This window comes from Arachis stenosperma, chromosome 3 (assembly GCF_014773155.1).
Source record: "Arachis stenosperma cultivar V10309 chromosome 3, arast.V10309.gnm1.PFL2, whole genome shotgun sequence".
Taxonomy (NCBI): domain Eukaryota; kingdom Viridiplantae; phylum Streptophyta; class Magnoliopsida; order Fabales; family Fabaceae; genus Arachis; species Arachis stenosperma.
The window spans coordinates 100,327,159-100,399,247 of NC_080379.1; the positions used below are offsets into that span (position 1 = coordinate 100,327,159).

General features: G+C 39.0%; 1 non-coding gene across 1 annotated transcript; it reads left to right on the plus strand.

Annotated features, from left to right (window-relative positions):
• Positions 1–38,031: 38,031 nt before the first annotated feature.
• On the plus strand, positions 38,032–38,137 carry LOC130971645 (small nucleolar RNA R71). Its single transcript, XR_009082856.1, has one exon. It is a non-coding gene; the product is annotated as a small nucleolar RNA R71 (small nucleolar RNA).
• The last annotated feature ends 33,952 nt before the right edge of the window (positions 38,138–72,089 follow it).

Genomic DNA, 72,089 nt, shown 5'->3' on the forward strand with positions numbered 1-72,089 from the left:
CATGGTCTGGGCGTTCAGCGCAAGCCTTATTCCTCTCTGGGCTCTGATTGTCCTCAGAGGGATTTTGAGTAGCCATTTGTTCATTTCTTGGCTTCCTGCTGCTTTGAAGTGAGGTATTTAATGTCTTCCCACTTCTTAATTGAACTGCGTGGCATTCTTCTGCTATTTGTTTTGACAGTTGCTTTTCTGTTTGCCTTAACTGTACTTCCATATTTCTATTAGCCATTCTTGTTTCCTGTAGTATTTCCTTGAATTCGGCTAGCTGCTGAGTTAGAAGGTCTAATTGCTGATTCAATTCATTAGCCTGATCTACAGGACTGCGTTCAGCAGTTACTGTTTTAGCTTCTTCTTTCATGGAAGATTCACTGCTTAGGTATAGATGCTGATTTCTGGCAACTGTATCAATAAGCTCTTGAGCTTCTTCAATTGTTTTTCTCATATGTATAGATCCACCGGCTGAGTGGTCTAGAGAAATCTGAGCTTTTTCTGTAAGCCCATAGTAGAAGATGTCTAATTGCACCCACTCTGAAAACATTTCAGAGGGGCATTTTCTTAGCATCTCTCTGTATCTCTCCCAGGCATCATAAAGGGATTCATTATCTCCTTGTTTGAAGCCTTGGATGCTTAGCCTTAGCTGTGTCATCCGTTTTGAAGGGAAATAGTGATTCAGGAATTTTTCTGACAGCTGTTTCCATGTCTTTATGCTGTTCTTAGGTTGGTTATTTAACCACCTCTTAGCTTGATTTTTTACAGCAAATGGGAACAGTAATAATCTGTAGACATCCTGATCTACTTCCTTATCATGTACTGTGTCAGCAATTTGTAAAAATTGTGCCAAAAACTCTGTAGGTTCTTCCTGTGGAAGACCAGAATACTGGCAGTTTTGCTGCACCATGATAATGAGCTGAGGGTTCAACTCAAAGCTACTAACTCCAATGGAGGGTATACAGATACTACTCCCATATGAAGCAGTAGTGGGGTTAGCATATGACCCCAGAGTCCTCCTGGACTGTTCATTTCCACTTAATTCCATGATGGGACAAGGGAGATAATATGTATGTTGATATTATTTATTTTATAGAAGTGGAATAAATAAAAACGGAATATATAAAAAAATTTGAAAATATTTTGTGAAAACTTTTTTTTTGAAAAATTTTGAAATTGAAATCTGAATTTTATATAAAAATTTCGAAAATGTAGTTTTAAAATTAGTTAGAAAAGATATTTTTTTGAATTTTGAATTTTATGATGAAAGAGAAAAACACATAAAAGACACAAGACATAAAATTTTTTAGATCTAATGCTCCTTATTTTCGAAAATTTTGGAGGGAAAACACCAAGGAACACCAAACTTAAAAATTTTAAGACAAGACAAGAACACCTTGAAGATTCACAAGAACACCAAGAACAAAAGGAAGAACACCAAACTTAAAATTTTTAGAAAACTTTAATAAAATTTTCAAAAATTATGAAAAGATTAACAAGAAAACACCAAACTTAAAGTTTGGTACAAGATTAAATCAAGAAAAATTATTTTTAAAAAAGGATTTTAAAAAGAAGGTGCCCAATTGCTAAGAACATAAACCCACGCTATAACCAACTGAGCTAAAAATGTAACGTATTTTAAAGATGTATTATTTTTATGGATAAAAGTATAATTTTTGAAAGTTAATATTTTGAAAAAGCACAAGAAAAACAAGAAAAGACACAAAACAAGAAAAACTCAAGATCAAACAAGAAAAATAAACAAGAACAACTTGAAGATCAATGAAGAACAAAGAGCACAAGTTCGAAAATTTAAAGAAAAATATAAAAGATGCAATTGACACCAAACTTAGAACAAGACACTAGACTCACGAAAAATTAATAATTAATAAAGAAAAATAATATTTTTTTGAAAAGAAATTTTTGAAAAGAAACTATCCTATCAAAATTTAATGACTCTATAACAATAAAAAAAAAAATAAATTATTCCTAATCTAAGAAATAAAATAAACCTTTAGTTGTTCAAATTCAAATAATCCCCGGCAACGGCGCCAAAAACTTGGTGCACGAATTTACAATCCGTACAACTAACCAGCAAGTGCACTGGATCGTCCAAGTAATACCTTACGTGAGTAAGGGTCGATCCCACGGAGATTATTGGTTTGAAGCAAGCTATGTTTATTTTATTAATCTTAGTCAGGATACCAATAAGGTTATTTGGTTTTAATTGTAAGAAGTCAAAGTATTTGGAATAAGGAATTGTTACTTTATTAATGGAGAATATGTTGGGGTTTTGGAGATGCCTTGTCCTCTGAACTTTAACTCTTCCTTGAAATCCTTTTTCCACACGCAAGGTTCCTTCCATGGCAAGCTCTATGTAGGGTGTCACCGTTGTCAATGGCTACTTCCCATCCTCTCAGTGAAAATGGTCCAAATGCTCTGTCACAGCACGGCTAATCATCTGTCGGTTCTCAATCAGGTTGGAATAGAATCCATTGATTCTTTTGCGTCTATCACTAACGCCCAGCCTTCAGGAGTTTGAAGCTCGTCACAGTCATTCAATCCCAGAATCCTACTCGGAATACCACAGACAAGGTTTAGACTTTCCGGATTCTCATGAATGCCGCCATCAATCCGGCTTATACCACGAAGATTCTGATTAAGGAATCTAAGAGATACTCCTTCAATCTGATGTAGAACGGAGGTGGTTGTCAGGCACACGTTCATGGATTGAGGAAGGTGATGAGTGTCACGGATCATCACCTTCTCCATAATTAAGTGCGAATGAACATCTTAGATAAGAACAAGCGTGTTTGAATGGAAAACAAAAGTAATTGCATTAATTCATCGAGACGCTGCAGAGCTCCTCACCCCCAACAATGGAGTTTAGAGACTCATGCCGTCAAAAAGTATGTAATTCAGATCTGAAAATATCATGAGGTCCAAAATAATTCTCTAAAAGTTGTTTAAATAGTAAATTAGTAACCTAGGTTTACAGAATATGAGTAAACTAAGATAATTAGTGCAGAAATCCACTTCTGGGGCCCACTTGGTGTGTGCTGGGGCTGAGACTAAAGCTATCCATGAGCTGAGGCTTTTCTTGAAGTTGAACTCCAAGTTATAACGTGTTTTGGGCGTTCAACTCCGGATCATGACGTGTTTCTGGCGTTTAACTCCAGACAGCAGCATGTACTTGGCGTTCAACGCCAAGTTACGTCATCTATCTTCGCGCAAAGTATGGACTATTATATATTGCTGGGAAGCCCTGGATGTCTACTTTCCAACGCCGTTAAGAGCGTGCCAATTGGACTCTTGTAGCTCCAGAAAATCCATTTCGAGTGCAGGGAGGTCAGGATCCAACAGCATCAGCAGTCCTTTTTCAGCCTAACTCAGATTTTTGCTCAGCTCCCTCAATTTCAGCCAGAAAATACCTGAAACCACAGAAAAACACACAAACTCATAGTAAAGTCCAGAAATATAATTTTTGCCTAAAAAATAATAATATTTAACTAAAAACTAATTAAAACATGCTAAAATCTACATGAAATTACCCCCAAAAAGCGTATAAAATATCCGCTCATCACAACACCAAACTTAAACTGTTGCTTGTCCTGAAGCAACTAGATAAATAAAATAGGATAACAAGAAATTAAAAAGCAATAATATTTCAGAGTTTTAAGTGAAGTTCAGATTCTAATTGGATGAGCGGGGCTAGTAGATTTTTGCTTCTGATTTATAACTAAAAACTAATTAAAACATGCTAAAATCTACATGAAATTACCCCCAAAAAGCGTATAAAATATCCGCTCATCACTCATTTAACTGGAGCAATTGTTTTTCTCCAGCTAACTTGGCATCAAGGTTTAGGAATCTGGTTGCCCAATAGGCCTTATGTTCCAGTTCCACTGGCAAGTGACAGGCTTTTCCATACACCAGCTGGTATGGAGAAGTTCCTATAGGTGTCTTGAATGCTGTTCTGTATGCCCACAGAGCATCATCCAAGCTTTTTGCCCAATCCCTTCTACGGTTAATCACAGTCCGTTCCAGAATTCTTTTAAGTTCTCTATTAGAGACTTCAGCTTGCCCATTTGTCTGTGGATGATATGGAGTAGCTACCCTGTGGCTAACTCCATATCGAACCAAAGCAGAGTAAAGCTGTTTATTGCAGAAATGAGTGCCCCCATCACTGATTAGTACTCTAGGGATACCAAATCTGCTGAAGATGTGTTTATAGAGGAATTTCAGCACTGTCTTAGTATCATTAGTGGGTGTCGCAATAGCTTCCACCCATTTGGATACATAATCCACTGCCACCAGAATATAAGTATTTGAGTATGATGGTGGGAAAGGTCCCATGAAGTCAATACCCCATACATCAAACAACTCAATCTCCAAGATCCCTTGTTGAGGCATGGCATAACTGTGAGGCAGATTGCCAGATCTTTGGCAACTATCACAATTAAGTACAAACACTCAAGAGTTTTTATAGAGAGTAGGCCAGTAGAAGCCACATTGGAGGACTCTTGTAGCTGTTCGCTCACTTCCAAAATGTCCTCCATACTGTGATCCATGGCAGTGCCAGAGGATCTTCTGTGCTTCTTCTTTAGGCACACATCTATGGATTACTCTGTCTGCACATCTCTTGAAGAGATATGGTTCATCCCAAAGATAGTACTTTGCATCCGTGATCAATTTCTTTATTTGCTGCCTACTGTACTCTTTGGGTATGAATCTCACTGCCTTGTAGTTTACAATATCTGCAAACCATGGCACTTCCTGGATGGCAAAGAAGTGCTCATCCGGAAAGTTTTCAGAGATTTCAGTAAGAGGGAGGGACGCCCCTTCTACTGGTTCTATTCGGGACAAATGATCTGCTACTTGGTTCTATGTCCCTTTTCTGTTTCTTATTTCTATATCAAACTCTTGCAGAAGCAACACCCATATGATGAGTCTGGGTTTTGAATCCTGCTTTGTGAGTAGATATTTAAGAGCAGCATGGTCAGTGTACACAATCACTTTTGATCCTACTAAATAAGATATGAACTTGTCAATGGCGTAAATCACTACAAGTAACTTTTTTTCTGTGGTTGTGTAGTTCTTTTGTGCGTCATTTAAAACACGGCTGGCATAGTAAATAACATGCAGAAGCTTGTCATGCCTTTGTCCCAACACTGCACCAATAGCATGGTCACTGGCATCACACATCAGTTTAAATGGTAATATCTAGTCTGGTGCAGAGATAACTGGTGCTGTGACCAGTCTAGCTTTCAGAGTCTCAAACGCCTGCAGACACTCCTTATGAAAGATAAATGGCATGTCAGCAGCTAGCAGATTACTCAGAGGTTTGGCGATTTTTGAAAAATCTTTTATAAACCTCCTATAGAATCCTGCATGCCCCAGAAAGCTTCTGATTGCCTTAACATTAGCAGGTGGTGGTAATTTTTTAATTACCTCTACCTTCACTTGATCCACCTCTATTCCCTTGTTCGAAATTTTGTGCCCAAGGACAATTCCTTCAGTCACCATAAAGTGACATTTTTTCCAGTTTAAAACCAGGTTAGTCTCTTGGCACATCTTTAGAACAAGTGCTAGATGGTTAAGACAGGAGCTGAATGAGTCTCCAAATACTGAAAAGTCATCCATGAAGACTTCCAGAAATTTTTTCACCATATAAGAGAAAATAGAGAGCATGCACCTTTGAAAGGTTGTAGGTGCATTGCACAGACCAAATGGCATCTTTCTGTATGCAAATACTCCAGATGGGCATGTGAATGCTGTTTTCTCTTGATCTTGGGGATCTACTGCAATTTGATTATAACCTGAATATCCATCTAGGAAGCAGTAGTATTCATGACCTGCTAGTCTTTCTAGCATCTGGTCTATGAATGGTAAAGGAAAATGATCCTTTCTGGTAGCTGTATTGAGCCTTCTGTAATCAATACACATACACCACCCTGTAACTGTTCTTGTAGGAACCAGTTCATTTTTTTCATTATGAACCACTGTCATGCCACCCTTCTTAGGGAAGACTTGAACAGGGCTTACCCAGGGGCTATCAGAAATGGGATAAATAATCCCAGCCTCTAGTAATTTAGTGACCTCCTTCTACACCACCTCCTTCATGGCTGGATTCAGCCGCCTTTGTGGTTGAACCACTGGCTTAGCGTCACTCTCCAATAGGATCTTGTGTATGCATCTGGCTGGGCTAATGCCCTTAATATCACTGATGGACCATCCAAGAGCTGTCTTGTGTGGCCTTAGTACTTGAATTAGTGCTTCCTCTTCCTGTGGCTCTAAGGTAGAGCTTATGATTACAGGAAAGGTATCACCTTCTCCCAGAAATGCATATTTCAGGGATGGTGGTAATGGTTTGAGCTCGGGTTTGGGAGGTTTCTCCTCTTCCTGAGGGATTTTCAGAGGTTCTATTATTCTCTCTGGTTCCTCCAGATCAGGCTGAACATCTTTAAAGATATCCTCTAGCTCTGATTTGAGACTCTCAACCATATTGACCTCTTTTACGAGAGAGTCAATAATATCAATGCTCATGCAGTCATTTTGGGTGTCTGGATGCTGCATAGCCTTGACAACATTCAACTTAAACTTGTCCTCATTGACTCTCAGGGTCACTTTCCCTTTTTGGACGTCAATGAGGGTTCATCCAGTTGCTAGGAAAGGTCTTCCTAGAATGAGATTTGCACTCTTGTGCTCCTTCATTTCCACCACCACAAAGTCAGTGGGAAAGGCAAATGGCCCAACCTTGACAATCATGTCTTCAATCACGCCTGATGGGTGTTTAATGGAACCATCAGCAAGTTGGAGACATATCCGGGTTGGTTTGACTTCATCAGTCAATCCAAGATTTTTGATAGTAGATGCAGGTATTAGGTTGATACTTGCCCCAAGATCACATAGAGCTTGCTTGGTACAAGTACCTTCTAATGTGCATGGTATAATAAAGCTTCTGGGATCATTAAGCTTCTCAGGTAAGCTTTTCAGAATGACTGCATTGCATTCTTCAGTGAGGTAAACTTTTTCAGTTTCCCTCCAATCCTTCTTATGACTTAAGATCTCTTTCATGAACTTAGCATAAGAGGGTATTTGCTCAAGTGCTTCTGTAAACAGAATCTTTATTTCAAGAGTCTTGAGATAGTCTGCAAAGCGAGCAAATTGCTTATCCTGTTCCACTTGACGGATTTTTTGAGTATAAGGCATTTTGGCTTTGTATTCATCAACCTTAGTTGCTGCAGGTTTATTACCTACAGCCGTGGGTTGAGAAGCCTTTTTAGAGGAGTTGCTATCAGCACTTGTATGTGTCTGATCCCCCACTGGTGTTTGAATACTAGGGGTGGAAGCTGGAGTGGCATTAGACGCCAACTCCTTATCTGTTTCTAGCGTCTGAACACCAGAACTGGGCTTCCTTTGGGCGTTCAACGCCAGTTCCTTACTTGTATCTGGCGTTGGACGCCAGGACTGAGCATGGGTTGGGCGTTCAACGCCAGCTTTCCACCCATTATCTGGCATTTGAGCGCCAGAATTATTCCTCTCTGGGCTCTGACTATCCTCAGAGAGATTTTAGGTAGTAGTCTGTTCATTTTTTGGCTTCCTGCTACCTTGAAGTGGGGTATTTAATATTTTTCCACTTCTTAATTGAACTACTTGGCATTCTTCTGTTATTTGTTTTGATAACTGCTGTTCTGTTTGCTTCAACTATACTTCCATATTCATATTAGCCATTCTTGTTTCTTGTAATATTTCCTTGAATTTGGCTAGCTATTTTGTTAGAAAATCTAATTGCTGATTGAATTCAGTAGCTTGATCTGCAGGACTGAGTTCAGCAGTTACTGTTTTAGCCTCTTTGTTGATGGAAGGTTCACTGCTTAGGTACAGATGCTGATTTCTGGCAACTGTATCAATAAGCTCTTGAGCTTCTTCTATTGTCTTTCTCATGTGTATAGATCCACCAGCTGAGTGGTCTAGAGAAGTCTGAGCTCTTTCTGTAAGCCCATAATAGAAGATGTCTAACTGCACACACTCTGAAAACATTTCAGAGGGGCATTTTCTCAGTATCTCTCTGTATCTCTCCCAAGCATCATAAAGGGATTCATTATCTCCTTGTTTGAAACCCTGGTTGCTCAGCCTTAGCTGTGTCATCCGTTTTGGAGGAAAATAGTGATTCAGGAATTTTTCTGACAGCTGTTTCCATGTCTTTATGCTGTCCTTAGGTTGGTTATTTATCCACCTCTTAGCTTGGTCTTTTACAGCAAATGGAAACAGTAACAATCTGTAGACATCCTGATCTACTTTCTTATCATGTACTGTGTCAGTAATTTGTAAAATTGTGACAGAAACTCTGTAGGTTCTTCCAGTGGAAGATCAAAATACTGGCAACTTTGCTGCACCATGATAATGAGCTGAGGGTTCAACTCAAAACTACTAACTCCAATGGAGGGTATACATATACTACTCCCATATGAAGCAGTAGTAGGGTTAGCATATGACTCCAGAGTCCTTCTGGACTGTTCATTTCCACTTAAGTCCATAACGGAGAAAGGGAGATGATGTGAATTTATTTTATTATATATAAAAATTTTGAAATAATAAAATAAAATAAAATAAAATAAAGACGACAATAAAATTAAAAATAAATAAAAATTAAAATAAAATAAAAAAAGAATTTAAAAATATTTTATGAAGATTTTCGAAAAAATGAGGAGAGAGAAAGTGGCTAGGATACTTTCGAAAAAGATATAAATTTTTTTTAATCTTAAAAGGATAAGATTTAAAAAATTTTGAAATTGAAATCTGAATTTTTATATAAAAAAATTAGAAAATATGGCTTAAAAATAGTTAGAAAAGATATTCTTTTGAATTTTGAATTTTATGATGAAAGAGAAAAACACACAAAAGACACTAGACTTAAAAATTTTTAGATCTAATGCTCCTTGTTTTCAAAATTTTGGAGGGAAAATACCAAGGAACACCAAACTTAAAAATTTTAAGATCAAAACATAAGAAAGACTCAAGAACACCTTGAAGAATCACAAGAACAACAAGAACAAAAGAAAGAACACCAAACTTAAAATTTTTAGAAAACCAAAATAAATTTTCGAAAATTAAAGAAAATTAACAAGAAAACACCAAACTTAAAGTTTGGTACAAGATTCAATCAAAGAAAAATTATTTTTGAAAAAGATTTTAAAAAGAAGATACCCAATTACCAAGAACATAAACCAACGCTCTAGCCAATTGAGCTATAAATGTAACGTGTTTTAAAGAGGTATTTTTAATAAATGAAAATAAAATTTTTTTTGAAAACTAATATTTTGAACTTGCACATGGAAAACACGAAAAATACACAAAATAGGAAAAACCAAAGATCAAACAAGAATATTTGACAAGAACAATTTGAAGATCAAGGAAGAATAAAGAAAATGCAATTCGAAAATTGAAAGACAAAGAAGAGCATGTAATTGACACCAAACTTAAAACATGACACTAAATTCACAGAAAAACTAAAAATTAATAAAGAAAACTAATATTTTTGAAAAATTGTTTTTAGAAGGGATAATAAAATATGCAATTCTAGTAAAAAAGATAAATTTTTCCTAATCTAAGCAACAAGATTCACCATCAGTTGTTCAAACTCAAACAATCCCTGGCAACGGCGCCAAAAACATGGTGCACGAAAATTGCAATCACACTTTTGCAATCCGCACAACTAACCAGCAAGTGCACTGGGTCGTCCAAGTAATACCTTACGTGAGTAAGGGTCGAATCCTACGGAGATTGTTGGTTTGAAGCAAGCTATGGTTATCTTATTATTCTTAGTCAGGATACCAACAACAATGTTTTTTTAAGTTCAATTGTAAAAAGTGAAAGGGCATAAAATAAATAATTGTTACTCAATAATGGAGAATATGTTGGAATTTTGGAGATGCTTTGTCTTCTGAATTTCTGTAACATAATGCTTCCTCACTTTCATAAATGCAAGGCTCCTTCCATGGCGAACTGTATGTAGGGTGTCACCGTTGTCAATGGCTATTTCCCATCCTCTCAGTGAAAATGGTCCAAATGCTCTGTCACAGCACGACTAATCATCTGTTAGTTCTCGATCATGTCGGAATAAGATTCATTGATCCTTTTGCATATGTCACTACGCCTAACACTCGCGAGTTTGAAGTTCATCAAAGTCATCCAATCCCAGAATCCTACTCGGAATACCACAGACAAGGTTTAGACTTTCCGGATCCTCATGAATGCCGCCAACAATTCTAGCTTATACCACGAAGATTCTGATTAAGGAATCTAAGAGATACTCATTCAATCTAATGTAGAACAGAAGTGGTTGTCAGGCACACGTTCATGGATTGAGGAAGGTGATGAGTGTCATGGATCATCACCTTCTTCATAGTGAAGCGCGAATGAACATCTTAGATAGGAACAAGCATGTTTGAATGGAAAACAGAAATAATTGCATTAATTCATCGAGACGCTGTAGAGCTCCTCACCCCCAACAATGGAGTTTAGAGACTCATGCCGTCAAAGAGTATAAAACACAGATCTAAAAATGTCATGAGATGCAAGATAAGTCTCTAAAAGTTGTTTAAATACTAAACTAGTAACCTAGGTTTACAGAAAATGAGTAAACTAAGATAATTGGTGCAGAAATCCACTTCTGGAGCCCACTTGGTGTGTACTGGGGCTGAGACTTAAGCTTCTCACGTGCCTGGGCTGTTTCTGGAGTTGAACGCCAGGTTGTAACCTATTTCTAGCATTGAACTCCAACTTGCAACCTGTTTCTGGCGCTGAACTCCAAACTACAACATGGAACTGGCGTTGAACGCCAGTTTACGTTTTTTATCTTCCCGAAAAGTATGAACTATTATATATTCCTGGAAAGTCCTGGATGTCTACTTTCCAACCCAATTGAGAGCGCACCAATTGGACTTCTGTAGCTCCAAAGAATCTATTCCGAGTGCAGGGAGGTCAGAATCCAACAGCATCAGCAGTCCTTTTTCAGCCTGAATCAGATTTTTGCTCAGTTCCCTCAATTTCAGCCAGAAAATACCTGAAATCACAAAAAAAAAACAAACTCATAGTAAATTCCAGAAATTTGATTTTTTCCTAAAAACTAATAAAAATCTACTAAAAACTAACTAAAACATACTAAAATCTACATGAAATTACCCCCAAAAAGCGTATAAAATATCCGCTTATCACCAAACTTAAAAGGTTTGCTCGTCCTTGAGCAAAAGAAGAAAGAAAGGAGGAGAAGAAGAAGAAATGGAGGAGATGGAGGTGTAGGAGTGGTTCGGCCAAGGGGGGTTGGGAGTGTTTGTGATGTGTGAAAATGAAGGAGTAATGGGGGTATTTATAGGGTAAGGCGGAGAGGGAATCTGTGTGATAGGGGTTGGGTTTGGGAGGGAAATGGTTTGAATTTGTGTGGGTGGGGGTATGTGAGTTGTATGATGGGAAATAGATGATGGATGTAAGTGGTGAAGAGATTATGGGGAAGAGGGTAGGATTTGATAGGTGAATGGTATTTGGGAAAGAGTGTTATAGAAAGGTGTGAAGAGGAATGAGAGTGAGTTGGGGTAGGTAGGGATCTTGTGGGCTCTACAGATCCTGAGGTGTTAAAGATTTCTCATCCCTGCACCTTTCTGGCATTTAAATGCCCTCTGTGTGGCATTTCTAGTGTTAAACGCCAGGCTGATACCCCTTTCTGGCGTTAAACGCAAGTCTGGCTGCTAGTTCTGGTGTTTAACACCCAGAATGCTGCCAGACTGGGTGTTAAACGCCCATTCTGCTACCTTTACTGGCGTTTAACGCCAGCCAGACACCAGACACCCTTTTCTGGCGTTAAACGCTAGTCTGTATGCCATTTCTGGTGTTTAACGCCTAGAATGGTGCCAGACTGGGCGTTAAACGCCCACTTTGCTAGCCTTACTGGCGTTTGAACGCCAGTAAGCTCGTCCTCCAAGGTGTGCTATTTTTGATGCTATTTTTGATTCCTGCTTTAATTCTGCAGTTGTTTTTGTGACTTCACATGATCATCAACCTAAAGAAGACATAGACTAACACTAGAAAATAGAACGAAAAAGTAATTAATATAGATAAATAAAATTGGGTTACCTCCCAATAAGCACTTCTTTAATGTCAATAGCTTGACAGGAAGCTCCTACAGAGCTTCAGAGATGCTTAGAGTATGGTTGTGGCCTTCCAACACCAAACATAGAAGTAAAATGTGGGGGCTCTGTCTGACTCTGTATTAAGAGAAGCTTTTAATGCTTCTTCTTCATGTTTATAGAAAAAGATCATTGAGTCTTGAACACAAGGTAGTCCTCATTCAATTGAAGGACTAACTCTCCTCTGTCCACATCAATCACAGCCATTGCTGTGGCTAGGAAGGGTCTTCCAAGGATGATGGATTCATCCTCATCCTTCCCAATGTCTAGGATTATGAAGTCAGCAGGGACGTAAAGGCCTTCAACCTTCACTAAGACATCCTTTACAAGTCCATAAGCCTGTTTCATTGATTTGTCTGCAATCTCTAGTGAGATTCTTGCAGCTTGTTGATAAACCCCGTTTTGACGGTTTATCTTGTATTGATTTTAAGAGATTTTATCACCTTTTACCCATATTTATTCAATGAAATAGCATGGTTTTGTGATTGTCTCCTTATTTGTGCTTAGATGTGAAAACATGCTTTTAGACCCTTAATTTGATGGTTTTAATCTCCCTTTGATTCCACTAGATGCCTTGATATGTTTGTTAGTGATTTCAGATTGAAAAGGCTAGGAATGGATCAAAGGAGTGAAGAGGAAAGCATGCAAAGTGGAGAAATCATGAAAAGTCAAAGAAGTTAAACTCGCCCATGGATGCGCGCGCGCACCTGGCGCATGCGCGCACCTGCGAATCACCCCATGGACGCGTACGCGTGCTGTGCGCGTACGCGTCGGTGCTGGTTTATGATTTTTTGATGAAAACGTGACCAACGAATTCTCAAGGGTTATGGGGCCCAATCCAAACCAACTTTGGCGCCTAAAGTGCTATTTAAAGCCAAGGATTGAAGAGCAAAGGGACATTAATTCATTACACACTCATTAGGATTAGTTTAGAAGTAGTTTCTAGAGAGAGAAGCTCTCTCTTCTCTCTAGGATTAGGAATAGGATTAGGTTTAGTTCTTAGATCTAGGTTTTAATCTTTGCTTTCTTCCACTTCTATCTCTCAATTCTTTGTTGTTACATTCACCATTCTTACATTCTTTTGTTGCAATTTCCTTTATGTTGTTCTTATATTTTGTTGTAGATCTACTATTGTTCATTCCATTTTCTTTCAATTCAATAAGAGGTAATTCATGTAGATCTTGCTTCCTTTAATTGTTGTTGTTAATTCTTTACATTTGATTGTAGTTAGAATTAATTCTTGTTGTTGATTTACTATGATTTCCTTTTGTGCCTTCCAAGTGTTTGATGAAATGCTTAGTTGGATTTTAGAGTAGAGTTTTATGTTCTTGGCTTGGAAAGGTAACTTAGGAACTCTTGAGTTACTAATGTCCAAGTAATTGATGATTGGGATCCATTGACTCTAGTTCTCACTAATTGAATTAGTGGAGAGTTAGGACTTATGGACTAGGATTGATATAGCTCATTTGACTTTCTTTTACTACTAGTTAGAGGATGATTTAATGAGATTCATCCTTGCCAATTCTCATATTGTGGTTAGTGATTAGGATAGAGATCCTTGACCACCAACCCTTGCCAAGACCTTTTTAGGCCTTAGTTTACTTTCTTGCCATTTATCTTTCATGCTTCTTATCAAAACCCCAAAAATAACTCACAACCAATAACAAAACACTTCATTACAATTCCTAGGGAGAACGACTTGAGGTTCAATACTTCGGTTTATAAATTTAGGGGTTTGTTTTAGTGACAAACAATCTTTTGTATGAAAGGATTATTGTTGGTTTAGAAACTATACTTACAACGAGAATTCATTTGTGAAATTCTAAACCGTCAAAAATCCAATCATCAAAATGGCGCCGTTGCCGGGGAGTTGCAATGGTGTTGTGTTATTGGTTATTGTATATATGTGAATATTGTGAATATATTGCCTTTTTGCTTTGTTTGCTATTTATAGAATTTTGTTTCTCTTATTTTCTATTAGCTTTTGATTTTTGTTTTCTCTTCTCACCATGAATTCTCATTTTGGCTATGAGTGTGATTACAACTATGTTGTAGGTGATGGGAGCTACAATGAAGATGTGTATCAAGGATGGGACAACCAAAGGTGGGAGGAGCCATATGATCAATCCTCATGGCAACAACCTCCACCAATGCACTATGAAGAAGAGCCATTCTATGATGCATATCAATCCAATGGCTATGGTGAATCTCCTTGTGATTTTTAAGAACCACCACCATATGCCTATGAGTCATATCCTCAACATGACCCTCAACCACACTCACAAGCCTATTTTCAACAAACACTTCCATATGACCATGATCCTTACCCACCATACCAACCTCCTTTTGAACCATATGAGCCATACAAGGAACCACAATTCCAAGATTACTACTCCCAAGAACCACCTCAATACACACCACCACCTTACCAAGAAAAACCACCTTCCTATAATGAACCCTTTCTCCAAGACAATGAACCCTCTTATCCATTCCAATCCTCAATGGATGAAATCCTTAGCCTTACACTTCAAGGGCAAGGAGAAATGCAAAGGGAGACACTAGAATTTATGGCTACCTTGACCAAGGTAGTAAGCATTTTAGCCTCCCAATGCTTGAGCACTCAAAGCACTCCCATAGTCACATGTGGAGAATCAATTAAAGAGCATAGCATGAAGGAGAGATTGGAAACTCCAGTGGAAAATGAGGAACGCCACTTTATATTAGAAGAATTGGAGAAGCCTATGATTATTTAAGAAAAGAAAGAAGTGGTTGAAGACTTAGGAGATGCGGAACTTCCATGGGAAGCTAAAATAAAAGAAAATCCCTCCAAGAAGAGTAAATTTGATGTTGAGGAGGAATGTGCACAACCTCCAAGGCATATCCCATATGAAGACTTGGAAGGAGTGAAGCAAGAATTGAGTTCCCTTGGTGATGAAGATCATGCATCCAATCTTCTTGGTGAAGAATCCTTTGAATTTGAAGAACCTTCTCATAATAAATTTGAAAGTGATATGGAGGTAGATTTCTCTCGTCCTCCCATTTATGATTTGAGTGATGGAGAAGAGTGGGATGAAAATGATGAACAAAGGATTGAAAATGAAGAAGTTTGTGAAAAGGTGGAGGCAATCAAGGAAGAAAACAAGGGAGTGGAGTTTACTAGCACATTGGAAATACCCCTCCCCAAGCCACCACCATCCACTCTCTCATTCAAGTGGGTAAATTCCTTATACTCAAACTTTATTATTCCCCTTGAATATAGTTTGCTTGAAACGGATGGTCAACTTAGATATATTTGTGGCTTTAAGAGTAAAAAGGAGATGGTTAGTGGTTGGAAATGCCATTCTAGGTTCACCATGGTTGCATGTTCAAAGCTTAATAGCAAAGGTTGGTGTATAACAAGAGTACATGGGTCTAGAAGGATCTTTGGTCACTTTGTTGAGAATTCACCTTGCTCACCACCCACATGGATTAATGATAATCAACTTGGAGATGGGTGTGAAGACAAAATATGGGATCCGGGAACATATGGGGATCAACATTGGGAGCGCATGGTTTGTGAAGAACTCCATCAAAGCTTGGAGATATTAATCTTGAATGATGGAGCTTATTGGAAGTCCAAGCATTGGTGGAAGTTCCAAGATGAGTACAAGCACAAGCCACCTTGAGAGGATCTCCCCATAAGTCCAACTTAAGGACAATAAATAAAAGTGCTAGGTGGGAGACACCCCACCATGGTAACTTCGTTTCATTTTATCTTTTTGTACATATTGGTAGAATTAGTTTAAATTCTTGTTTTGATTGTTTTAATGAGTTTAATTGGTAGTTTAGTATGTTAAATAAGGTTTTATGGTATTTTGGTAGCTATTTGGAGGTTTGAAATGCTTGGATTAGGGCAAAAACATAGCAAAATTTTTTGAAAAACAGAGCACCATCCACGCATACGCGCACTGCGCGCGTACGCGTGCATCAAGCGTTTTGGACCATCCATGCGAGCGCGCCATGCGTGCGTATGCGTGGATTGAGAAGTTCCACCCTCCATGCATTTTTCCAGAGAGTTGTGCCTGCGCCACGCCAACGTTGTGCCTTTGGCACAAACCTATTTGCGCGCTCGCGCACATGACGCGTACGCGTCACTCTCGAAATAAACCATCCGCGCGTGTGCGGCATGCGCGCGTACGCGCGGGGTTCCTTCCTTCACCACATTTCTTTTCTTGTCCTCTTTCTATTTCTTTCCTTCCCCTTTCTTTTTACCTTCTTCTATCCCTCATCCAACACTTCCAAACACCATTGATAACCATTTATTTTAGTTAACTAATTAGTTAGTTAGTTAGTTGATTAGTTAGTTAGTTTTAGTTAGTTTTTCATTTCATTTTCTCTTTTTCATTGTAAGTGTTGGATTGTTATTCTTGCTTACCATCAATTGCTGCTAAGTATTAAAATGGGATGTTTTCTTAACATCATTATGTTTATAACCTTTGTTGGATTCTATTGTTGAGGTTATATTTTGCTACTTGGTTTTGAGTTTTTCATGCTTACCTTTTGAAAATACCAAGTGATAAGAATTACCTTCGAGCTTGTAACTCTTCTTGAATTACATGATTTGGCCACCATGTGGTTTGAGCCTTATTCTGTGATTAGGAAACTTCTTGATGGATGATGTTGTGCATTTACCTTAATGCATTGTATTTCATGATCATATGCATCCATATGTGTTTGATTTGAATGCTTTCATGCTTCTTTAATACTTGTTTTACCTTACAAGTTTACTTAAAGCATCTCAAGCACACTAGGATAAATGATGTGCATGCTTCTTTTGTGACATAACTTTTAGGCTAACGTGTGTTCTAAACCGCGCAATTTAGAATTCACACACTTATTTGTCATTAATGTCACACTCACCTCATTCTAGTGATCTATCTCATTCCAACAATATATGCTTCCTTGCTTTTATATCTTCTTATCTTATGGTGTTATATTTTTGTTTTTCATAAATGATGCACCACAAGCAATAACGGAAGCAAGACTAAGAACACGCAGCAACTCGGAGAGTCGCCGTACCCCTTGCTTATCTTTGAGTGCACCAAGGACGGTGCAAACTTTTAAGTGTGGGGAGGTCATCCGACCGGTCGGCGATTTTGGGTGACAAATTTCTAATCCTAACACTTTTGCATTTCATTCTAGGATTTTATGGTTTTTACTTACATTTTCTTTTTTTTTTTTTTTGCATATGTATACACAATAAGCTTAGTCAAAATAATGAAAATTTTCAAGATTTCTATCTAGAGGGCACCAATTGATTTGAGTGAAATTTTTTCATAGAACTTGCTTGAATTATATATATTGTGGAACATGAATTTTTGAGCTAAGAACACAAGCAAGTGAGATTTGAGCCTAATGGTGTGGTTACATCTTATAACCACTTATTTTCCTTCTTGTGTGCATTATTCTCTTTCTATGATTGTAATCTTTGAATTGTTTGATTCTTTATGTCCATTATTTTGTGTATTCATGCATTTATATGATTGAGGCCATCATTTCATCTAGCTTACTTACCCAAATAGCCTTACCTTTTATCTTCCATTGTTAGCAAATTTGAGCCTACACTTAACCCACTTGTTCTTTAATTTAGCACATTACAAGCCTTTAAGTGAAAAACAATAATTGTTCCTTATTTGGATCTTTGATTAGCTTAGGCTAGTGTGTGTGAGCATCATTCAAGAGTGGGAAAACTTGGGACATTGGGGGAATAAAAGGGTATTTTTGTATTTTGTTGTAAATATTGGGAATTGGGTACATGCTCGTGTATTGATCAAATGTATAGACCTTATGCATTGATGCTCTTGTATAAAAAAAAATGAGAAAAACAAAAGAAAAAGAAAAGAAAAAATAATATGGAAAAGAAAAAAATATAGAAAAAGAAAGAAAAAGAAGAAAAAGAAAGAAATAAAAAGGGGACAAAATGCCCCAAAGCAAAGTGAAGCTCAATAAAGATCAATGCATAAGTGTTGTGAAATGAAAAGGAAATGCATGAGTATGTGGAAAAGTGAAGAATGGGTAGTTGGTTAGAACTTAATCGTATAGGATGTCATAGGTTAGGTGGGAAGTCTAAGCTTATCAAAGATTCAAATCTCAAGCTCACTTAACCAAATATGCATCCTACCTTGACCCTAACCCCATTACAACCTAAGGAAAAGACCTCATGATAGATGTATGCATGCATGAAATATATGTTGATTGTTAGAAGAAGAACAAATCTTAGAAAGCATGATTAGGGGAGAATCGAGAGAATCAACCCTAAACACTTGAGCGAATAGAGTGCAAACACTACCGGTGAGGGTTTGATGCTCAATTACATGTTTTCACCTATGATCATAATTTTCATGCAAGTTTGTAAAAATATTTAATAACTCAATTCAATTGTGGATTAGACTTGCTAGTCCTTAGCCCTTATGCATATATGCTTCTTGGAAATTGATTTATTTTGACCAAGCAATTGCATTCATTTAGATAATTGCATATAGGTAGATTGCATTTGATTAGTTTCCATTGAATAAATGCCATGCCCTTTGCTTCATTCTTGGTTTAAGCATGAGGACATGCTTGGTTTAAGTGTGGGGAGGTTGATAAACCCCGTTTTGACGGTTTATCTTGTATTGATTTTAAGAGATTTTATCACCTTTTACCCACATTTATTCAATGAAATAGCATGGTTTTGTGATTGTCTCCTTATTTGTGCTTAGATGTGAAAACATGCTTTTAGACCCTTAATTTGATGGTTTTAATCTCCCTTTGATTCCACTAGATGCCTTGATATGTTTGTTAGTGATTTCAGATTGAAAAGGCTAGGAATGGATCAAAGGAGTGAAGAGGAAAGCATGCAAAGTGGAGAAATCATGAAAAGTCAAAGAAGTTAAACTCGCCCATGGACGCGCGCGCGCACCTGGCGCATGCATGCACCTGCGAATCACCCCATGGACGCGTACGCGTGCTGTGCGCGTACGCGTCGGTGCTGGTTTATGATTTTTTGATGAAAACGTGACTAACAAATTCTCAAGGGTTATGGGGCCCAATCCCAACCAACTTTGGCGCCTAAAGTGCTATTTAAAGCCAATGATTGAAGAGCAAAGGGACATTAATTCATTACACACTCATTAGGATTAGTTTAGAAGTAGTTTCTAGAGAGAGAAGCTCTCTCTTCTCTCTAGGATTAGGAATAGGATTAGGTTTAGTTCTTAGATCTAGGTTTTAATCTTTGCTTTCTTCTACTTCTATCTCTCAATTCTATGTTGTTACATTCACCATTCTTCCATTCTTTTGTTGCAATTTCCTTTATGTTGTTCTTATGTTTTGTTGTAGATCTACTATTGTTCATTCCATTTTCTTTCAATTTAATAAGAGGTAATTCATGTAGATCTTGTTTCCTTTAATTGTTGTTGTTAATTCTTTACATTTGATTGTAGTTAGAATTAATTCTTGTTGTTGATTTACTATGATTTCCTTTTGTGCCTTCCAAGTGTTTGATGAAATGCTTGGTTGGATTTTAGAGTAGAGTTTTATGTTCTTGGCTTGGAAAGGTAACTTAGGAACTCTTGAGTTACTAATGTCCAAGTAATTGATGATTGGGATCCATTGACTCTAGTTCTCACTAATTGAATTAGTGGAGAGTTAGGACTTATGGACTAGGATTGATATAGCTCATTTGACTTTCCTTTACTACTAGTTAGAGGATGATTTAATGAGATTAATCCTTGCCAATTCTCATATTGTGGTTAGTGATTAGGATAGAGATCCTTGACCACCAACCCTTGCCAAGACCTTTTTAGGCCTTAGTTTACTTTCTTGCCATTTATCTTTCATGCTTCTTATCAAAACCCCAAAAAAAACTCACAACCAATAACAAAACACTTCATTACAATTCCTAGGGAGAATGACCCGAGGTTCAATACTTCGGTTTATAAATTTAGGGGTTTGTTTTAGTGACAAACAATCTTTTGTATGAAAGGATTATTGTTGGTTTAGAAACTATACTTGCAACGAGAATTCATTTGTGAAATTCTAAACCGTCAAAAATCCTGTTAGGGGGATTGAGGTACCTATCACCGAGTAGGCCATTGAGGATGCCCTTACTTGCCGGCCTAAGACCAGTGACACTGATGCATTCATACAGGCCGAGATAGACCTTCATTGCATAACCTTTGATTTTGAGGCATTGAGAGCAGTGGTAGCCACTCCGGATGCTCCTTGGGTTATGGATGCCTGGTGCGCGAAATTGTGATCACTACAACTTCACACAACTAACCAGCAAGTGCACTGGGTCGTCCAAGTAATACCTTACGTGAGTAAGGGTCGATCCCACGGAGATTGTTGGTATGAAGCAAGCTATGGTCACCTTGTAAATCTTAGTCAGGCAAACTCAAATGTATATGGTGATGAACGAAAATAACATAAAAGATAAAGATAGTGATACTTATGTATATCATTGGTGAGAGCTTCAGATAAGCGAATGAAGATGCCTTCCCTTCCGTCTCTCTGCTTTCCTACTGTCTTCATCCAATCCTTCTTACTCCTTTCCATGGCAAGCTCGTGTAGGGTTTCACCGTTGTCAATGGCTACCTCCCATCCTCTCATTGAAAACGATTGCATATGCTCTGGTCACAGCATAGCGGAATTCATCTGTCGGTTCTCAATCAGACCGGAATAGAATCCAGTGATTCTTTTGGCGTCTGTCACTAACGCCCCGCCCTCAGGAGTTTGAAGCACGTCACAGTCATTCAGTCATTGAATCCTACTCAGAATACCACAGACAAGGTTTAGACCTTCCGGATTCTCTTGAATGCCGCCATCAAGTCCTGCCTATACCACGAAGATTCCGATTAAAGAATCCAAGAGATATTCACTAGAGCCTTGGTTGCTTGTAGAACAAAAGTGGTTGTCAGTCACCTTGTTCATAAGTGAGAATGATGATGAGTGTCACGGATCATCACATTCATCAAGTTGGAGAACAAGTGATATCTTGGAACAAGAACAAGCGGAATTGAATGGAAGAACAATAGTAATTGCATTAATACTCGAGGTACAGCAGAGCTCCACACCTTAATCTATGGTGTGTAGAAACTCCACCGTTGAAAATACATAAGAACAAAGTCTAGGCATGGCCGAATGGCCAGCCTCCCAAAGAGGGTTCAATCATCAAAACATGATCAAAAGATAAAAATACAATAGTAAAAGGTCCTATATATAGAAAACTAGTAGCCTAGGGTGTACAGAGATGAGTAAATGACATAGAAATCCACTTCCGGGCCCACTTGGTGTGTGCTTGGGCTGAGCAATGAAGCATTTTCATGTAGAGACTCTCCTTGGAGTTAAACGCCAGCTTTTATGCCAGTTTGGGCGTTTAACTCCCATTTAGGTGCCAGTTCCGGCGTTTAACGCTGGAATTTCTGTAGGTGAATTTGAGCGCTGGTTTGGGCCATCAAATCTTGGGCAAAGTATAGACTATCATATATTGCTGGAAAGCCCAGGATGTCTACTTTCCAACGCCGTTGAGAGCGCGCCAATTGGGCTTCTGTAGCTCCAGAAAATCCACTTTGAGTGCAGGGAGGTCAGAATCCAACAGCATCTGTAGTCCTTTTGAGTCTCTGGATCAGATTTTTGCTCAGATCCCTCAATTTCAGCCAGAAAATACCTGAAATCACAGAAAAACACACAAACTCATAGTAAAGTCCAGAAAAGTGAATTTTAACTAAAAACTAATAAAAATATAATAAAAACTCAACTAAAACTACCAAAAACATACTAAAAACAATGCCAAAAAGCGTACAAATTATCCGCTCATCACAACACCAAACTTAAATTGTTGCTTGTCCTCAAGCAACTGAAAATCAAATAAGATAAAAGAGAGAATATACTATAGACTCCAAATTATCAATGAAACTAAGCTCCAAATTAGATGAGCGGGACTAGTAGCTTTTTGCCTCCGAACAGTTTTGGCATCTCACTTTATCCTTTGAAATTCAGAATGATTGGCTTCTTTAGGAACTCCGAATCCAGATAGTGTTATTGATTCTCCTAGTTAAGTATGATGATTCTTGAACACAGCTACTTATTGAGTCTTGGCCGTGGCCCAAAGCACTCTGTCTTCCAGTATTACCACCGGATACATACATGCCACAGACACATAATTGGGTGAACCTTTTCAGATTGTGACTCAGCTTTGCTAAAGTCCCCAATTAGAGGTGTCCAGGGTTCTTAAGCACACTCTTTTTGCCTTGGATCACAACTTTATTTCTTTCTTTTTTTTTCTTTTTTTTCGTTTTTCTCCTTCTTTTTCTCTTTTTTTTTTTTTGTATTCACTGCTTTTTCTTGCTTCAAGAATCATTTTTATGATTTTTCAGATCCTCAGTAACATTGATGAGCGGATATTTTGTACGCTTTTTGGGGGTAATTTCATGTAGATTTTAGCATGTTTCAGTTAGTTTTTAGTAAAATAATATTAGTTTTTAGGCAAAAATCATATTTCTGGACTTTACTATGAGTGTGTGTATTTTTCTGTGATTTCAGGTATTTTCTGGCTGAAATTGAGGGAGTTGAGCAAAAATCTGACTTAGGCTGAAAAAGGACTGCTGATGCTGTTGGATCCTGACCTCCCTGCACTCGAAATGGATTTTCTGGAGCTACAGGAGTCCAATTGGCGCGCTCTCAACGGCGTTGGAAAGTAGACATCCAGGGCTTTCCAGCAATATATAATAGTCCATACTTTGCGCAAGGATAGACGACGTAACTTGGCGTTGAACGCCAAGTACATGCTGCTGTCTGGAGTTAAACGCCAGAAAAACGTCATGATCCGGAGTTGAACGCCCAAAACACGTCAAAACCTGGAGTTTGACGCCAAGAAAGGCCTTTACACGTGGAAAGCTTTAGTCTCAGCCCCAGCACACACCAAGTGGGCCCCAGAAGTGGATTTCTGCACCAATTATCTTAGTTTACTCATATTCTGTAAACCTAGGTTACTAGTTTACTATTTAAACAACTTTTACAGACTTATCTTGTACCTCATGCTATTTTCAGATCTGAATTACATACTTTGTGACGGCATGAGTCTCTAAACTCCATTGTTGGGGGTGAGGAGCTCTGCAGCGTCTCGATGATTTAATACAATTCCTTTGTTTTCCATTCAAACACGCTTGTTCTTATCTAAGATGTTTATTCGCGCTTAACTGTGGAGAAGGTGATGATCCGTGACACTCATCACCTTCCTCAACCCATGAACGTGTGCCTGACAACCACCTCCGTTCTACATCAGACTGAATGAATATCTCTTAGATTCCCCAACAGAATCTTCGTGGTATAGGCCGGATTGATGGCGGCATTCATGAGAATCCGGAAAGTCTAAACCTTGTCTGTGGTATTCCGAGTAGGATTCCGGGATTGAATGACTGTGACGTGCTTCAAACTTTAACCTGCTGGGCGTTAGTGACAGACGCAAAAGAGGGATTCTATTCCAGTAGGAGCGGGAACCAACCGGTGATTGGCCGTACTGTGACAGAGTGCGTGCATAGCTTTCACTGCGAGGATGGGAAGTAGCCATTGACAACGGTGACACCCTACATAGAGCTTGCCATGGAAGGAACCTGCGTGTGAGAAGAGGATTTCAAGGAAGAGTTGAAGTCAGAGGACAAAGCATCTCCAAAACTCCAACATATTCCTCATTACTGCACAACAAGTAACGCTTTTATTCTCTATTATTAAAGTAATAACTATTTATTCTACGCTCTAATTGGCAACGAAAATACGAGGCTAAAGAATCCTATTGGTATCCTAACTAAGATTAATAAAATAACATTGATTGCTTCAAACCAATAATCTCTGTGGATTCGACCCTTACTCACGTAAGGTATTACTTGGACGACCCAGTGCACTTGCTGGTTAGTTGAACGGAGTTGTGTACATACTAAAGCTCAAAAGATAGAAATCACAATTTCGTCCACCAAGTTTTTGGCGCCGTTGTCGGGGATTATTGAGTTTGGACAATTGAAGGCTTATTTTATTTCTTAGATTAGGAATAATTTATTTTTATTTTTATTTTTATTTTTTTTATTGTTATAGAGTCATTAAATCTTGATAGGATAGTTTATTTTCAAAAAAAAATTCCTTTTCAAAAATATTATTTTTCTTAATTAATTGTTAAATTTTCGTGAGTTTAGTGTCTTGTTCTAAGTTTGGTGTCAATTGCATATCTCATATTTTCTTTTAAAATTTTCGACTTGTGTTCTTTGTTCTTCATTGATCTTCAAGTTGTTCTTGCTTATTTTTCTTGTTTGATCTTGAGTTTTTCTTGTTCTGTGTCTTTTCTTGTTTTTCTTGTGCTTTTTCAAAACATTAGTTTTCAAAAATTTAGTTTATCCATAAAAATAATACATCTTTAAAATACATTACATTTTTAATTCAGTTGGTTATAGTGTTGGCTTATGTTCTTGGCAATTGGGCACCAGTTCTTTTGAAAATCTTTTTCAAAAATAATTTTTCTTGGTTTAATCTGTGCCAAACTTTAAGTTTGGTGTTTTCTTGTTAATCTTTCATAATTTTCGAAAATTTTATTAAAGTTTTCTAAAAATTTTAAGTTTGGTGTTCTTTCTTTTTCTTGGTGTTCTTGTGAATCTTCAAGGTGTTCTTGGGTTTTTCTTGTGTTTTGATCTTAAAATTTTTAAGTTTGGTGTTCCTTGGTGTTTTCCCTCCAAAAATTTTCGAAAAATAAGGAGCATTAGATCTAAAAATTTTAAGTCTTGTGTCTTTTGTGTGTTTTTCTCTTTCATCATAAAATTCAAAATTCAAAATTTTTATTTTTCTAACTTTTTTTAAAACCTACTTTTCGAAAATCTTACATTAAAAATTCAATTTTCTATTTCAAAATATTTCCACTTTCTTTTATTTAATTTCGTTTTTTTTTAAAAAAAAAAAAAATTTATATTTTCCAACTACTTTTTCGATTTTTTTTCTTTTTATTTATTCTATTTTTATTTATTCCATCACCATATTTCAAACTATAAATTCTCAACTTGTATTCAATCATGGAAGCAAGTAGGAATGAACAGTCCAAGAGGACTCTGGGGTCATATGCTAACCCCACTACTGCTTCATATGGGAGTAGTATCTGTATACCCTCCATTGGAGTTAGTAGCTTTGAGCTGAATCCTCAGCTCATTATCATGGTGCAGCAAAACTGTCAGTACTCTGGTCTTCCACATGAAGAACCTACAGAGTTTCTGGCACAATTTCTTCAAATTGCTGATACAGTACATGATAAGGAAGTGGATCAGGATATCTACAGATTACTACTGTTTCCATTTGCTGTAAAAGATCAAGCTAAGAGGTGGTTAAATAACCAGCCTAAGAACAGCATAAAAACATGGAAACAGCTGTCAGAAAAATTCCTGAATCACTATTTCCCTCCCAAACGGATGACACAGCTAAGGCTAAACATCCAAGGCTTCAAACAAGGAGATAATGAATCCCTTTATGATGCTTGGGAGAGATACAGAGAGATGCTAAGAAAATGCCCCTCTGAAATGTTTTCAGAATGGGTGCAATTAGACATCTTCTACTATGGGCTTACAGAAAAAGCTCAGATTTCTCTAGACCACTCAGCTGGTGGATCTATACACATGAGAAAAACAATTGAAGAAGCTCAAGAGCTTATTGATACAGTTGCCAGAAATCAACATATGTATCTAAGCAGTGAATCTTCTAAGAAAGGAGGAGCTAAAACAGTAACTGCAGAACTCGGTCCGGTGGATCAGGCTAGTGAATTTAATCAGCAATTAGACTTTCTAACTCAGCAGCTAGCCGAATTCAAGGAGATATTACAGGAAACAAGAATGGCAAACAGGAACATGGAAGTGCAATTAAAGCAAACAGAAAAACGACTGTCAAAACAATAGTAGAAGAATGCCAAGCAGTTCAATTAAGAAGTGGGAAAACATTAAATACCTCACTTCAAAGCAGCAAGAAGCAAGGACATGAACGAATAGCTAATCAAAATCCCTCTGAGGACAAGCAGAGCCCAGAAAGGGATAAAGCTGGCGCTGAACGCCCAGACCATGCTGATTCCTGGCGTTCAACGCCAGAAACAAGCTTGAATCTGGCGTTGGACGCCCAAAAGGAGCATGGTTCTGGCGTTCAAATGCCAGTAACAAGCAAGGAAGTGGCGTCTAACGCCACTCCAGCTCCTACCTCTGGCATTCAAATGCCAGTAGGGAATCAGTCACATACAAGTGCTGATAACAAGGCTTCCCAACCCACTTCTGTAGGTAATAAACCTGCAGCAACTAAGGTTGAGGAATACAGAGCCAAAATGCCTTATCCTCAAAAACTCCGCCAAGCGGAACAAGATAAGCAATTTGCCCGCTTTGCAGACTATCTCAGGACTCTTGAAATAAAGATTCCGTTTGCAGAAGCACTTGAGCAAATACCCTCTTATGCTAAGTTCATGAAAGAGATCTTAAGTCATAAGAAGGATTGGAGGGAGACTGAAAAGGTTTACCTCACTGAAGAATGCAGTGCAGTCATTCTAAAAAGCTTACCTGAGAAGCTTAAAGATCCTGGGAGCTTTATGATACCATGCACATTAGAAGGTAATTGCACCAAGCAAGCTTTATGTGACCTTGGGGCAAGTATCAACCTAATACCTGCATCTACTATCAGAAAGCTTGGTTTAACTGAAGAAATCAAACCAACCAGGATATGTCTTCAACTTGCTGATGGCTCCATTAAATACCCATCAGGCGTGATTGAAGACATGATTGTCAGGGTTGGGCCATTTGCCTTCCCTACTGACTTTGTGGTGCTGGAAATGGAGGAGCACAAGAGTGCAACTCTCATTCTAGGAAGACCTTTCCTAGCAACTGGCCGAACCCTCATTGATGTCCAAAAAGGGGAAGTAACCTTGAGAGTCAATGAGGAGGAATTCAAGTTGAATGTGGTCAAAGCCATGCAACATCCAGACACCCCAAATGACTGCATGAGTGTTGACATGATTGATTCTCTGGTAAGAGAGGTCAATATGGCTGAGAGTCTCGAATCAGAGCTAGAGGACATCTTTAAAGATGTTCAGCCTGATTTGGAGGAGTCAGAGAAGATAATAGAACCTCTGAAAATCCCTCAGGAAGAGGAGAAACCTCCAAAACCCGAGCTCAAACCATTACCACCATCCTGAAATATGCATTTCTGGGAGAAGGTGAAACCTTTCCTGTAATTATAAGCTCTACCTTGGAGCCACAGGAAGAGGAAGCACTAATTCAAGTGCTAAGGACGCACAAGACAGCTCTTGGGTGGTCCATTAGTGATCTTAAGGGCATTAGCCCAGCCAGGTGCATGCACAAAATCTTGTTGGAAGATGACGCCAAGCCAGTGGTTCAACCACAAAGGCGGCTGAATCCAGCTATGAAAGAAGTGGTGCAGAAAGAGGTCACTAAATTACTAGAGGCTGGGATTATTTATCCTATTTCTGACAGCCCCTGGGTGAGCCCTGTCCAAGTTGTCCCTAAGAAAGGAGGCATGACAGTAGTTCACAATGAAAAAAATGAACTGGTTCCTACAAGGACAGTTACAGGGTGGCGTATGTGTATTGATTATAGAAGGCTCAATACAGCCACCAGAAAGGATCATTTTCCTTTACCATTCATAGACCAGATGCTAGAAAGACTAGCAGGTCATGAATACTACTGCTTTCTGGATGGATATTCAGGTTATAATCAAATTGCAGTAGATCCCCAGGATCAAGAGAAAACGGCATTCACATGCCCTTCTGGAGTATTTGCATACAGAAGGATGCCATTTGGCTTATGCAATGCACCTGCAACCTTTCAGAGGTGCATGCTCTCAATTTTCTCTGATATGGTGGAAAAATTCCTGGAAGTCTTCATGGATGACTTTTCAGTATTTGGAGACTCATTCAGCTCCTGCCTTAACCATTTAGCACTTGTTCTGAAAAGATGCCAAGAGACTAACCTGGTTTTAAACTGGGAAAAATGTCACTTTATGGTGACTGAAGGAATTGTCCTTGGGCACAAAATTTCGAACAAGGGGATAGAGGTGGACCAAGCTAAGGTAGAAGTAATTGAAAAATTACCACCACCTGCTAATGTTAAGGCAATCAGAAGTTTTCTGGGACATGCAGGGTTTTATAGGAGGTTTATAAAGGATTTTTCAAAAATCGCCAAACCTCTGAGCAACCTGCTAGCTGCAGACATGCCCTTTATCTTTGATGAGGAGTGTCTGCAGGCATTTGAAACTCTGAAAACTAATTGGTCACAGCACCAATCATCTCTGCACCAGACTGGACATTACCATTTGAACTAATGTGTGATGCCAGTGACCATGCCATTGGTGCAGTGTTGGGGCAAAGGCATGACAAGCTTCTGCATGTCATTTACTATGCCAGCCGTGTGCTAAATGATGCACAGAAGAATTACACAACCACAGAAAAAGAGCTACTTGCAGTGGTTTACGCCATTGACAAATTCAGATCCTACTTAGTAGGATCAAAAGTGATTGTGTACACTGATCATGCTGCTCTTAAATATCTACTCACAAAGCAAGATTCAAAACCCAGACTCATCAGATGGGTGCTGCTTCTGCAAGAGTTTGATATAGAAATAAGAGACAGAAAAGGGACAGAAAATCAAGTAGCAGATCACCTGTCCCGAATAGAACCATTGGAAGGGGCGTCCCTCTCTCTCACTGAAATTTCTGAAACCTTTCCAGATGAGCAATTACTAGCCGTCCAGGAAGTGCCATGGTTTGCAGACATTGCAAACTACAAGGCAGTGAGATTCATACCCAAGGAGTACAGTAAGGTGCAATCAAAGAAATTAATCACAGATGCAAAATACTATCTCTGGGATGAACCATATCTCTTTAAGAGATGTGCAGACGGAGTAATCCGTAGATGTGTGCCTAAAGAAGAAGCACAGAAGATCCTTTGGCATTGCCATGGATCACAGTATGGAGGACATTTTGGAAGTGAACGAACAGCCACAAGAGTCCTCCAGAGTGGCTTCTACTGGCCTACTCTCTATAAAGATTCCCGAGCATTTGTGCTTAACTGTGATAGTTGCCAGAGATCAGGCAACCTGCCCCACAGTTATGCTATGCCTCAACAAGGAATCTTGGAAATTGAGTTGTTTGATGTATGGGGTATTGACTTCATGGGACCTTTCCCACCATCATACTCAAACACCTATATTCTGGTGGCAGTGGATTATGTATCCAAATGGGTGGAGGCTATTGCAACACCCACTAATGACACTAAAACAGTGTTAAAATTCCTCCAGAAACATATCTTCAGCAGATTTGGTATCCCCAGAGTGTTAATCAGTGATGGGGTACTCATTTCTGTAATAAGCAGCTCTACTCTGCTCTAGTCCGTTATGGAGTCAACCACAGGGTGGCTACTCCATATCACCCACAGACTAATGGGCAGGCAGAAGTCTCAAATAGAGAACTTAAAAGAATCCTGGAACGGACTGTAATTAACCGCAGAAAGGATTGGGCAAGAAGCTTGGATGATGCTCTGTGGGCATACAGAACAGCATTCAAGACCCCTATAGGGACCTCTCCATACCAGCTTGTGTATGGAAAGGCGTGTCACTTGCCAGTGGAACTGGAACACAAGGCCTACTGGGCAACCAGATTCCTGAACCTTGATGCCAAATTAGCTGGAGAAAAACGATTGCTCCAGTTAAATGAGCTAGAAGAGTTTAAACTCAATGCTTTTGAAAATGCAAAAATTTACAAGGAAAAAGCAAAAAAATGGCATGATAAGAAATTGTCATCCAGAGTCTTTAAACCAGGGCAGAAAGTTCTGCTATTTAACTCTAGGCTCAAATTATTCCCCGGGAAATTAAAATCCCGGTGGAGAGGTCCATATGTAATTACAAGTGTATCACCATATGGCTACATAGAGCTTCAAGATAATGACTCTAACAAAAAGTTCATTGTCAATGGACAAAGAGTTAAACATTATCTTGAAGGCAATTTTGAGCAAGAATGCTCAAGACTGAGACTTAATTGAAGAATCAGTGATAGTCCAGCTAATGACATTAAAGAAGCGCTTGCTGGGAGGCAACCCAGCCATATACAAAGTTTAATTACTAATTAAATAAATTTTCTTTCTTTACAGGTTTAGGTCTAAGTATCTTCAAAGGTGAAATAACAAATTAATTGAAGTCCCAAGAGTTACAGAGAAATTTGGAAGTTCACTGGCATGAAAAAGCCAGTAAGAAACACTTTGGGCGTTAAACGCCCAAAAGAAGCACCCACTGGGCGTTTAACGCCAGTGAGGGTAGCCTTCTGGGCGTTAAACGCCAGAAAGGAGCATCTTCTGGGCGTTAAACGCCAGAAAGATGCACCTTCTGGGCGTTTAACGCCAACCTGCTAGCATTCTGGGCGTTTAGAAAAACGCCCAGTAAAGAAGGACTTCCTGGCGTTCAACGCCAGAAAGAAGCATCACATGGGCGTTGAACGCCCAGGAGAAGCATCACATGGGCGTTAAACGCCCAAACCATGCACCATGTGGGCGTTTAACGCCAGGATGGTGGGAGGAGGTACAATTTCGTTTTTCTTTATATTTTTTCCAAATTTTTATGTTTCAATTCATGATTTCTTGCATCAACATATTTCAAATTATCATCTCTCATCCCAAATTTGAGTTCTAAAAATCCTAATTTCTAATATCCCTTTTTCAAAATATCAAAGGTATCTTAATCCATAAAGGACAAATTAATTTTCAATCCAATCAAACTCTTTTAAAAATTTGTTTTCAAAACTCAATTATCTTTTTTAAAAAAATATCTTTTTCAAAATTAAATTTTTCAGATTTGTCTTTTAAATTCTTATTCATATCTTTCTCTTTTAAAAATTATATCTTTTTCTAATCATATCTTTTATCTTATCTCTTTCTTATTTTTCGAAAAATAACCCACCCCCCTCCCTATATCTTGTGTTCGGCGCCCTCCTCATCATCCAAACTGCTCTCCTCCTATCCCTCTTCTTCTTCTCTTTTTGCTTGAGGACAAGCAAAGCTCTAAGTTTGGTGTGGATATCCGTGATCATCAAATTCATGGCCCCAAGAGGAAAACAACCCACCCAAAAGGGCAAGAAAGAAAGCGCTCCAAAGCCACTTTGGAATCAAGGGAAGTTCTTATCTAAAGAACATTCAGATCATTATTATAAAATAATGAGTCACAGATCAGTGATCCCGGAAGTCAGATTTGATTTGAAAGAAGATGAATATCCGGAGATCCAAGAGCAAATCAGAAACAGGCATTGGGAAATTCTGGCCAATCCTGAAACAAAAGTGGGAAGAAACATGGTTCAAGAGTTCTATGCTAATCTATGGCAGACAGAAAGGCAAAGAATCGTTGGAGCTGCTATCTTTGATCATAAAACTGTGGTCAGAGGAAAGATCATTCATACCAATCCTGACAGGATCAGGGAGATATTCAAGATTCCTCAACTAAAAGACGACCCAGACTCCTTTAATAGGAGAATGATGAGGGTCAATAAAGGATTGGACAGGATCTTGGAAGATATATGCGTTCCTGGAGCCAAGTGGACTACCAGCACAACTGGCGACCCAGTTCAACTAAAAAGGGAGGATCTAAACCAGTAGCCAGAGGCTGGCTGGATTTCGTAGGGCGTTCCATATTGCCCACCAGCAACCGTTCTGAAGTAACCATCAAAAGAGCTGTCATGATTCACTGCATCATGTTGGGAAAAGAGGTAGAAGTCCATCAACTGATCTCATGCGAGCTATACAAAGTAGCAAACAGGAACTCTAAAGACGCCAGATTGGCCTATCCAAGCTTAATTTCTATGCTCTGCAAAGATGCCGGAGTGAAGATGGGAATAACAGAGTACATCCCAGTTGAAAAGCCAATTACTGGAATATCAATGGTCAGACAGCAACAAGATGATTCAACCAGGAAGAGAGCACAAGAAGCTCTCCCAGAATGCCTCAATTCGAATATTGGGAACATCTTGAAGCCTCTATTTCCAGATTGCAAGAAGCTATGGATCAAATAAAGGAAGAACAGAATAATCAAAGTAGCATGCTTTGCAAACTGCTCAAAGAACAGGAGGAGCAAGGGCGTGATCTAAGGGAGCTGAAGCGCCAAAAATTAATCCTTGAACAACACCCCAGAGATTAGAAGAACACGTCCTTCCTCAAAACAAAAGGTTGCTGAGTTCCAATTTTCCTGCTTTAATTTAGTGATAGCATTTTTTTTTTATTATTTGAAATTCACCTTAGGAGATATTTAGTAGTAATTAGTATGTCTATTTTGATTTTATTTCCAATTAAGCTATAGTTTATTTTTCTCATCATCATCAGGCATGAATAAAGTAGTAGATTTTATTTTAGAATAAAGAAGTAATCTATATTTTTCGAGTTCTTAATAATAAAATTTATAATTAATTATATGTGGTGGCAATACTTTTTGTTCTCTGAATGAATGCTTGAACAGTGCATAAATTGTATTTTGAATTTGATGAATATTGGCTCCTGAAAGGATGAGGAACACGAAAAATATTATTGATAATCTGAAAAATCATGAAATTGATTCTTGAAGCAAGAAAAAGCAGTCAAAAAAAAAAAAAATATAATAAATATATATATAATTACAATCAAAAGGAATAAAAGCCAAGCAGCCCTTAAAACCAAAAGGCAAGGGTAAAAAGGATCCAAGGCTTTGAGCATCATGGATAGGAGGGCCCAAGGAAATAAAATCCAGGCCTAAGCGGCTAAATCAAGCTGTCCCTAACCATGTGCTTGTGTCATGAAGGTCCAAGTGAAAAGCTTGAGACTGAGTGGTTAAAGTCGTGATCCAAAGCAAAAGAGTGTGCTTAAGAGCTCTGGACACCACTGACTGGGGACTCTAGCAAAGCTGAGTCACAATCTGAAAAGGTTCACCCAGTTATGTGTCTGTGGCATTTATGTATCCGGTGGTAATACTGGAAGACAAAGTGCTTAGGGCCACGGCCAAGACTCATAAATAGCTGTGTTCAAGAATCAACATACTACACTAGGAGAGTCAATAATACTATCTGAATTCTGAGTTCCTAAGGATGCCAATTATTCTGAAATTCTAAAGATACAGGGAGATGCCAAAACTGTTCAGAGACAAAAAGCTACAAGCCCCGCTCATCTAATAAGAATCTGAGCTTCATTTAAAACTCTAAAATATATTACTTCTTAATTTCTGTTAGAACCTATTTTATTCATCTAGTTGCTTGAGGACAAGCAACAGTTTAAGTTTGGTGTTGTGATGAGCGGATATTTTGTACGCTTTTTGGGGGTAATTTCATGTAGATTTTAGCATGTTTCAGTTAGTTTTTAAAAATAATATTAGTTTTTAGGCAAAAATCATATTTCTGGACTTTACTATGAGTGTGTGTATTTTTCTGTGATTTCAGGTATTTTCTGGCTGAAATTGAGGGAGTTGAGCAAAAATCTGACTTAGGCTGAAAAAGGACTGCTGATGCTGTTGGATCCTGACCTCCCTGCACTCGAAATGGATTTTCTGGAGCTACAGGAGTCCAATTGGCGCGCTCTCAACGGCGTTGGAAAGTAGACATCCAGGGCTTTCCAGCAATATATAATAGTCCATACTTTGCGCAAGGATAGACGACGTAACTTGGCGTTGAACGCCAAGTACATGCTGCTGTCTGGAGTTAAACGCCAGAAAAACGTCATGATCCGGAGTTGAACGCCCAAAACACGTCAAAACCTGGAGTTTGACGCCAAGAAAGGCCTTTACACGTGGAAAGCTTTAGTCTCAGCCCAGCACACCAAGTGGGCCCCAGAAGTGGATTTCTGCACCAATTATCTTAGTTTATCAATTCTGTAAACCTAGGTTACTAGTTTACTATTTAAACAACTTTTACAGACTTATCTTGTACCTCATGCTATTTTCAGATCTGAATTACATACTTTGTGACGGCATGAGTCTCTAAACTCCATTGTTGGGGGTGAGGAGCTCTGCAGCGTCTCGATGATTTAATACAATTCCTTTGTTTTCCATTCAAACACGCTTGTTCTTATCTAAGATGTTTATTCGCGCTTAACTGTGGAGAAGGTGATGATCCGTGACACTCATCACCTTCCTCAACCCATGAACGTGTGCCTGACAACCACCTCCGTTCTACATCAGACTGAATGAATATCTCTTAGATTCCCAACAGAATCTTCGTGGTATAGGCCGGATTGATGGCGGCATTCATGAGAATCCGGAAAGTCTAAACCTTGTCTGTGGTATTCCGAGTAGGATTCCGGGATTGAATGACTGTGACGTGCTTCAACTTTAACCTGCTGGGCGTTAGTGACAGACGCAAAAGAGGGATTCTATTCCAGTAGGAGCGGGAACCAACCGGTGATTGGCCGTACTGTGACAGAGTGCGTGCATAGCTTTCACTGCGAGGATGGGAAGTAGCCATTGACAACGGTGACACCCTACATAGAGCTTGCCATGGAAGGAACCTGCGTGTGAGAAGAGGATTTCAAGGAAGAGTTGAAGTCAGAGGACAAAGCATCTCCAAAACTCCAACATATTCCTCATTACTGCACAACAAGTAACGCTTTTATTCTCTATTATTAAAGTAATAACTATTTATTCTACGCTCTAATTGGCAACGAAAAACGAGGCTAAAGAATCCTATTGGTATCCTAACTAAGATAATAAAATAACATTGATTGCTTCAAACCAATAATCTCTGTGGATTCGACCCTTACTCACGTAAGGTATTACTTGGACGACCCAGTGCACCTTGCTGGTTAGTGAACGGAGTTGGTACATACTAAAGCTCAAAAGATGAAATCACAATTTCGCCAACAATTTTAACCTTCATGAACAACAAATTCAAAAGACATATGCACTGTTTAAGCATACATTCAGAGAACAAAACATTGCCACCACATCAAACTAATTAAGCTAGTTAAAGATGAATTTGAAATCCTGTACTCTTGTTCTTTTGTGATAAAAACAGTTTTCATTTAAGAAAGGTGATGGATTCATATTCATAGCTTTAAGGCATAGACACTAAGACACTAATGATCATAAGACACAAACATGGATAAACTAAAGCACTAAAATTCGAAAAACAAAAAATAAAGAACAAGGAAATTAAAGAACGGGTCTACCTTAGTGATGGCGGCTCTTTCTTTCTCTTGAAGGTCCTATGGAGTGCTTGAGCTCCTCAATGTCTCTTTCTTGTCTTTGTTGCTCCTCTCTCATGATTCTTTGATCTTCTCTAATTTCATGGAGGAGAATGGAGTGTTCTTGGTGCTCACCCTTAGTTGTCCCATGCTGGAACTCAATTCCTAGGAGGTGTTCAGTGCTCCCAATAGTCTTGTGGAGGAAAGTGCATCCTTGAGGTATCTCAGGATCTCTTGATGAGAGGGGTCTCTGTTTGCTCCTCTTCTTCTTAGTGATGAGCTTGTGGTCATGCTTCTCGTGAACCGGCTTTGGATGCCATAAATGGTATGAAAAATAAAAAGCAATGCTTTACCACACCAAACTTAAAAGGTTTGCTCGTCCTCGAGCAAAAAAGAAGAAGGGAGGAGAAGAAGAAGAAAATGTAGGAAGAAGGGAATGGCTTTGTGTTCATGTATGGGGGAAGAAGTGGTGTTAGGTATGAGTGGTGAAGAGAAAGATGGGTTTTGATGGGTGAAGGATTTTGGGGAGAGGTATTGAGTGTGGTGAATGGGTGAAGAAAGAGGGTGGTGGGGTGTGATGGGGATCCTGTGGGGTCCACAGATCCTTAGGTCAAGGAACAGTCATCCCTGCACCAATTGGCACTCAAAATCACGTTTTGAGGCATTTCTGGCGTTAAACGCGGGCTGGTGCCCATTCCTGGCGTTTAACGCCAGGTTCTAGCCCTTCTGGCGTTTAACGCCAGTCTGGTGCCCCTTTTGGCGTTAACGCCCAGAATGGTGCCAGACTGGGCGTTAAACGCCAACTGCTAGGCTTACTGGCGTTAAACGCCAGCAGCATCTTCCTCCAGGTGTGCTGTTTTTTCCTGTTTTTCATTGTTTTTGCTTTTTTCATTATTTTATGACTTCTTATGATCATCAACCTACAAAAAAGATAAATTACAAAAGAAAATAGTTAACTATAAAACATTGGGTTGCCTCCAACAAGCGCTTCTTTAATGTCATTAGCTTGACAGAGGACTCCCATGGAGCCTCAGAAATACTCAGAACCGTGTTGGAACCTCCCAACACCAAACTTAGAGTTTGAATGTGGGGGTTCAACACCAAACTTAGAGTTTGGTTGTGGCCCCAACACCAAACTTAGTTTGACTGTGGGGGCTCTGCTTGGCTCTGTTTTGAGAGAAGCTCTTCATGCTTCCTCTCCATGATGATAGAGGGATGTCCTTGGGCCTTAAACACCAAGGATTCTTCATTCACTTGAATGATCAACTCTCTATCAAATCAATCACAGCCTTTGCTGTAGCTAGGAAGGGTCTGCCAAGGATGATGGATCATCCATCACTTCCAGTCTCTAGACTATGAATCAGTAGGGATGTAATGGTCTTCAATCTTCACCAAAACGTTCTCTACAAGTCCATGCGCTTGTTTTCTTGATGTCTGCCATCTCCAATGAGATTCTTGCAGCTTGTACCTCAAAGATCCCTAATTTCTCCATTACAGAGAGGGGCATGAGGTTTACTTGACCCTAAGTCACAGGCCTTCTTGAAGGTCATGGTGCCTATGGTGCAAGGTATAGAAAACTTCCCAGGATCCTGCCTCTGAGGCAGTTTCTGCCTAGACAAGTCATCCAGTTCTTTGGTGAGCAAAGGGGGTTCATCCCAAGTCTCATTCCAATAACTTGTCATTTAGCTTCATGATTGCTCCAAGATATTACAACTTGCTCTTCAGTGACATACTCATCCTCTTCAGAGGAAGAATACTCATCAGAGCTCATGAAAGGCAGAAGTAAGTCCAATGGAATCTCTATGGTCTCATTTTGAGCCTCAGATTCCCATGGTTCCTCATTGGGGAACTCAGAGGAGATTGGTGCACGCCATTGAGGTCTTCCTCAGTGGCGTCCCCTCCTCTCTTTCCTCCCATATTCGGCCATGTTTATGGCTTTGCACTCCCTTTTGGATTTTCTTCTGTATTACTTGGGGAGTACTAGGAGGAGTTCAGTAACTTTCTTACTCAGCTGACTTGTCCTTCCAAATTCCTAATGGAGGACCTTATTTCATTCATGAAACTTGAGTGGTTTTGATTAGATCAGAGACCATTGTTGCTAAGTCAGGTATTCTGCTTAGAACTCTCGTCTGTTGCTGAGAAGATGATGGAAAAGGCTTGTTATTGCCAAGCCTGTTTCTTCCATTATTGTTATTGAAACCTTGTTGAGGTCTCTCTTGATTCTTCCATGAGAAATTTGGGTGATTCCTCCATGAAGAGGCTTCCATAGGGTTCTCCTAGGTAATTCACCTCTTCCATTGAGGGTTCTCAGGATCATAAGTTCTTCCTCAGATGAAGCTTCCTTAGTACCCAGGTGCATTTTGCATTCCAGACAGACTTTGAGAAATCAAATTGACTTGTTTAGTCATATCTTATTCTGAGCCAGTATGGCATTCGAGTCAATCTCAAGAACTCCTTTCTTCTGACTAGTCCATTGTTCACAGGATTCCTTTCAGAAGTGTACATGAATTGGTTATTTACAACCATTTCAATTAGTTCCTGAGCCTCTGTAGGCGTCTTCTTCAGATGAAGATCCTCCAGCAGAGCTATCCAAAGACATCTTGGATAGTTCAGAGAGACCATCATAGAAAATACCTATGATGCTCCATTCAGAAGCATGTCAAGGACACTTTCTGATTAATTGTTTGTATCTTTCCCAGGCTTCATAGAGGGATTCTCCATCCTTCTGTCTGAAGGTTTGGACTTCCACTCTAAGCTTACTCAATTTTGAGGTGGAAAGAACTTTGCCAAGAAGGCATTGACTAGCTTTTCCCAAGAGTCCAGGCTTTCTTTAGGTTGTGAGTCCAACCATGTCCTAGCTCTGTCTCTCACAGCAAAAGGGAATAGCATCAGTCTATAGACCTCAGGGTCTACCCCATTAGTCTGACTGTGTCACAGATTTGCAAGAATTCAGCTAAGAACTGATGAGGATCTTCCATTGGAAGTCCATGGAACTTGCAATTCTGTTGCATTAGAGAAACTAATTGAGGTTTAAGCTCAAAGTTGTTTGCTCCAATGGCAGGGACAGAGATGCTTCTCATAGAAGTCGGGAGTAGGTGCAGTAAAGTCACCCAGCACCTTCCTTGCATTGTTGGCATTGTTGTTGTTTTCGGCTGCCATGTGTTCTTCTTCCTTGAAGAATTCGGTCAGGTCCTTTAAAGAGAGTTGCTTTGGCTTCTCTTAGCTTTCTCTTCAAGGTCCTTTCAGGTTCAGGATCAGCTTCAACAAGAATGCCTTTGTCTCTGCTCCTGCTCATAAAAGAGAAGAGAACAAGAAAATGTGGAATCCTCTATGTCACAGTATAGAGATTCCTTGAAGTGTCAGAGGAAAAGAAAAATAGAAGAAGATAAGGTAGAAGAATTCGAACTTGATTAGATAGAGTTCAAATTGTGCATTAAGAAGGAGTAGTACTCCATAAATAGAAGGATGTGGAAGGAGGGAAGAGAATTTTCGAAAATTCAATTAAAAAGATGTTGATAATTTTCGAAAATTGAAAGTGGAAAAGAAATCAAGTGATTTTTGAAAAAGATTTTGAAATTAGAAGTTAAAAAGATTTGATTGAAAACTATTTTGAAAAAGATGTGATTAAGAAGATATGATTGGTTTAAAAAAATGTGAAAAAAAATGTGATTGAAAAAATGATTTGAAAACAATTTTAAAAGATATGATTTGAAAACAATTTGAAAAGATATGATTTTAAAAATTAATGACTTGCCTAACAAGAAAAGATATGAATCAAACATAAAACCTTCCTTAACAGAAAAGGCAAAAAATGTTCAATCAAATCATTAATTGTTAGTAAGTATCTTTGAAAAAGGAAAAAAATTGATTTTGAAAAAGATTTGATTGAAAAATTGATTTGAAAAATATTTGATTTTGAAAACTTAAAAAAAATTGATTTGAAAAACAAAATCTTCCCCCTAGCACCATCCTGGCGTTAAACGCCCAGAATGGTGCACATTCTGGCGTTTAACGCCCAAACTACTACCCTTTTGGGCGTTAAACGCCCAGCCAGGCACCCTGGCTGGCGTTTAAACGCCAGTCTGTCTTCTTCACTGGGCATTTTTGAATGCCCAGCTTTTTCTGTGTGATTCCTCTGCAGTATGTTCTGAATCTTCAATTCTCTGTATTATTGACTTGAAAAGACACAAATTAAAAATATTTTGGATTTTTAATAATCAAAATGCAACAAGAATCAAATAACAATGCATGCAAGACACCAAACTTAGCAGTTTGTATACTACTAACACTATATGAGACACATAAACACTCAAGCCAAAAGAGTTCAAAGGTCAGAGTAAGAAATCATCAAGAATTACTTGAAGATCCTTAAGACACATGAATGAATGTATGTAATTGACACCAAACTTAAGATGAGACACTAGACTCAAGCAAGAAACATAAAATCTTTTGGTTTTTATGATTTTGTGATTTTTTTTTTGTATTTTTCGAAAATTAAGTGGAAAAAGATATCAAAATTCTTAATGAGAATTCCAGGAATCATGCAATGTTTAGTCTAAAGCTTTAGTCTAAAGGAATTAGACATGGCCGGCTAAGCTTCAGCAGGACACTGCATTCAAGAGCTAAATTGATGAGAATCAATCAGCCTTGGTGATGATAAGAACATCACCTTGAAACACTAGAATTCATTCTTAAGAACTCTGAAGAAAAAATACTTAATCTAAGCAACAAGATGAACCGTCAGTTGTCCATACACAAACAATCCCCGGCAACGGCGCCAAAAACTTGGTGCGCGAAATTGTGATCACTACAACTTCACACAACTAACCAGCAAGTGCACTGGGTCGTCCAAGTAATACCTTACGTGAGTAAGGGTCGATCCCACGGAGATTGTTGGTATGAAGCAAGCTATGGTCACCTTGTAAATCTTAGTCAGGCAAACTCAAATGTATATGGTGATGAACGAAAATAACATAAAAGATAAAGATAGTGATACTTATGTATATCATTGGTGAGAGCTTCAGATAAGCGAATGAAGATGCCTTCCCTTCCGTCTCTCTGCTTTCCTACTGTCTTCATCCAATCCTTCTTACTCCTTTCCATGGCAAGCTCGTGTAGGGTTTCACCGTTGTCAATGGCTACCTCCCATCCTCTCATTGAAAACGATTGCATATGCTCTGGTCACAGCATAGCGGAATTCATCTGTCGGTTCTCAATCAGACCGGAATAAAATCCAGTGATTCTTTTGGCGTCTGTCACTAACGCCCCGCCCTCAGGAGTTTGAAGCACGTCACAGTCATTCAGTCATTGAATCCTACTCAGAATACCACAGACAAGGTTTAGACCTTCCGGATTCTCTTGAATGCCGCCATCAAGTCCTGCCTATACCACGAAGATTCCGATTAAAGAATCCAAGAGATATTCACTAGAGCCTTGGTTGCTTGTAGAACAAAAGTGGTTGTCAGTCACCTTGTTCATAAGTGAGAATGATGATGAGTGTCACGGATCATCACATTCATCAAGTTGGAGAACAAGTGATATCTTGGAACAAGAACAAGCGGAATTGAATGGAAGAACAATAGTAATTGCATTAATACTCGAGGTACAGCAGAGCTCCACACCTTAATCTATGGTGTGTAGAAACTCCACCGTTGAAAATACATAAGAACAAAGTCTAGGCATGGCCGAATGGCCAGCCTCCCAAAGAGGGTTCAATCATCAAAACATGATCAAAAGATAAAAATACAATAGTAAAAGGTCCTATATATAGAAAACTAGTAGCCTAGGGTGTACAGAGATGAGTAAATGACATAGAAATCCACTTCCGGGCCCACTTGGTGTGTGCTTGGGCTGAGCAATGAAGCATTTTCGTGTAGAGACTCTCCTTGGAGTTAAACGCCAGCTTTTATGCCAGTTTGGGCGTTTAACTCCCATTTAGGTGCCAGTTCCGGCGTTTAACGCTGGAATTTCTGTAGGTGACTTTGAGCGCCGGTTTGGGCCATCAAATCTTGGGCAAAGTATGGACTATCATATATTGCTGGAAAGCCCAGGATGTCTACTTTCCAACGCCGTTGAGAGCGCGCCAATTGGGCTTCTGTAGCTCCAGAAAATCCACTTTGAGTGCAGGGAGGTCAGAATCCAACAGCATCTGTAGTCCTTTTGAGTCTCTGGATCAGATTTTTGCTCAGATCCCTCAATTTCAGCCAGAAAATACCTGAAATCACAGAAAAACACACAAACTCCTAGTAAAGTCCAGAAAAGTGAATTTTAACTAAAAACTAATAAAAATATAATAAAAACTCAACTAAAACTACCAAAAACATACTAAAAACAATGCCAAAAAGCGTACAAATTATCCGCTCATCAATGCCGATAACAAGGCACCCAAGGGGATGCACTTTAGTTATCTGAGCTGAGAGGCCAAGACTTGGTAGCAGATCTTCGCTCATTATGTCATGCCTACGACTCACTTCACAGAGATCGCAGTTGCTATGTTAATCTTGATCAGCTGTGTGATGGAGGGGAAAGAGGTTTATTACCCCCAGCTGATCAGGCGGTTCATGTAGAGAGCCCACATCCGAGGTATCTTTCCTTTCCCAGTCATGGTTACTCAGATGATTCAGCGAGCCAGAGTTCCGTGGCACCAGGATGATGTATCACCATCTCCACCGCTCCCTCAGAAGGAGCCAGTTACTATTCCGTGGGGATCCTGGGTGCACGAGAAGCCTGCCTCCCGCTGCCGATCTCGAGCCAGAGCAGCAGTTGAGGGAGCTGGACCCTCTTCATCATCAGCCCCTGCAGGAGCATCTACCGCAGCCACACCTCAGCCGATTTACTTACTAGTTCAGCGTCTTTTCCGGTACATGGAGCGCAGCAAGCGCCAGATCATGCGTCGCCTGCATCAGATTGACCAGATGTTTGTGGCCCAGGGCCTTGAGCTACCCCCTCTACCAGAGACTTCCGGTTCCGATGAGGAGACCCATGAGGAGGAGCATGCAGATTTACACACTGAGGGTATTTATGCGGACGAGCCAGCACATATGGAGGCACCACCTCAGACACAGGAGACTCAGCCGGTACCACAGCCAGAGCCAGAGCCTATCGGTGTACCTATCCCTGATCTTCAGGATTAGCATCGAGGACGATGCTTGATCTTAAGTGTGGGGAGGTAGCTGGTGGCACCTTTAGGAGACCGGTGAACACTTTAGTTATGCTGCCTAGTTATCTCATTTTGTATATACTTGATATTTTAGATATTTTGATGCTTTTGGATATTTTTTTAGATGTTTTGGATGATAGATTCCATACTTTTAGTTGGCTTTTTCTTTATACATTTTTGCATGTCCTCTTTTGTATATCTTTCTTTTTAGTTTGTGGTTGTGATTAGAAACCATGTTGGGAATTGTTAAAACTTAGTCACCCTTTTCGCATAAGAAATTGGTTTTAAGTGAAAAAGGAAAGGGTAAACTAAGGAAAATTTTTTGAATTTTTCAATCACAACAATGCTTAGTCAAATATTGAGATTTTCCAAGAAACTTATAGGGAACCAACCCAATTGATTGAAAAAATATATATATATTTTGAGGTAACTTGCTTGAATTCACACTTTGTGAAGCATGTATTGAGCTTAGAACACAAGCTTGTGAGACTTGAGCCTATTGATGTGGTTACATTTTATAACCACTTATTTTCCATTCTTGTGTGCCATTGTTCTCTTTCTAATGATTGTGATCCTTGATTTGCTTGATTCTATATGTCCATTTATTTATTGTATTCATGCATTTGTATGATTGAAGCCATTATTTCATTAGCCCACTTACCCAAATAGCCTACCTTTTACTCTCCATTGTTAGCCAATTTTGAGCCTATGCTTAACTAACTTGTTCTCATTTTAGCACATTACAAGCCCAAGGCGGAAAACCAATGAAAGTCCCTTGCTTGGATCTTTGATTAGCCTAGGCCAGTGAGAGTGTTTATTATTCAAAGTTGGTAAGGCATGGGAACATTGGAGGGGATATAAAAAAAAAGAAGGGGGTAGTACACTTCCATATTTAGGAATTGGGAACATATTCATGTATTGATTGAATGTATAAGACCTTATGCAATTGATGTCCTTGTACAAAGTATAAAAAGAAAAGAAAAAAAAAAGAGAAGAGAAAAATAAAATGGAAAAAAAAGGAATATAGAAAAAAAGAGAAGAAAAATAATAAAAGGGGACAAAATGCCCCAAGGTGAAGTTCAATAAAAAGGAATCAATGCATAAGTGTTATGAATCGAGGAATAGAATGCATGAATCTGTAAGAAAAAGTGAAGAATGGGCAGTTAGAATAGTTTGAACTTATATAGGTCATTATATAGGTTAGGTGAGAAAGTCTATGCTAATCCAAGATCTACACTCTAGTCCACTTAACCATAAATAATCCTACCTTGACCCTAACCCTATTACAACCTAAATGAAAGACCTCATGATGAATGTATGTATGCATTGAATAGGTGTTGATTGTTAGAAGAGAATCAAAATTTGAAAAACATGATTAGAAGAGAATTGAGTGAATTAACCCTCAGATACTTGAGTGAATAGTGCGGATACACATCCGGTGAGGGTTCAAAAGTTCAATTACGTGTCTTCACCATATTATCTGTATTCTTGCAAGCTTGGATTTCTTTTGATAATTCAATACAATTGTGGTTTGGACTTGATCCCTATTGCTCTAGCTCTTATGCTTATATATGTTCTCTTGGAAGTTGAGTTATGTTGACCAAAGCATTTGCACTCACTAGATAGGACTCATATAGTTTAGTTGCATCAAATAAAGATCATACCCCTTGTTTCCTTCTTATTTTAGCATGAGGACATGCTAAGGTTTAAGTGTGGGGAGGTTGATAAACCCCATTTTTAGGGTTTATCTTGTATTGAATTTAGAGTATTTTGATGACCTTTTCTCGCATTTAGCCTATGAATTAGCATGGTTTTGTTATCTCTCCCGTATTTGTGCTTAAGTGTAGAAACATGCTTTTTAAACCGTTAATTTGATAATTTTAATTCATCCTTGATTCCATAAGATGCCTTCATGTGTTTGCTAGTAATCTCAGGTTGAAATAGGCTAGGCATGGATCAAAGGAGCAAGGAAGGAAGCATGCAAGTGGAGAGAAGCACAAAAGCCAAAGAATTGATCTCGGCCAAGCACGCGCACGCGCACAAGGCGCTCGCGCGCACATTGCGGAATTAGCCAGGGACGCTGGTGGAAGAAATTGTGATCCATATTCTTTAAGTTGTACTCCTTGTACTTTTATGGAATTTGAAATTGGCACGAGTGGATACAACTCCGTTCAACTAACCAGCAAGTGTACTGGGTCGTCCAAGTAATAAACCTTACGTGAGTAAGGGTCAATCCCACAGAGATTGTTGGTATGAAGCAAGCTATGGTCACCTTGTAAATCTCAATTAGGCAGATTAAATTTGTTTATGGTTTCGAAAATAGAAATAAGAAAATAGAAATAATAAAACGGATAGAATACTTATGCAGATTCATTGGTGGGAATTTCAGATAAGCGAATGAAGATACTGTATGGCTCAAGAACGCCTACTTTCCTATTGCTTCAACTCAATCCTTCTTACTCCTTTCCATGGCAAGCTGTGTATAGGGGTTCACCGTTCGACGATGGCTACTTTCTATCCTCTCTGGAAAATGGTCCTCTGCGCTGTCACTCGCATGGCTAATCGTCTGGAGGCATCACACTGGCCGAAGGCTACATCCCATCCTCGCAGTGAAAACTACGCTCACGCACTCTGTCACAGCACGGCTAATCACTGGTTGGTTCCCGCTCCTGCTGGAATAAAATCCCTTGATTCTTTTGCGTCTGTCACTAACGCCCAGCACTTGCGAGTCTGAAGCACGTCACAGTCATTCATTACCAGAATCCTACTCGGAATACCACAGACAAGGTTAGACTTTCCGGATTCTTAGGATCCTACTCGGAATACCACAGACAAGGTTAGACTTTCCGGATCCTCATGAATGCCGCCATCTATCTAGCTTATACTACGAAGATTCTGTTGGGGAATCTAAGAGATATACATTCAAGCTCGGTTGCATGTAGAACGGAGGTGGTTGTCAATCACGCGCGTTCATAGGTGAGAATGATGATGAGCGTCACATAATCATCACATTCATCATGTTCTTAATCTTAATGAGGTAAGTGCAGAACACTCCACCGTTGAAAATACATAAGTAAAAGGTTCAGGCATGGCCGAATGGCCAGCCCCCTGAATGTGATCACCAGATTCAAAATACAATCCAGGATGATAATATGATAGTAAAAAGTTCTATTTATAATAAACTAGCTCCTAGGGTTTACATGAGTAAGTAATTGATGCATAAATCCACTTCCGGGGACCACTTGGTGTATGTTTGGGCTGAGCTTGATCAATCCACGAGCTGAGGCTTCTCTTGGAGTTGAACTCCGAGTTATGACGTGTTTTGGGCGTTCAACTCCGGATCATGACGTTTTTCTGGCGTTTAACTCCAGACAGCAGCATGTACTTGGCGTTCAACGCCAAGTTACGTCGTCAATTTCCGAATAAAGTATAAACTATTATATATTGCTAGAAAGCTCTGGATGTCTACTTTCCAACGCCTTTGAGAGCGCGCCATTTGAAGTTCTGTAGCTCCAGAAAATCCATTTTGAGTGCAGGGAGGTCAGATTCCAACAGCATCAGCAGTCCTTTTGTCAGCCTTTTTCAGAGTTTTGCTCAAGTCCCTCAATTTCAGCCAGAAATTACCTGAAATTACAGAAAAACACACAAACTCATAGTAAAGTCCAGAAATGTGAATTTAACATAAAAACTAATGAAAACATCCCTAAAAGTAGCTTGAACTTACTAAAAACTACCTAAAAACAATGCCAAAAAGCGTATAAATTATCCGCTCATCACAACACCAAACTTAAATTGTTGCTTGTCCCCAAGCAACTGAAAATCAAATAGGATAAAAAGAGGAGAATATACTGTAAATTCCAGAATATCAATGAATATTAATTATAATTAGATGAGTGGGACTTGTAGCTTTTTGCTTCTGAACAGTTTTGGCATCTCACTTTTTCCTTTGAAGTTTAGAATGATTGGCTTCTCTAGGAACTTAGAATTTCGGATAGTGTTATTGACTTTCCTAGTTAAGCATGTTGATTCTTGAACACAGCTACTTATGAGTCTTGGCCGTGGCCCTAAGCACTTTGTTTTCCAGTATTACCACCGGATACATAAATGCCACAGACACATAACTGGGTGAACCTTTTCAGATTGTGACTCAGCTTTGCTAGAGTCCCCAGTTAGTGGTGTCCAGAGCTCTTAAGCACACTCTTTTTGTTTTGGATCACAACTTTAACCACTTGGTCTCAAGCTTTTCACTTGGACCTTCATGACACAAGCACATGGTTAGGGACAGCTTGGTTTAGCCGCTTAGGCCTGGATTTTATTTCCTTGGGCCCTCCTATCCATTGATGCTCAAAGCCTTGGATCCTTTTTACCCTTGCCTTTTGGTTTTAAGGGCTATTGGCTTTTTCTGCTTGCTTTTTCTTTTTCTTTGCTATTTTTTTTCGCCAAATTTTTTTTTTCCGCAAGCTTTCTTTTTCACTGCTTTTTCTTGCTTCAAGAATCAATTTTATAATTTTTCAGATCATCAATAACATTTCTCTTTGTTCATCATTCTTTCAAGAGCCAACAGTTTTAACATTCATAAACAACAAGATCAAAAATATGCACTGTTCAAGCATTCATTCAGAAAACAAAAAGTATTGTCACCACATCAATATAATTAAACCAAATTCAAGGATAAATTCGAAATTCATGTATTTCTTGTTCTTTTGAATTAAAATATTTTTCATTTAAGAGAGGTGAAGGATTAATGGGTTTTATTCATAACTTTAAGGCATGGTTACATACTAATGATCATGAAGTAAAGACACAAAACATAGATAAACACAACATTAAAAACTGAAAAGCAGAAAGAAATAAGAATAAGGAATGAATCCACCTGAGTGAGGGTGGCGCCTTCTTGAAGGTCCAATGGTGCTTTTTGAGCTCCTCTATGTCTCTTCCTTGCTTCTGTTGAATGATTCCTAGTAATTTTGGTGTTTCTATCCTTAGTTGCTTCCAATATTTGTGTGGAGGACAACTTATCCTCTAAGGTATCTCAGGGATCTCTTGATTTGCAGCCACATGTTCTACTACTGAGCTATAACAGCTTTATATGAGTCTTTCCATCTCCCAAGACTCAGAGGTGGAAGCTTTTGTCTTTCCTTTGAGGTTTCTCTGGCCTTAGGTGCCATTAATGGTAATGGAAAAGCAAAAAAAGCTATGCTTTTACCACACAAAACTTAAAATATTGCTCGCCCTCGAGCAAGAGAAGAAAGAAGAGAGGAAGAAGAAGAAGAAGAAAATGGAGGTGAGTGAGGGGAGATGGATTCGGCTATATGGGTGGGATTGGGTGGGAAAGAGAAGTTGAATTGTAAAGGTAGGTGGGGTGTATGGGGAAGAGTGGATAGATGTAGGTGGTGAATGAAAAACAGAAGGGATGACCATGAATGGAAAGAGAGAGGGCGAGGTAGGTGGGGATCCTGTGAGGTCCACAGATCCTGAGGTGTCAAGGAATTCCATCCCTGCACCAAATAGGCATGTAAAATGCCTTTGCACACCATTCTGACGTTTAAACACCCATTGGTGCACATTCTGGGCGTTCAACGCCCATGTAAAGCATGTTTCTGGCGTTGAACGCCAGTTTCATGCTTGTTACTGGCGTTCAGCGCCAGTTTTTCCTCTCTGGGCACATTCCTGGCGTTCAGCGCCAGAATGTTGCTTGTTTCTGGCATTCAGCGCCAGAATGGTGCTCTGTTCTGGCGTTGAACGCCAGCCAGATGCATCTTACTGGCGTTGAACGCCAGCCTGTGCGTCCTCCAGGGTGTGAATTTTCTTCTGCTGTTTTTGATTCTGTTTTTAATTTTTATGATTTTTTTGTGACTCCTCATGATCATGTACCTAATAAAACACAAAATAACAATAATATAGAATAAAATAAAAATAAAATTGGGTTGCCTCCCAACAAGTGCTTCTTTAATGTCAATAGCTTGACAGTGGCTCTCATGGAGCCACAAGGTGATCAGGTCAATGTTGTATAGTTGCCAACACCAAACTTAGAGTTTGGATATGGGGTCTTAACACCAAACTTAGAGTTTGGTTGTGGCCTCACAACACCAAACTTAGAGTTTGACTGTGTGGGCTCTTCTTGACTCTGAACTGAGAGAAGCTCTTCATGCTTACTCTCTTTTGTCACAGAGGGATGGCCATGTGCCTTAAACACAAGGTAGTCCCCATTCAATTGAAGGACTAATTCACCTCTGTTGACATCTATCACAGCTCCTGCTGTGGCTAGGAAAGGTCTTCCAAGGATGATGCAATCATCCTCTTCCTTCCTAGTGTCTAAGATTATGAAATCAGCAGGGATGTAAAGGCCTTCAACCTTTACTAACACGTCCTCTACTATTCCATAAGATTGTCTCAATGACTTGTCAGCCAATTGTAATGAGAACAAGGCAGGTTGTACCTCAATGATCCCCAGCTTCTCCATTATAGAGAGTGGCATAAGATTTATCCCTGACCCCAGATCACACAGAGCTTTTTCAAAGATCATGGTGCCTATGGTACAAGGTATTAAGAATTTGCCAGGATCTTGTTTCTTTTGAGGTAGAATTTTCTGAATCCAAGTATCCAGTTCATTAATGAGCAGGGGAGGTTCACTTTCCCAAGTCTCATTACCAAATAACTTGGCATTCAGCTTCATGATAGCTCCTAAATATTGAGCAACTTGCTCTCCAGTCACATCTTCATCCTCTTCAGAGGATGAATAGTCTTCAGAGCTCATGAATGGCAGAAGGAGATTCAATGGAATCTCTATGGTCTCTGTATGAGCCTCAGATTCCTTTGGATCCTTAATAGGAAACTCCTTCTTGCTTGAGGAACGTCCCAGGAGGTCTTTCTCACTAGGATTTTCGTCCTCCTCCTCCCTTGTGCATTCGGCCACATTGATTATATCAATGGCCTTGCACTCTCCTTTTGGATTCTCTTCTGTATTGCTTGGGAGAATACTGGGAGGAGTTTCAATGACTTTCTTACTCAGCTGGCCCACTTGTGCCTCCAGATTTCTAATGGAGGATCTTGTTTCACTCATGAAACTGAAAGTGGCCTTTGACAGATCAGAGACTACATTGGCTAAATTAGAAGTGTTTTGTTCAGAATTCTCTGTCTGTTGCTGAGAAGATGATGGATATGGCTTGCTATTGCCCAGCCTATTACGTCCACCATTGTTAAAGCCTTGTTGAGGCTTTTGTTGATCCTTCCATGAGAAATTTGGATGATTTCTCCATGATGGGTTATAGGTGTTTCCATAAGGTTCACCCATGTAATTAACCTCTGCCATGGCAGGGTTCTCAGGATCATAAGCTTCTTCAGAAGCTGCGTCTCTAGTACTGTTGGATGCATGTTGCCATCCATTCAGATTTTGAGAGATCATGTTGACCTGTTGAGTCAACACTTTGTTCTGAACCAATATGGCATTCAGAGTATCAATTTCATGAACTCCTTTCTTCTGAGGTATCCCATTATTCACGGAATTCCTCTCAGAAGTGTACATGAATTGGTTGTTTGCAACCATGTCAATGAGTTCTTGAGCCTCTTCAGGCGTTTTCTTCAGGTGAATAGATCCACCTGCAGAATGGTCCAATGACATTTTCGAGAATTCAGAGAGACCATAATAGAATATATCTAATATGGTCCATTCTGAAAACATGTCAGATGGACATCTTTTGGTCAGCTGCTTGTATCTTTCCCAAGCTTCATAGAGGGATTCACCATCTTTTTGTTTGAAGGTTTGAACATCCACTCTCAGCTTGCTCAGCTTTTGAGGAGGAAAAAATTTATCCAAGAAGGCAGTGACCAGCTTATCCCATGAGTCCAGGCTATCCTTGGGTTGTGAATCCAACCATATTCTAGCTCTGTCTCTTAAAGCAAAAGGGAAAAACATGAGTCTGTAGACTTCAGGATCAACTCCATTCGTTTTTACAGTCTCACAGATCTGCAAGAACTCAGTTAAAAACTGATAGGGATCTTCAGATGGAAGTCCATAAAACTTGCAGTTTTGTTGCATTAAGGCAACTAGCTGAGGTTTCAGCTCAAAGTTGTTGGCTCCAATGGCAGGAATGGAGATGCTTCTTCCATCAAACTTGGACGTTGGCTTTGTAAAGTCACCAAGCATTCTCCTTGCATTATTATTATTTTTGGCTGCCATCTCCTTCTCTTGTTCGAAAATTTCTGAAAGGTTGTTTCTGGATTGTTGTAATTTAGCTTCTCTTAATTTTCTCTTCAAAGTCCTTTCAGGTTCTGGATCAATTTCAACAAGAGTGCCTTTATCCCTGTTCCTGCTCATATGAAAGAGAAGAAAACAAGAAAAGAAAGAGGAATCCTCTATGTCACAGTATAGAGATTCCTTTATGTTAGTAGAAAAAGAAGGGAGTAGAAGAATGAAGAAGAATTTGGATTTTTAGATGAAGAGAGGTGAAGAGAAGTGTTAGTAAACAAATAATTAAATAGAAGAAGAAAAGAGAAAGAGAATTTCGAAAATAATTTTAAAAAGGGGTTAGTGATTTTCGAAAATTAGAGATAAATGTAATTGAAATTAAAATTTGAAACAATTAATTAATTAAAAAGAATTTTTGAAAAGAGAGAGATATTTTTCGAAAATAGAAGAGGGAGAAGTAGTTAGGTGGTTTTGAAAAAGATAAGAAACAAACAAAAAGTTAGTTAGTTGATTGAAAAAGATTTGAAATCAAAATTTTAAAAAGATAAGAAAATAAGAAGTTAGATGAGATATTTTGAAATCAAATTTTGAAAAAGATAAAATTTTGCGGAGGATAAGATAAAAAGTTAAGATAGAAATTTTAATAAAAAGATATTTTGAAAAAGATTTAGTTTTTTAAAATGACTTAACTAACAAGAAACTACAAGATAAGATTCTAGAATTTAAAGATTGAACCTTTCTTAACAAGAAAGTAACAAACTTCAAATTTTTGAACCAATCACATTAATTGTTAGCTAATTTTCGAAAATTAGATATAAAAGCTAAGAAAAAGATTTTTGAAAAATAATTTTTAAAATTTTCGAAAATAATAAAAAAAATGAAAAAGACATGATTTTTGAAAAAGATTTTGAAAAGATAAGATTTTTAAAATTGAAATTTTGACTTGACTTGTAAGAAACAACTAATTTTAAAAAATTTTTGACCAAGTCAACCCAAAATTTCAAAAATTTGGAGGGAAATAAGGAAAAGATATTTTTTTTATTTTTGAATTTTAATTATGAGAGAGAAAAACAACAAAAATACTCAATGCATGAAATTTTTAGATCAAAACAATGAATGCATGCAAGAATGCTATGAATGTCAAGATGAACACCAAGAACACTTTGAAGATCATGATGAACATCAAGAACATATTTTTGAAAAATTTTTGATGCAAAGAAAACATGCAAGACACCAAACTTAGAAATTTTTAATGCTTGGAAAATATGAATGCAAAGATGCACATGAAAAACAAGAAAACATCAAGATCAAACAAGAAGACTTACCAAGAACAACTTGAAGATCATGAAGAACACTATGGATGCATGGAATTTTCGAAAAAATGCAAGAAAAATTTTAAAGCATGTAATAGACACCAAACTTAAAAATTGACTCAAAACTCAAACAAGAACACAAAATATTTTTTATTTTTATGATTTTATTATTTTTTTGGATTTTTATTAAATTTTCTTCGAAAATATATTTTAGAAAAACGAAAAAAAGAAAAGAAAAATTTTGAAAAAGATTTTTGAAAAGAAAATTACCTAATCTGAGCAACAAGATGAACCGTCAGTTGTCCATACTCGAACAATCCCCGGCAACGGCGCCAAAAACTTGGTGGACGAAATTGTGATCCATATTCTTTAAGTTGTACTCCTTGTACTTTTATGGAATTTGAAATTGGCACGAGTGGACACAACTCCGTTCAACTAACCAGCAAGTGTACTGGGTCGTCCAAGTAATAAACCTTACGTGAGTAAGGGTCGATCCCACAGAGATTGATGGTATGAAGCAAGCTATGGTCACCTTGTAAATCTCAGTTAGGCAGATTAAATTTGTTTATGGTTTCGAAAATAGAAATAAGAAAATAGAAATAATAAAAGGGATAGAATACTTATGCAGATTCATTGGTGGGAATTTCAGATAAGCGAATGGAGATACTGTATGGCTCAAGAACGCCTACTTTCCTATTGCTTCAACTCAATCCTTCTTACTCCTTTCCATGGCAAGCTGTGTATAGGGGTTCACCGTTCGACGATGGCTACTTTCTATCCTCTCTGGAAAATGGTCCTCTGCGCTGTCACTCGCATGGCTAATCGTCTGGAGGCATCACACTGGCCGAAGGCTACATCCCATCCTCGCAGTGAAAACTACGCTCACACACTCTGTCACAGCACGGCTAATCACTGGTTGGTTCCCGCTCCTGCTGGAATAAAATCCCTTGATTCTTTTGCGTCTGTCACTAACGCCCAGCACTTGCGAGTCTGAAGCACGTCACAGTCATTCATTACCAGAATCCTACTCGGAATACCACAGACAAGGTTAGACTTTCCGGATTCCCAGGATCCTACTCGGAATACCACAGACAAGGTTAGACTTTCCGGATCCTCATGAATGCCGCCATCTATCTAGCTTATACCACGAAGATTCTGTTGGGGAATCTAAGAGATATACATTCAAGCTCGGTTGCATGTAGAACGGAGGTGGTTGTCAATCACGCGCGTTCATAGGTGAGAATGATGATGAGCGTCACATAATCATCACATTCATCATGTTCTTGGGTGCGAATGAATATCTTGGAATAAGAATAAGAGAGAATTGAATGAAAAGTAATAGAATTGCATTAATACTTGAGGTACAGCAGAGCTCCACACCCTTAATCTATGGTGTGCAGAAACTCCACCGTTGAAAATACATAAGTAAAAGGTTCAGGCATGGCCGAATGGCCAGCCCCCTGAATGTTATCACCAGATTCAAAATACAATCCAGGATGATAATATGATAGAAAAAAGTTCTATTTATAATAAACTAGCTCCTAGGGTTTACATGAGTAAGTAATTGATGCATAAATCCACTTCCGGGGCCCACTTGGTGTATGTTTGGGCTGAGCTTGATCAATCCATGAGCTGAGGCTTCTCTTGGAGTTGAACTCCGAGTTATGACGTGTTTTGGGCTTTCAACTCCGGATCATGACGTTTTTCTGGCGTTTAACTCCAGACAGCAGCATGTACTTGGCGTTCAACGCCAAGTTACGTCGTCAATTTCCGAATAAAGTATGGACAATTATATATTGCTGGAAAGCTCTGGATGTCTAATTTCCAACGCCGTAAGAGCGTGCCATTTGGAGTTCTGTAGCTCCAAAAAATCCATTTTGAGTGCAGGGAGGTCAGATTCCAACAGCATCAGCAGTCCTTTTGTCAGCCTTTTTCAGAGTTTTGCTCAAGTCCCTCAATTTCAGCCAGAAATTACCTGAAATCACAGAAAAACACACAAACTCATAGTAAAGTCCAAAAATGTGAATTTAACATAAAAACTAATGAAAACATCCCTAAAAGTAGCTTGAACTTACTAAAAACTACCTAAAAACAATGCCAAAAAGCGTATAAATTATCCGCTCATCAGACGCGCACGCGCCGTAGTCCACATGTGATTCTGTTATTGCAACAAGTGTCTGGCAATTTTGGAGGGTTTCAGGAAGCAACTTTGGTGCCAAACTGCATATAAGAACCAAGGATTGAAGGGGATTGATACATACACATCCACACACTCATTCCACAGGTTTTTTTTAGATATTTTTGGTTAGTTACATTTGTAAAGAGAGAGACTCCAACCTCTCTAGGATTCATCTTCATTTTCTCAATTCTCAACCATTCCTTGGTGAGATCTATTGCAAATCTCAATTTACTTTGTTCATGTTGTAGATACTCTTCTCTAATCTCAATTAGTGTTTGTAATTGTTCAATTCTCATAGATCTTAGATTTAACTTTGTTGTTTTGGATTCTGTTGATTCATTGAAGATCTCATTTTCATTGTTGTTCATTGTTGATTGTTGTTAATCTCTTGTGTTGAATTACTTTGATTCTAAATCTCTTCTCAATTTTACTATGTCTTTCATTCTTGCTTTCCAAATGTTTGAGAAAATGCCAACTTTAGATATGGAGTAGCATCCCCTCACTTGGGATTAGGTTTAGTTCTTAGATCTAGGTTTTAATCTTTGCCTTTTTCCACTTCTACCTTTCAATTCTTTGTTGTTACATTCACCATTCTTCCATTCTTTTGTTGCAATTCCCTTTATGTTGTTCTTATGTTTTGTTGTAGATCTACTATTGTTCATTCCATTTTCTTTCAATTCAATCAAGGTAATTCATAATAAATGTGTTTCTTTTGATTTGTTATTGTTTAATTCCTTGCAATTGAGTAGTGTAGATTTACTTTTCTTGCAATTTTACTATGCTTTCCTTTTATGCCTTCCAAGTGCTTGATGAAATGCTTGGTTGGATTTTAGAGTAGAATTTTATACTCTTGGCTTGGAAAGGTAACTTAGGAACTCTTGAGTTACTAATGTCCAAGTAATTGATGATTGGGATCCATTGACTCTAGTTCTCACTAATTGAATTAGTGGAGAGTTAGGACTTATGGACTAGGATTGATATAGCTCATTTGACTTTCCTTTACTACTAGTTAGAGGATGATTTAATGAGATTAATCCTTGCCAATTCTCATATTGTGGTTAGTGATTAGGATAGAGATCCTTGACCACCAACCCTTGCCAAGACCTTTTTAGGCCTTAGTTTACTTTCTTGCCATTTATCTTTCATGCTTCTTATCAAAACCCCAAAAATAACTCACAACCAATAACAAAACACTTCATTACAATTCCTAGGGAGAACGACCCGAGGTCCAATACTTCGGTTTATAAATTTTAGGGGTTTGTACTAGTGACAAACAACTTTTTGTATGAAAGGATTATTGTTTGGTTTAGAAACTATACTTTACAACGAGATTTCATTAGTAAAATTCTAAACCGTCAAAAATCCAATCATCACTTGTACCTCAAAGATCCCTAGTTTCTCCATTACAGAGAGTGGCATGAGGTTGATACCTGACCCCAGGTCACATAGAGCCTTTTCAAAGGTCATGGTGCCTATGGTACAAGGTATTAAGAGCCTTCCTGGATCCGGTTTCTTCTGAGGTAGTTTTTGTTGAACCAAGGCATTCAGTTCATTAATGAGCAATAGAGGTTCATCCTCCCAAGTCTCATTACCAAATAACTTGGAATCCAGCTTCATGATTGCTCTTAGATACCTAGCAATTTGCTCTTCAGTAATATCTTCATCCTCTTTAGTGGAAGAATACTCATCAGAGCTTATGAATGGCAATAGTAAGTTCAATGGAATCTCTATGGTCTCTGTATGAGCCTCAGGTTCCTTTGGTTTCTCATTAGGGAACTCTTTATTGGTCAATGGAAATCACTGCCTTTTCACTCTCTCCAGGTTCAGCCACTTTGGATATGGTTATGGCCTTGCACTCTCTTTTGGGATTCTCTTCTGTATTGCTTGGGAGAGTACTAGGAGGAGTTTCAGTAACTCTTTTACTCAGCTGACCCACTTGTGCCTCCAAATTTTTGATGGAGGACCTTGTTTCATTCATGAAACTGAGAGTGGTCTTAGATAGATCAGAGACTATGTTTGCTAAGCCAAAGAGGCTCTGCTCAAAATTCTCTGTCTGTTGCTGAGAAGATGATGGAAGAGGTTTGCTATTGCCAAACTTATTTCTCCCACCATTATTGTTGTTGAAGCCTTGTTGAGGCTTCAGTTGATCCTTCCATGAGAAATTTGGATGATTCCTCCATGAAGGATTATAGGTGTTTCTATAGGATTCTCCCATGTAATTCACCTCTTCCATTGCAAGGTTCTCAGGGTCATAAGCTTCTCCATCAGAGGAGGCTTCTTGAGCACTACCGGATGCAGCTTGTAATCCAGTCAGATTCTGAGAAATCATATTGACTTGCTGAGTCAATATTTTGTTCTGAGCTAATATGGCATTCAGAGTATCAATCTCAAGAACTCCTTTCTTCTGAGTCATCCCATTATTCATAGGATTTCTTTCAGAAGTGTACATGAACTGGTTATTTGCAACCATCTCAATGAGTTCCTGGGCTTCTGCAGGGGTTTTCAGATGAAGAGATCCACCAGCAAAATAGTCCAATGACATCTTAGATAATTCAAACAGACCATCATAGAATATACATATGATGCTCTATTTTTGAGGCATGTCAGAAGGACACCTTTTAGTTAATTGCTTGTATCTTTCCCAAGCTTCATAGAGGGACTCACCTTCCTTTTATTTGAAGGTTTGGACTTCCACTCTAAGCTTGCTCATGTTTTGAGGTGGAAAGAATTTGGTCAAGAAAGTATTGACCAACTTGTCCCAGGAGTTCAGGCTTTCTCAAGGTTGTGAGTCCAACCATGTTCTAGCTCTGTCTCTTACAGCAAAGGGGAAAAGCATAAGTCTGTAGACCTCGAGATCAACCCCATTGGTCTTAATAGTATCACAGATCTGCAAGAATTCAGCTAAGAACTGATGAGGATCTTCTGGTGGAAGTCTATGAAACTTGTAATTCTGCTGCATTAAAGAAACTAATTGAGGCTTAAGCTCAAAGTTGTTTGCTCCAATGGCAGGAATTGAGATGCTTCTTCCATAGAAGTTGGAAGTTGGTGCAGTATAGTCATCAAACATCTTCCTTGCATCTCTAGCATTGTTGTTAGGTTCAGCTGCCATGTCTACTTCTTTTTCGAAATTATCTGAAAGGTCCTCTTTGGAGTGTTGTGCTTTAGCTTCTCTTAGCTTCTTTTTTAGAGTTCTTTCAGGTTCAGGATCAGCTTCAACAAGAATGTTTTATCCCTGTTTCTGCTCATATGAAAAAGAAGAGAACAAAAGGGAGGAGTGGAATCCTCTATGTCACAGTATAGTGACTTCTTGATGTGTCAGAGGAAAATGAGTAGAAGAATGAGAAGAGAGAGGAGGTGAGTTCAAAAATTTTTTAGATGAGTGGAGGAGGAATGTTAGCAATTAAATATAATAAATAGAAAGAGATGAGAGAGAAAGAGTTTTCAAAAATTTAAAAGAAATAACATAAAATTAGAATTTAAAACAATTAGTTAATTAAAAAGATTTTCGAAAAAGGGGTTAGTGATTTTCGAAAATTGGAAGTGAAAAAGTAGTTAAGTGGTTTTGAAAAAGATAAGAAATAGTAATTAGTTGAAAAAGATTTGAAAATAATTTTGAAAAGATAAGAAGTTAGAAAAAGATTTTGAAATCAAAATTTAAAAAGATATGATTGAAAAAGATTTGGTTTTAAAAAGATATGATTGAAAAGATATGATTGAAAAAGATTTGATTTTTAAAATTGATGACTTGACTAAAAAGAAACTAAAGGATATGATTCTAAAATTCAAAGATTGAACCTTTCTTAACAAGAAAGTAACAAACTTACAATTTTTTGAATCAAAACATTAATTGTTAGCAAGGATGTTTGAAAATGTGGAAAGCTAAGATTTTAAAATTATGATTTAAAACATGAAAAATTTGAAAAAAATTTGAATTTGAAACGAGATTACCTCCCCTGTGTCATCCTGGCGTTAAACGCCTAGGATGCTATCCATTATGGTGCTTAACGCCCAGAATGCTACCTCTTTGGGCATTTCACGCCCAGCCAGATACCCTGGCTGGTGTTTAACGCCAGAATTCCTTCCTTACTGGGTGTTTTTCTAAACGCCCAACTTTTTCTCTGTGATTCCTCTGATGTATGTTCTGAATCTTTATATCTCTGTATTATTTACTTGAAAAGAGATATTTTTGATTTTTTTTGAATTTTTAATGAGGAGAGAGAAAAACAACAAAATGACACAAAACATGAAAAATTAAGATAAGAACAAGTAATGCATGCAAGAACACTTTGAATGTCAAGATGAACACCAAGAACACTTTGAAGATCATGATGAACATTAAGAACATATTTTTGAAAATTTCTAAGACAAGAAAGATATGCAAGACACCAAACTTAGAAATTTTAATGTTTAGACACTATGATTTTGAAAATGCATATGAAAAACAAGAAAAGACACAAAACAGGAGAATTTAAAGATCAGAACAAGGAAAATCATCAAGAACAACTTGAAGATCAATGAAGAACACAATGCATATGTTTTTAAAAATTAAGAAAAATTAAAGCATGCAATTGACACCAAACTTAAAATTTAACACTATACTCAAACAAAAAACTCCAAAAAATACTTTTTTGGTTTTTATAATTTTATTAATTTTTTTGTATGTTTTATTTTTCAAAAATAAAAATAAAAAGCTTAAACATAAAATAAAATTACCCAATCTAAGCAACAAGATGAACCGTCAGTTGTCCAAACTCGAACAATCCCCAATAATGGCGCCAAAAACTTGGTGCACGAAATTGTGATCACACTTTTCACAACTCCGCACAACTAACCAGCAAGTGCACTGGGTCGTCCAAGTAAAACCTTACGTGAGTAAGGGTCGATCCCACGGAGATTGTCGGCTTGAAGCAAGCTATGGTCATCTTGTAAATCTCAGTCAGGCGGATTCAAATAGTTATGAGGTTTTGATAATTAACAGATAAATAAAACATAAAATAAGATAAAGATACTTATGTAATTCATTGGTGGGAATTTTATATAAGCGTTTGGAGATGCTTTGTTGCTTCTGAATCTCTGCTTTCCTGTTGTCTTCCTCCAATTATGCATCCTCCCTTCCATGGCAAGCTATAAGTTGGTGGATCACCGTTGTCAATGGCTACCATCCGTCCTCTCAGTGAAAATGGTCCGGCTACGGTTCTCACCGTAGGGCCAATCATCTGTCGGTTCTTACTTGTGTCGGAATAAGATACATTGATTCTTTTGCGCACTGTCACTGTGCCAAACAGTCGCGAGTTTGAAGCTTGTCATAGTCATCCCCTCCCAGATCCTACTCGGAATACCATAGACAAGGTTTAGACTTTCTGGATCTCAAGAATGCTGCCAATTATTTCTAGCCTATACCACGAAGGTTCTGATCTCACTGATTTGAATGCTCTGTTTTCAGGAGATGCTAGTCAAACGCATGGATTAGAGACCTAAGAGAATATACTCCAGCTGGCATCCAATGATTACATTGAACTTCATGTAGACCGCTTGTGGTTGTCAGGCACGCGGATCTTGGCTAAGCGAGTACTGAAGATGGTAGGTGATTGTCACAGATCACCCATTCAGTCTGACTTAACTGAATTAAGTATGAGAGTATATCTTGGAGAAGGAGTAGGCATGAATTGAAAGAAAAACAATAGTACTTGCATTAATTCATGAGGAACAACAGAGCTCCTCACCTTAATCTATGAGTTGTAGAAATTCCACCGTTGAAAATACATAAGAACAAAAGGTCTAGGTGGTGGACGAAATTGTGATCATCAATAATGGCTCCAAAGGCTTGGTGCTCTCAAACGTGAATCACACTTTGTCATAACTCCGCACAACTAACCAGCAAGTGTACTGGGTCGTCCAAGTAATACCTTACGTGAGTAAGGATCGATCCCACAGAGATTGTTGGTATGAAGCAAGCTATGGTCATCTTGTAAATCCCAGTCAGGCGGATTTAACTGGATTAAGAGATTATTGGTTTAAATAAAGATAATAAAATAAACAGAAAATAAAGATAAAGTTACTCATGTAATTCAATGGTGGGAATTTCAGATAGGTGTATGGAGGTACTGTGTTCCTTCTGAATCTCTGCTTTCCTACTTCTTCCTTCTAGTTTTTCATCACTCCTTTCTATGGCAAGCTGTATGCAGGGCATCACCATTGTCAATGGCTACATCCCATCCTCTCAGTGAAAATGGTCCAAATGCTCTGTCACAGAACGGCTAATCATTTGTCGGTTCTCAATCAGGTTGGAATAGAATCCAGTGATTCTTTTGCGTCTGTCACTAACCCCCATCCTTCAGGAGTTTGAAGCTCGTCACAGTCATTCAATCCCGGAATCCTACTCGGAATACCACAGACAAGGTTAGACTTTCCAGATTCCCATGAATGCCGCCATCAATTCTAGCTTATACCACGAAGATTCTGATCAAGGAATCCAAGAGATATGCGCCCGGTCTAAGGTAGAATGGAAGTGGTTGTCAGTCACGCGCGTTCATAGGTGAGAATGATGATGAGTATCACAGATCATCACATTCATCAAGTTGAAGTGCAACGAATATCTTAGAATAAGAATAAGTCGAACTGGATAGAAAATAGTAGTAATTGCATTAAAACTTGAGGTACAGCAGAGCTCCACACCCTTAATCTATGGTGTGTAGAAACTCCACCGTTGAAAATACATAAGTGAAAGGTCCAGGCATGGCTGAATGGCCAGCCCCCAGATCTAAGAACTAAACATCCAAAAGATTGAATAATACAATCAAAGATATCAAATAGACTAGTAAAAAGTTCTATTTATATTAAACTAGCTACTAGGGTTTTCAAAGGTAAGTAATTGATGCATAAATTCACTTCCGGGGCCCACTTGGTGTGTGCTTGGGTTGAGCTTGATCTATCCACAAGATGAGGCTTCTCTTGGTGTTGAACGCCAAGTTGTAATGTGTTTTGGGCGTTCAACTCTGGTTTGTGACGTGTTTCTGGCGTTTGACTCCAGAATGCAACATGGAACTGGCGTTGAGCGCCAGTTTACATCATCAAATCTCGAAGAAAGTATGAACTATTATATATTTCTGGAAAGCTCTGGATGTCTACTTTCCAACGCCGTTGAGAGCGCGCCATTTGGAGTTCTGTAGCTCCAGAAAATCTATTTTGAGTGTAGGGATGTCAGATTCCAACAGCATCAGCAGTCCTTTGTCAGCCTCTTATCAGAGTTTTGCTCAGGTCCCTCAATTTCAGCCAGAAAATACCTGAAATCACAAAAAAACACACAAACTCATAGTAAAGTCCAGAAATGTGAATTTAGAATAAAAACTAATGAAAACATCCCTAAAAGTGACTAGATCATACTAAAAACTACCTAAAAACAATGCCAAAAAGCGTATAAATTATCCGCTCATCACTAGGCATGGCCGAATTTCCAGCCTCCCAAATGGCATAAGAATTCGAAAATAGGGGAAGAAGACCCCAATACAACAGTAAAAAGTTCTATTTATACTAAACTAGTAAACTAGGTTTTCAGAAAATGAGTAGATAGTGCAGAAATCCACTTCCAGGGCCCATTTGGTGTGTGCTTGGGCTGAGCTTTGAAGCTTTCACGTGCATAGGCCATCCTTGGAGTTAAACGCCAGCTTGGATGACAGTTTGGGCATTTAACTCCAGTTCTGGTGCCAGTTCTGACATTTTATGATAGAAAAGGGTCTTTGGTGGGCGTTTGGACGCCAATTTGGGCCATCAAATCTCGGGAAAAGTATGAACTATTATACATTGCTGGAAAGCGCAAGATGTCTACTTCTTAACACAATTGAGAGCATGCCAATTTGGCTTTTGCAGCTCCAGAAAATCCACTTCGAGTGCAGGGAGGTCAGAATCCAACAGCATCTGCAGTCCTTTCTCAGCCTTTGAATAAGATTTTTGCTCAGGTCCCTCGATTTCAGCAAAAAAATACCTGAAATCACAAAAAAACACACAAACTCATAGTAAAGTCTAGAAATGTGAATTTTGCATAAAAACTAATAAAAATATACTAAAAAGTGACTAAAACATACTAGAAACTACCTAAAAACAATGCCAAAAAGCGTATAAATTATCCGCTCATCAATTAGAAATTATAAAAATGAAATAAACTAAGATAAAGGTGCGAAAATCCACTTCTGGGCCCACTTGGTGATTGTTTGGGCTGAGCTTGGCTTCTGACTTGAATGAGTGGGCGTTAGACGCCCACTAGGGAGCGGATATGCTACTTGCTTGCTCCCCTTGTGGCGTTGAACACCCATTAGGGGGTAGTTTGGGCGTTCAACGCCGGTTCTGGGCTATCCAATCCAAAGAAAAGTGTAGACTATTATATAATGAAGGAAAGCTCTAGAAGTTAGCTTTCCAACGCCGTTGAGAATGTGTCATTCGGACCTATGTAGCTCCAAAAATGCTCGTTTGAGTACATGGATGTCAGAATCTGACAGCATCTGCTATGCTTTCCTTGTCTCAGAATCAGACTTTGCCAAAACTTGCCTGATGAATCCATATTTGACGATATATTTTGGTTTGATTTGAGTGGATTTCATCACATAAACCCACATTTATTCACCTATATAGCATACCTTTGTGTTTTCTCTATAAATTGAGCTTAATTGTGAAAAGATGCTATTTTGTGCTTAATATAATCACTTTTATCCCACTTTTATCCCATTCGATGCCTTTGATGGTTTTGATGAGTGATTTCATGTGTAATAGATTAGGATGGCTTGATAAGAGTGGAAGCAAAGCATGGAATTGGGAGAAAACATGAAAAAATCAAAGGAGAAAAGCATTTCAGCCTGTGCCCACGCACAAGGCAGTGTCAAAATTAGCACCTGTGCCCACACACAAGGCAGGGTCAAAATCAGCACTTGTGCCCATGCACAGCCTGTGCGTACTGATGAGTCCATATTTGATGGTATATTTTGACTCAATTTGGATGGATTCTAGCACATCAACTCACACTTAAGCACCCAAATAGCATACTTTTATATTTGATCCTTAATTTGAACCTAAATGAGAAAACATGCAATTTTGTACTTTAATAGAGCGAATTAATTCCACTTTTATGTCATTCGATGCCGTGATATGGTTTGTGAGTGATTTCAGGCCTTGAAGGCAAAAATGGATAGCCAAAAGTGGAAGAAAGCATGTACAAGAGAGAAAACATGAAGAAAACAAGGAAAAACACTAACAGCAACGTGTGCAAGCGCACAAGCAAGCGTACGTATGCACAAGATCGCATCAGCCCAGTGTGCGTGCGCACAAGCCAGCATGCGTGCCCAAGAGAGAATTTGCATGCGTGCGTGCGCACAAGTACCTGTGCGTACGCACAGGAGCCAAAACAGCAAAGTGTGTAGACGCACGCACCTGTGCGTCCGCACAGGACCCAACACGTGATTTCATTAATGAAACACGTGCAGCGTGTATTTTGGGGGCTTTTGGCCCATTTTGGAAGGCTGAATTGCCGAATTAAAGTTCTATATAAGGGGAGATTCAACACTTAGCATGGGAGCTCACTTTTATTTAGGTAGTAGTAGTATTAGGAAGCTTCCATAGGAGTAGGGGTAGTGTAGCATTGCTCTCTTAGGGTTTATGTAATCTCAATTATAGCATTTTATAGAAAGATTTAATTTTGGATGTTGATCAACTCTTTTGTAAGTACTCTTAATTTCCTCTTAAATTACATTGTCTTTATTCTCATTTCATCTTGGTTCAAGTGCTTTGTTTATATTTGCAATTTTGAGTTCTTGAAGTTTTGATTGATGGATTTAGTGTTTTATGCTTTTTTTATGCTTGATTGTTTGTTTTTATTTGGTTTTGTTGATAGTTGGTTCTAGCTTTCCAATTTCCTTTACAATTTTCCATACTTTACTTTTATGCACACAAGGTGTTTGTGAAAATGCCAACTTTAAGTCTTGAATAGATTTTCACAACCTTGGCTTGTGGTTTGAGTTTCTAGGATACTAGAGTCATAATGTTCGACATTTAGTGGTGATTCTTGGGTAGTTAGTTGACTCTTCGTTTCCATTGACGCTAGCTTTTTTATCAACTAGTTTGATAAGTTGGTTAGGACTTGTGGATTAAGGTCAATTATGCTTGCTTGACTTACTCCTTGATGGTTGGGGTTGACTAGGCGAGATTGACTCATGACAATTACCATAGTTGTGGTTATGGCAATGATAGGACTCCTTGGATCTTCACTCCCAAGTCAAGGACTCTTTTATGCATTAATTCACAATTTTGCTCATTCCTTACTGCTTTGATTTCTTAGTTCTTTTAATCTTTAATTTCTTCCTCGAAAATCCCTTTTTGCCTTAACAACCAAGTAAGTAACACTTCAATTGCGTTATTAGGGAGAATGACCCCGGAGTCTAAATACTCTTGGTTTATTTTGTATTGAATTTATTATTTGACTATGAGAGTTTGGTGTCGGCTTGGACTATGCTACTAACGAATTGATTCTTGTTTTGATCGATTATGAGCCGTACACAATGAATTCTCCTACGTCAAATTTTATGCCGTTGCCGGGGATGCAATTGGTGTTGTACCTTAGGTTGTTGTGAATATGTTAATAGTGTAAATAGCTCTTTTTGGTTGTTTGTTTGCTTTTGTTACTAGGTTTTAGTTTATGTTTTCTTAATGACTTTTTCACACTATCACCGTAATGCACCCCAATGGAACCCAAACACTTACCTTTCTAGTCACCAATCTTACACACCATTACCTCATTACATAGAAAACCAAAACCCTTACCCTCATGAGTTTGATTGCCAACCTTCATCACCTGAATCTTCATCTTCGTATATGGATCAAGCCACACAAGAAGTACTTTTCGTGCTCATCCAAGAACAACAAGAGTTCCTGAAGAAGCAAGAGCAAGTCATGTCTACCTTAGCAAAAGCTTTGGATCATTTAGCTTCATCATGTTCATGCCACAAGCAAGAAATTCTACTAGATGAATGTGTGGAACCGAGTGATGAGTGTGGAGTGAAAGAAGAATTGAGAAATCAAGAAGATGATATCAAGTCACGAGATGAATTGCAAAAGAAGACAAATGAGGAGTTGGTGGGAATTGATCAAGAGGATTCCATCATTCAAGATTTTTTGTCCAACTTGGGTAATTCCTTCAATGACCTTCATGAGCCTCCCTTATTAGATTTGGAAGGGGATGTTGATGTGGACTTTACTCAACCTCCAATCTTTGACTTGAGTGATGATAAAGAAGATTCAATAGATGTTGAGGAAGACCTTAGTCACCAAGAAGTGAAAGTATGTGTACAAGAGCGAATTGAGTGGGTAAAGGCTTCTTCGACAAGCTTTCTAGGCCCGCATCAATATGCCATCTTGGAGATGGATTGTCAACTTCAAACCCTTCTTGGAGTAGTGAATGGCAATGAGGAGAATGTTAATTGGCATCGGAATGGAAATTTCGTCAAAAAGGCCAATTTAACATTTAGTGCTCAAGTTTGGTGCAAGAGTGAATCTAGTGGATTCTGGGGAATGCACAAGAATGTCAACGGTGATAGAGGAACTCAAGTATGGGATCCAGGCATTGGTCGTATGAGTCAACAATTGAGGATCCTAATTACTAGCTTGAAGTCTCTTGAGAGTTTGATGAATTTCATATGGGACTCCAGAGGTCAATTCAATAGTAAACTTGGTTGGAGATTCAAGGAGGAGTGGAAGCATAAGCCGTCCTAACAAGGATCTCCTCACCAAGTCCAACTTAGGACTATAAACTAAAGTGCTAGGTGGGAGACACCCCACCATGGTAATATCCTTCTAACCTTCTTTCTTTTAGCTTTTATTCCATGAATAAATTGGTTATGTTGCTTGGTTGGTTAGTTTATTTCAATGTTTGTTAGTTAATTTTGGGTGAAATAATGAGTTTTTGGGAGTTTCGTCATATTTTGGGACTTGAAAACCTATTTTAGATGCCAAGTTTGATGCCCTAGAGGCATAATTTTTGTTGCAGGATCAGAGACCTGTGCGTGCGCACAGGCTTGTGCGTCCGCACAGATCCCCTGTTTTCCAGTTTCTGTTCGTGCGCACAGCACCATGCGCTCGCACACCCCTAAACACCCCTCTGTTCCCAGCGCACGCACAGGGTGTGCGTAGGAACACCACCCTTTTTCTCCTGTGCAACCATACACCCTGTGTGCGTCCGCACACGAATCCTCTTTCAAAAGAAAAAGAGAAAAGAAGAAGAAGCCACGCGTACGAGCGCACACCCCTTGTGCACCCCCACAGCCTGAACACACCCTTCTGCTCGCAGCGACCGCACCTCTTGTGCGATCGCACGCCACTCCTTTCCCCCCTTATGTGCGAGCGCACACCCCTTGTGCGTCCACACAGGTTGTGTTACACCTTCTGCTCACAGCGTTCGCACGACCCTGTGCGCGCGCACACCCTCCCTCTTTCTCCTTGTGTGCGTCCGCACAGGTCACTTTTCGAACGTTAATTCGAAAAGAGAGAGGGCCGCGCTTCATTTTCCATACTCATCCCTCTTCTCTCCTTTTCTCTGAAAACCACAACCCCCTCTCAACCCAACCCCCTTCCACCGCGACCCCCCATCGGCCACCTCCACGCCGCCGCTGTCACACCTCCTCTCTCTCTCTTTCCCCTCCTCCTCCTTTTCTTATCACTCTTCTGCATTCTTTTCCCTCTCGCCCTTGTTTCTGCACACCAGCAGCCATAGACTGCGCCAGTCTCCAGTCACCTCCCTGTTCCGGCGAACGTCAGTGCCACCAGCCACCACCGATGACCACCCCACCACCCTATTCTCAATCCATTTCCCTTTCTCTTCCTTTATACAGTACATGTTTCCTGTAAAACCCGGTTAATTAACGGCTAATTAACCCATAAATGAGAATTTATTCTAGAAAGTCTAAAATGTGATTTTTATGGCTTAATGTGATAGAGGAGACTGAGACGAGAATTTCGGTACCAATTTTATAGAATTCGGACCAAGATTGGACCGAACGGGCCAAACCGGGCCAATTGGACCCAAAGTGGGCCCTTGGCCCAACATAACTAGACCAAAACCCTAGTTTTCAGCATTCTCTCTCCTCACTAAACACACTCACATGCTGAAAATGGAGGCCATGGAGGGAAGAACTCTCTCTCAAGTTCTTTCTCTCACTTGATCTTCAAACCACCATAACTTTTGATCTAGAGCTCCGATTGCCGCTCCATTTGCGGCTACACGTTCACCGCGGAGAGCTCTAAAAAACCCATACAATTAATCTTGAGGTAAGCCACAAGTTTCTGTTCGAAATTCCAGCCTTGTTTTCGAGTTTTATGAGCAAAAATGTTGAGATTTTGGGCTCTTTGATGTTATAGGACCCAACTCTCTTGAAGGAGAAGGTTAATCTTGTCTCCTTGGACCTTGGGTGTGGTAAGATTCTCAACCCTAGTGTAATTTGTGATTTTATGATGTTTGGGTTTTGAGATGTTGTGTATGGGTATGATGGTTGTGGCTTAGGTTGTGTATGTGTGGATATTGGAGCTTGATTGGTGACTTTGAAAAGCTTGGAAAGGGTTTGGTGGTGAAAAATCTGTTCTTAGAGGTGTTGAGACCTTGAGAGCTTGTGGATAAGTGGTTTGGAAGTGCTCCGGGGGAGCTTGGGAAAATCGGCTAAGGTATGGTTTCGGTTTCCCGTATCTAATATGTAATGTGGTAGGAAATACTTAGGCTAGAGGCCCTAAGATAGGCATTGAATTGTTGATGTTGTTGAATGATTGAGATATATGATGTGGTCATATATGTGATGATGATTATTGATGCCTTGGTGGTATGATGTATGAGAAATATACATGTTGTGATATATGCTTGATGATTGGTTATGGTTGAATTGTGGGTTGAACCATGTTGATGGTGAGTATGATGTTGATTGTGTACAATATTGATTTATTGGAATTGGTGTTGTTGAGAATTGGCATGAGGAATAGTATATGATATGTCAATGTGTTTGAGTTTGAGCCACTTGGGTGAAGTGGGGTAAAATGATGAGATAGTGATTTTGGTAAATTGTGGTAATGTGTCAATGTGTGAGTTGAGGAGGCTTGATGTTGAATTTGATACATTTGATTGATTTCAAAGAAAAGGGATGAAATTGGCATGTTTTGATTGATTTTGAAAAGAGTTGAAAATGGTTTGTTTTGAAAATGGCATATTGTGGTTTTGTATGAAAATACGGTTTTTGGGCATACTTTGACAGGACATAACTTGGACTACGGATCTCCGTTTTGTACAAAATCTATTTAGAAATGAAGTTGGATCCGGGATGTCCATGCCGTTCGAAGAACGGGTGAAAAACGATTTAAAATGAGAAAGTTATGTCCATTGGAAGATTGGGGTGTAAATCTGTGAATTCTGCAGCTTTTAACTTAGAAAATTTTTAGCAGAACGACCCCTTGCGCGTGGGCGCATGGTGCGCGAAATTGTGATCACTACAACTTCACACAACTAACCAGCAAGTGCACTGGGTCGTCCAAGTAATACCTTACGTGAGTAAGGGTCGATCCCACGGAGATTGTTGGTATGAAGCAAGCTATGGTCACCTTGTAAATCTTAGTCAGGCAGACTCAAATAGATATGGTGATGAACGCATAAACATAAAGGTAAAGATAGAGATACTTATGTAATTCATTGGTAGGAACTTCAGATAAGCGCATGAAGATGCCTTCCCTTCCGTCTTTCTGCTTTCCTACTGTCTTCATCCAATCCTTCTTACTCCTTTCCATGGCAAGCTCGTGTAGGGTTTCACCGTTGTCAATGGCTACCTCCCATCCTCTCATTGAAAACGATTGCATATGCTCTGGTCACAGCATAGCGGAATTCATCTGTCGGTTCTCAATCAGACCGGAATAGAATCCAGTGATTCTTTTGGCGTCTGTCACTAACGCCCCGCCCTCAGGAGTTTGAAGCACGTCACAGTCATTCAGTCATTGAATCCTACTCAGAATACCACAGACAAGGTTTAGACCTTCCGGATTCTCTTGAATGCCGCCATCAAGTCCTGCCTATACCACGAAGATTCCGATTAAAGAATCCAAGAGATATTCACTAGAGCCTTGGTTGCTTGTAGAACAAAAGTGGTTGTCAGTCACCTTGTTCATAAGTGAGAATGATGATGAGTGTCACGGATCATCACATTCATCAAGTTGGAGAACAAGTGATATCTTGGAACAAGAACAAGCGGAATTGAATGGAAGAACAATAGTAATTGCATTAATACTCGAGGTACAGCAGAGCTCCACACCTTAATCTATGGTGTGTAGAAACTCCACCGTTGAAAATACATAAGAACAAAGTCTAGGCATGGCCGAATGGCCAGCCTCCCAAAGAGGGTTCAATCATCAAAACATGATCAAAAGATAAAAATACAATAGTAAAAGGTCCTATATATAGAAAACTAGTAGCCTAGGGTGTACAGAGATGAGTAAATGACATAGAAATCCACTTCCGGGCCCACTTGGTGTGTGCTTGGGCTGAGCAATGAAGCATTTTCGTGTAGAGACTCTCCTTGGAGTTAAACGCCAGCTTTTATGCCAGTTTGGGCGTTTAACTCCCATTTAGGTGCCAGTTCCGGCGTTTAACGCTGGAATTTCTGTAGGTGACTTTGAGCGCCGGTTTGGGCCATCAAATCTTGGGCAAAGTATGGACTATCATATATTGTTGGAAAGCCCAGGATGTCTAATTTTCAACGCCGTTGAGAGCGCGCCAATTGGGCTTCTGTAGCTCCAGAAAATCCACTTCGAGTGCAGGGAGGTCAGAATCCAACAGCATCTGTAGTCCTTTTGAGTCTCTGGATCAGATTTTTGCTCAGATCCCTCAATTTCAGCCAGAAAATACCTGAAATCACAGAAAAATACACAAACTCATAGTAAAGTCTAGAAAAGTGAATTTTAACTAAAAACTAATAAAAATATAATAAAAACTCAACTAAAACTACCAAAAACATACTAAAAACAATGCCAAAAAGCGTACAAATTATCCGCTCATCACAACACCAAACTTAAATTGTTGCTTGTCCTCAAGCAACTGAAAATCAAATAAGATAAAAATAAGAGAATATACTATAGACTCCAAATTATCAATGAAACTAAGCTCCAAATTAGATGAGCGGGACTAGTAGCTTTTTGCCTCCGAACAGTTTTGGCATCTCACTTTATCCTTTGAAATTCAGAATGATTGGCCTCTTTAGGAACTCAGAATCCAGATAGTGTTATTGATTCTCCTAGTTAAGTATGATGATTCTTGAACACAGCTACTTTATTGAGTCTTGGCTGTGGCTCAAAGCACTCTGTCTTCCAGTATTACCACCGGATACATACATGCCACAGACACATAATTGGGTGAACCTTTTCAGATTGTGACTCAGCTTTGCTAAAGTCCCCAATTAGAGGTGTCCAGGGTTCTTAAGCACACTCTTATTGCCTTGGATCACAACTTTATTTCTTTCTTTTTTTTTCTTTTTTTTCGTTTTTCTCCTTCTTTTTCTCTTTTTTTTTTTTGTATTCACTGCTTTTTCTTGCTTCAAGAATCATTTTTATGATTTTTCAGATCCTCAGTAACATGTCTCCTTTTTCATCACTCTTTCAAGAGCCAACAATTTTAACATTCATGAACAACAAATTCAAAAGACATATGCACTGTTTAAGCATACATTCAGAGAACAAAAGCATTGCCACCACATCAAACTAATTAAGCTAGTTTTAAAGATGAATTTGAAATCCTGTACTTCTTGTTCTTTTGTGATAAAAACAGTTTTCATTTAAGAAAGGTGATGGATTCATATTCATAGCTTTAAGGCATAGACACTAAGACACTAATGATCATAAGACACAAACATGGATAAACATAAAGCACTAAAATTCGAAAGACAGAAAAATAAAGAACAAGGAAATTAAAGAACGGGTCCACCTTAGTGATGGCGGCTCTTTCTTTCTCTTGAAGGTCCTATGGAGTGCTTGAGCTCCTCAATGTCTCTTCCTTGTCTTTGTTGCTCCTCTCTCATGATTCTTTGATCTTCTCTAATTTCATGGAGGAGAATGGAGTGTTCTTGGTGCTCCACCCTTAGTTGTCCCATGCTGGAACTCAATTCTCCTAGGGAGGTGTTCAGTTGCTCCCAATAGTCTTGTGGAGGAAAGTGCATCCCTTGAGGTATCTCAGGGATCTCTTGATGAGAGGGGTCTCTTGTTTGCTCCATCTTCTTCTTAGTGATGAGCTTGTGGTCATGCCTTCTCAGTTGAACCGGCTTTGGATGCCATAAATGGTTATGGAAAAACAAAAAGCAATGCTTTTACCACACCAAACTTAAAAGGTTTGCTCGTCCTCGAGCAAAAGAAGAAAGAAGGGAGGAGAAGAAGAAGAAAATGTAGGAAGAAGGGAATGGCTTTGTGTTCGGCCATGTATGGGGGAAGAAGTGGTGTTTAGGGTATGAGTGGTGAAGAGAAAGATGGGTTTTGATGGGTGAAGGATTTTGGGGAAGAGGTATTGAGGTGATTGGTGAATGGGTGAAGAAGAAAGAGGGTGGTGGGGTGTTGATGGGGATCCTGTGGGGTCTACAGATCCTTAGGTGTCAAGGAACAGTCATCCCTGCACCAATTGGCACTCAAAATCACGTTTTGAGGCATTTCTGGCGTTAAACGCCGGGCTGGTGCCCATTCCTGGCGTTTAACGCCAGGTTCTAGCCCTTTTCTGGCGTTTAACGCCAGTCTGGTGCCCCTTTTTGGCGTTAAACGCCCAGAATGGTGCCAGACTGGGCGTTAAACGCCCAACTGCTAGGCTTACTGGCGTTTAAACGCCAGCAGCAT